The sequence below is a fragment of the Canis aureus genome, chromosome 5 (genome assembly GCF_053574225.1).
Source record: "Canis aureus isolate CA01 chromosome 5, VMU_Caureus_v.1.0, whole genome shotgun sequence".
NCBI lineage: Eukaryota > Metazoa > Chordata > Mammalia > Carnivora > Canidae > Canis > Canis aureus.
The window spans coordinates 46,053,439-46,125,527 of NC_135615.1; the positions used below are offsets into that span (position 1 = coordinate 46,053,439).

General features: G+C 40.9%; 1 long non-coding RNA gene across 1 annotated transcript; it reads left to right on the top strand.

The window, feature by feature from the left end:
* The first annotated feature begins 21,255 nt into the window (after positions 1 to 21,255).
* Positions 21,256 to 45,281, top strand: LOC144313430 (uncharacterized). Its single transcript, XR_013379078.1, has 3 exons — positions 21,256 to 21,535; positions 38,577 to 38,748; positions 44,850 to 45,281. It is a non-coding gene; the product is annotated as an uncharacterized LOC144313430 (long non-coding RNA).
* The last annotated feature ends 26,808 nt before the right edge of the window (positions 45,282 to 72,089 follow it).

Below are 72,089 nucleotides of genomic sequence, written 5' to 3' on the forward strand. Positions count from 1 at the left end.
CAATCGTGTCCCCAGATCAACAATAAGGATAGGACATCATTGATTTTAACATTCCAATGGTGCAAAAATTTACATATCAGAACTAATGAAATACAGTAGCCAATAAATCAATCACTGAATTATATTAAGTGCCAAGTGTGTGAGAAGGCAGGTGATCAGATAATTACAGCCCAGATTAAGAAGACCACATCAGACCTGCACAGGGTACGAGGAACACACATAGAAGGAATACCTAACCCCACCTTAGAGGTGGGAGGTTGTCAGTAGGAGGTGGAGAAAGATGGCTTTGCTGGAGGAGAAACCCTAGTAAGTGTTGTTCATAAACTTAGAACCTGGGGAATATTTTTCTCCTTTCTGTATTTACTAGTTTTGGCCTAAATCAAGATCTGGAAGGATATTTTCCAACAGGTGTCCTTATTTTTCCACGGAGGCAATGCTGACATACTGCAGAGTGCTACAAATAGCCCTAGACATAACAAATCATGGTCCTGGAAACTAGGACAAGCTGGGACTTAATTTCTTCAAAAATATACACAAGTTTAAAATTTTCCTCCCTGGGACAAAAATTGGGCATGACAAAACATGCAATTAGTGACCAGAGTTACTGTTGTTGTGCTTGAGGTGCTAATGAAGCAATGGCTTAGTGGCCTCCAGAAATACCCTGCTCTCTGCAGTATTCCAGCTTTTTCAAGGAAGCTGAATTTCTATTTTCCATTTGAGATCTACCTGCGAGTGATAGATTCTAAAATTTTAAAAACAAGGTACAATTGCATAACAAAATGAGAGATTAAAAAAAGCCTCGTTGGCTTTGAACCTATGAATTTAAGAAAAACATTTTTCCAGAAATAAAGGCAACCTATTTTAAAAACAAATTTTCTTTTCTAAATGTGTTAAGTGTGTATATATATATATATATATATGTGTGTGTGTGTGTGTGTGTGTGTATATACATATACATATGTCCCCTTAAGTGACTCTGTATGTAAGACTTTTAAGACTTTCAGGATAGCATTATAAATATTACATTTTTAGTTACCTTAAACACATTTCTTTTTTGTTTTTCTTAAACACATTTCTGTGAAAATCAGTGATTATAGTTTTATGAAAGTTATCCTAATTCACCTTATCTTTCTAAGAATGTCTGCATAATTGTTTCCATCTCTTAAATAGCTGTCTGACACATGAAAATTGTAGCATACGTATTGGTAGTCAAACTGGTTTTAAAAGGTAAATCACGAGGCACCTGAGTGGCTCAGTATTAAGGTTAAGTGTTGGACTCCCGGTTTCAACTCAGATCATGATCTCACGGTTGTGGGATGGAGGCACATGTCAGGCTGTGTGTTCAGTGCTGAATCTGCTTCAGATTCTCTCTCCCTCTCCCTCTCTCCCATGCTCTCTCTCTCTTTCTCAAATAAATAAAATCTTAAAAAAAAAAAAAACTAAAACGTAAATCACTACATATTAAAAAAAAAAAAAAAAGCTTAGTTGCCATTTTTCTAAGTAGGAAGAATGTCCGGATTTCAGCTTAATGTGTGCTCTAAAAGAGTTCATAGAACCTAAAATGTGATTCTGTTGGGTTGCCTTATGCATGATCATTGAAAGCAAATGCTATAACCATATATGTTTTCTTAATAAAAGACAGAAATAATAGGTGAAGCAGTTACCACTGTCACTTTCTGGTAAGAGGTGTTAGCTACCTGTGTTACCTCTTCAGGTAAGGATTACTCATTTCCTCTGACATCTTCCAATGTTCTTCTGAACTTAGGGTGATGTAATCTGTTGCTGGGGTAACTTCTCCAAATGTGTCAAAAGACTAGGAATCAAAGGAATTGAGCTCCAACTTTTATTTGTCATGACCTAGAGCTCCTATTCTCCAAATCTGCCAATGCTCTAGCTTTGAAAGCATCTATGTGAGGTTGCCAACCAGAGATCCATTAACATATAGTAAGTAATCATTCATCTCTCTTAATATCCCAGCCACATATATTTGCTTCCTGCTGAGATCAGAACAAAATCTAGCTGGGGAAATATGAAATATTTCAGACAGCAGAGATGTTTTTCGACTAAGTGCCCTATCTTTCCTTAACAAGTTAAGCGGGGGGATAATTAGGCATCTAGAAAACAGTAAATAAAAGAACAGAACAACCAAATTGTCTCCTTTAAAAAAAAATTGAGATGTAATTGACATACAGCATTATATCAGTTTCAGGTGTAAAACAATGATTCAATATTCACATAAACTATGAAATGATCACAATAGCTCTAGTTAACATTTGTCACCATATGTAGTTACAGATATTTTTTCCTATGAGACCTACTCTCTTAGCAACTTTCAGACATGCAATACAGTATCTTTAACCATAGTTACCATGCTGTACTTTACATCCCTTTTTTATAACTGCAAGTTTGTACCTATTGACCCCCTTCATCCATTTCTGTAGAAGAGATGGCTAGAGCTGCGGTATCCACATTGCGACTATGAAGGGAAGGTCAAGAGCATCAACCTTGGTCCTGACTTTCTTGGACAATTGTGCCAGCTCTGAATTACCTATCTCCATAATGCTCTATGTGGGAGAGGAAAAAGAAGGCTATCTTGTTTAAGCTACTTTATTCATATTTTCTGTAACATGCAGGTAAACTTAACGCCTAACCAGTGAAATTGTCTATCCAAAGTCAAAGTTCATCTCAAACCCCAACTCCTTTATAATGTTCTCTCTCCAACTAATTTTTCAGTTGGCTCAGAAATTATCTCTCCTTCCTTTGAATACTTGTATTAGTCATTTTATACTTAATTCTAATTTGCAACTTAAACATTGCTTATTCCTTCTTAGACTCCTAATTTCTGAAACAGGATTGTAAATAAACTATGAAGGCAGGGACCATGGAGTTGGGATGGAGTTGATAGTATGTTGTGCTAGAGATATTTGTTGACTGTGGTACAGATATATGTTGATGCAAAATACATATTTTAAAAAATATTATTTCCTCTAACAAAAGTTTTTAGGGTCTGAAAAATAGGTAAATTAAATTACATTATGTAAAGTAACAAATAAGGGTAGACATCCCAAGAGTTTTGAGTTAGAAAGCTGTTTTTCTGTTTTGTATTTTTTTTTTTTGGAAGACAACATACATAGGCATTTAGTCATTTGCATGCTAAAAATAAATAAAGGCTGAATCTGCCTTCTGTTTCCCAAAGCAGAGCATGATATGTTATTTCACTCTATAGTTATATTAAATAAAGTTTCCTTTGGGTACAGGTAGACTGAATGTATCTTTCCTATGTCCTTCAGCCATAAGAAATTTTATCAAAGCTAGTTTGAAAATACATTTGAGGGGTACACATGGATGTTTTTATATCTTGTCTTTTATTTTTATGAAATAAGCCTCACAAGGGCTCTGTTGGCATGGAATGATCCAATGGATAATAAAATGCTCAATTTTTCCAGAGAGCCTAATGCCATATTTCTCAGATGCCATGACAATGTATCCCTTTGCAAACAAGGACGAATTGTTTTCCTGTAAGTAACAATGGTAGATAGAGATAGAATAATGGAGCTGTACAGGATTTCAAGAAATCACTAGATTCAGTCATCAGCAGCCTGCCAAATGCTGTTTAAAGCCCTTGGACAATGGAGAATCTATAACTCACTTTCTGGACATTGCTTGAAACTTGGCATCTCTAATTTCTAATTCCAAGTGTTTATTAATGCAACAGCATTCCTGTTTTCCATGTTTGAGGCATTTTCCATCCTCATATCTGCCAACACTATCATACACATGGACTGTAATAGAGTAGATTAGGCTGCAATAACGAATAGATCCATACACGTATATTGGCTCAGACACAATAAAAGTTTGTTTCTCGCTTATGAAATAGTCCAAAGCTGATGTTTCTTACAATGTGGTAACTCTGTTCCATGTGGTGCCTTGGATACCCAGGCTCATTTTTATATTGTCACCCCATCATCTCCATCAAGTGGTTCCCAAGTTATCCCGAGGGGTGGAAAGAAGGAGGGAGGGTAGTGGAGGAGGTCAGGGGTTGTCACCAAGTCATTCAAAAGGAGAAAATACTTGGAAGAAAGTGCAAGTGGGAGACTCTAATAGATCAAGCCTAGAAACAACCCAGGTCACTTGTGTTCTTTCACGTGGCCACATCTATATAGGAGTCTGAGAAATAAAGTTGGGCTTCTCCAGGATAAATCCAAAATGGATGTTGGCAAAAATTAACAGTTTTTGTCCATGAATTCTGATTCCCTATGTCACTAAAGAATCCATTTGTTAATTCAATAAATGTTAAAGAGGAGGCAGCCCGGGTGGCTCAGCAGTTTAGCACCGCCTTCAGCCCAGGGCCTGATCCTGGAGTCTGGGGATCAAGTCCCACATCAGGCTCCCTGTGTGGGGCCTGCTTCTCCCTCTGCCTGTGTCTCTGCCTCTCTCTCTCTCTCTGTCTCTCATGAATGAATAAATGAAACCTTTAAATAAATAAATAAATAAATAAATAAATAAATAAATAAATAATAAATAAATAAATATTAAAGAGTCCCTCCCCTTGATCGCTTATAATCTAGTTGGGGAGACATATATTAGTTACATAGTCACAATAAGGTATAATTATAAACTGAGACAAGTACATGAAGGGAAAGTACAGAGTGCTCTGAGAGTGTATTTAACAGGATATCCAACATAGGGGTAGGGGTCAGTGACACAGATCTGTCATCTGAAGAATAACTGAGCTTTAAGTATTATATCCTTTTATTCTGGAATAGCATTCTTTTTGGGGGAGAATTATCTCTGGTTTATAATAATAGAGAGGTGATACAGGCAATGTAATGAATTAGGTACCTACTTATATCTACCATTACATGGGTCTCATTACACGGTTTTACAATAGGTGACCAATATGTATATATTCCAGTACCCTGCCTCAGGTTGCAACCAACTGCTGTTACCATGGATCCAATAGGTGAGTCTTAATCTCTTTTGGGAAAAGATTTGGGGTCAGTTTTCCTCAAGTGATGAACGTTAATCAAAAGATTCAGAAGAAAGTAAGGAAGTATTGAACACTGATTATCAGTATAGCTAAGTTCATAGTAATTGGGAAAACCATTTAGAACACAATAAAATCTCTAGTCTGCCTTCCCCATGACTCTTCTTTCATTTTTTTTTTTCCGTCTCTGTTCCTACTTAAGCTACTCACTGCCAACTCTTTTCTCCCATCTTCTCTTTTCCATGCTTCTTTCTTACCCGAGGCTTCTACTAAACATGGTCTCCGACTACCACTTTCTTTGTGCCTCTCGACTTTTGGGTTCCTTCAGTGCCTATGTCTGCTGATCCTTCTGCTGCCACTGCCATTTTGGATGCTTCATCTTCATTGTCCCCAAGAGAGGAAAGAATTTGGAAACATTAATCATTGTTCCCTGGCCAGTCCATAGGTGGCTACCTCCGGCTCAGGAATGCATCTCAGATGGCCCTGGTGAAGCATGTCTGTGGCTCATTACACAAAGTATGAGGACTCATTTTCAATTATGGCCAAGATGGATCAAACTTACTCTCCTGCCTGAGACAATTTTTTAAGACTAGGCACAGTATATGAAACAATATAGTTCACACACTGACCACCATGTGGGTGAAGGACAGTGAAACCTGATGGAGGTGAAACAAAGAAAGCAAACCCTACAATTGATGCAGTTAACCCTCTGGAGAGAGTAAAGAGCTGAAGGAGAGAAGACCCCAAGCAGAGCCCAGCAGTCACCCTCAGGTGGGGGGACATGGAACTGGGAGTCTGGGAATCCAAACATACTCAAAAGTTGATTATATTATAAGCTTCATGCATATCTACAAAGTAAACGAGATTATTGGAAGCACAACCGAGGAAAAGAAGATTATCATCAGGAATCCAAGCAACAGTGCAAACCAAGCCCCACCAAGTGCAAGTTCCAATGCACATCTTCACATCTTTTCTCTGCCCACCTTTACCTCCCACTCCCATGAGTCCTACTTCCACGATTTTACCTCACAGGTGACCTGTTTTATTTTAGAATTTTTCCTAGGTCCCCCTCCTCTGTTACTGCCCCTGCTCTCAAGTGCTTCCTGATTAACCCACTGCTTTCTGCATATTTTAGGTCAGCCATTCTCCACTCTTCTTCCTGTCTTGGTTTTTAAAGCACGTGTAATTATTTTATATTTTATCTAAACATTTTATTTTATTTTTTTTTAATTTTTATTTATTTATGATAGTCACAGAGAGAGAGAGAGAGGCAGAGACATAGGCAGAGGGAGAAGCAGGCTCCATGCACCGGGAGCCCGATGTGGGATTCGATCCTGGGTCTCCAGAATCGCGCCCTGGGCCAAAGGCAGGCGCCAAACCGCTGCGCCACCAGGGATCCCTATCTAAACATTTTTAATGTTTTTCTTTAAATCATGTATTTTTTTTAATTGTCCATCAAGCAAGGAACACTTTCTGTCCTGTTCAACTCTGTTTCTCTGGAGCCTAAAACAATGCGATGTAAAAAATAAAATAATATAAAATTGAGGGTGGAGGGGAGAAAAGAAGGAAGGTATTCACAATAAGGCGTAATAAGCAACTGGCAGTTTAAATCCTCTTGGTGTGTTTTAATTTTGAAATTAAACGTTAAATTTAAAAATTTGATCCTATTAGAATTGGTGAAGGAGATAAGGGACTGTCACCATAGGCTCTCTGCTTGGAACCATTAAGAGAAATGCCAATTGCCAGTGATGGTCAATTTCTGACAGAAGTTACCTCTTCCTAGTACTTCTCATTTTTCTAATATTTAGTCTTTTTAGACTAAGGAAATTGGTGTCTGAAGTTTGTGAAAGTCAGCTTGCATTTGTTTTACTACTGGAACCATTGAACAAGGAGAATGATGGATTCCATTGGCAGGGATCCATGAAACACTGGAGATCTTGGGGCTTTACCAAAGTTGGAACAAGAAGTAGAGACAGGAAGAAAGGGGAAGCTTGGGGATTTCTAGTTCAGGAATAAAAATTAAAGTTTCAAACCCTAAGTTTCTTCCATTCCTTCATATGAGAAGCAGACTTGGCGCTCCAACTAGAAAGTCTTTGATAAAATTCAGGATGTTTTTAATTTCCCTACACTTATGTCCGGTTTGTTATTCATAAGGATTTTCAATAAAAATCGCATAATGGAAAGAATATGTTTGCTTGTCTTGATGGTACAAGGAAGGAGGATCTGGAGAGTCTGTCTTGTTTTGTATTGAGTGTTAGGCACAGAGAAGGGGATGGAGATGAAAACTTGAAGGACTCGAAGGGTAGAAGTACCTGCCAAGAGAAAAAGAGAGGTCAGGGAGAAGCACTCTTGAGGCTGCCTTGGACTGAACCTCAGGAGGATCACCAGGGACTAGCTGATTTGCTTGTAGTCATTCTCACCACCACCCTTAACCCAGAGTGTGGGAGAATGGGTTGTTTGCATAAATGCAGATTCCCTGGCCTAATAAATCCAAATAAATCACACTCTGGAGGCATGCGTAGGAATGTAAATTTTCATCTGGGGAGATATTATTAGAAGGCTACAAACTTAATTATAAGATAAATACGTTCTAGGCTCTAATGTATAGGTTTGTTGCTATGGTTAACAATACTGTATTGTGTACCTGAAAGTTGCTAAGAGAGTAAAGCTTAAATGTTTTCACCACACACACACAAGGTAGCTATGTAGGGTGATGGATGTGTTAACCAACTTGACTATGGTAATCATTTCATAATATATATGTATATCAAATCATCATGCTGTACACCTTACCCTTACACAATATTATGTGTCAACTGTATCTCAATAAAGCCAGAGGAGGGGGGCGGGGAGAAGATGATTCAGTCAATCAGTCAATCCACTCGTGATTCTAATGCACACTGAAGTTTGCATCTAGGTCCTAGAAAACAATTAAAAGGAATTGACCAGTTATCCATGAAGTTACCTCACTGCTTCTCTTAGCCTCCTTGGTATCGATAGCACTCACAACTTTAGTGGGTACATAGGATTATAGCCTAATTTTAAGTGGTATGGGGCTCCCTAACCCACTGGTCACGGTAGTGGACAAGTAAGAAGATTTTCTCTGCAGGTTCATTCAGAGATTTTTCTGGAAATCAGTCACACGAAAGACACTATAGAACCTGAGGTAAGGAATGGGCCTCCCAATTTGGTCCTCTTGGCAACAGGAAAGGGTGAACGAGAAGCCACTCTGCTGAGCATAAAATGTGATCATTGCAACAGGATCTTTTGATGCTGTATAATGCTATGTATGTCAAATCTTGCAATTGGCTTTGTACCTGGCCCTGAGCATTTGCACTGGCTCCAAGAGCAATAATTACTTCCCGCCAACTATAGTTCTTGGGGCCTCAGACAGTTTGTTGCGCTTTTTTTTTCCTTCTTTTTCTAATTAAAGGACTAGAGAGACCACAAACGAGATTTATTTCCTTTATAACTCACATAATATATTCCAGTTCCAAATGCCACTCTCCAACTGTGGCAGGAACCAGCTTGTCAGTCCTGAGATTTCTCTGTGAGCATCTCTTTGTTTTTAACTAGCAGAGTACAGACCTAAGGACAGAGCAAGGGAAATAACTGCTAAGAGACCAACTAATCTGTTGCTACATGTGTCCACCCTACAGATTTGTCTTTAACTTTTCACGACGTTCTCGGGGAAGCTCGTCAAGTTATAATTATCGCACCGCGCTAACAAGCCTAGATTTTAAACAAGTTTTCAAGAAAGCTTCTTTTTGACAAGACGTAATATATTATTTTCTGATTTTTGAAAGCATATGGTAATTTTGTTCAGACCCGTGATGTGAAATTATGTCTTGTTTCACTTAAAGAGAGAGGCGGTGGGGCGGGAGATCTATCCAACACAGGTGAGGATATGGAGTCAGTTATTTCTTTTAAGTTCTAGCTCAGTTGTTCCTCTTCTTCGAGAAAAATGATCAAACTTTTATGGTATGTTAACATCTCCCTCAGCAAAAGGGCTGAAACCAAAAGAAAACAAAATCAACCTACGATCTTTCTGTACTTCTTTCCATAAGAACCACAACAGCACTGGGCAAACTGAACATCATCCACTTAAGCACTGGGCAAGCTAATGGGGTGTAGACTGCTCACTGGAAGAAACTTCACAGGTAATAGAAGCTCGTCTTTAGATGAGTCAAGTGATCCCTGAGAATCAAAAAGCTTAAGTCGCTACCCCATGTTCTCACCACTATTTAATGGCTAGATTATGCTCATCGTTTAATCTGACCAGAACTCAGATTCTCCGAGGATGTGTCCTGTTCTCCAACCATCTCCTCAAAATTAAAATGTAAATAAGAAGCCCTCTTTCTGGGAGGCAGTGCCATGCCGAAGAGGGAGCACTTTGGAGTCGGAGGCATCTGAGCACAGACTCTGACTTCATGACTAGCTACAGAGTAAAGATATGTAAGCGATCTGAACCCCAGTCTCCTTCACTGAAAATGGGGATGTAACACAGTGCACGTGGTTTATTCAACGAATATGTGAGTAGCAGGACGCCTGGGTGGCTCAGTGGTTGGGCACCTGCCTTCAGCTCCGGGTGTGATCCCGGGGTCCTGGGATCGAGTCCCAAGTCGGGCTCCCTGCAGGGAACATGCTTCTCCCTCTGCCTGTGTCTCTGCCTCTCTCTGTGTCTCTCATGAATCAATAAATAAAATCTTTAAGCAAACAAACAACTATATGAGTAGCTACTTGGATGCAATCACTGCTTTAAAGCACTGGGAATGTAGCAACACACAAGACGAGAGCTCACGCTGTTGTGGGCTTTGTATTTCAGTGGGCACATCGAGATAATAAATGAAGAGATAAATATATAACACATCAGATAGTTGTAAGTGCTATGGAGAAAAACAGAGAATGGGCATAGAAATGACCAGGCCGGGGGGTGGAGGGGGTATAGGTATAGGAGTATGTGTTATCATAAATAAGGTAGTCTGGGAAGGCATTACTGATAGAAGGATAGTGGAGGAGATACGTGAAAAAGGGGAGGGATAATGACATTGCAGCAAAACAGCAAGCCGCCCCCCTCCCCCCCTGGAGAAAGCCTACTCTGTCAGAGTGACAGCGTGGAGGTCATGTTGGCTGGAGTGAAGTGGATGGAATGCAAGTGATGGGGCCTGGGTAGCGGCCCTGAGGGGACCACCCGCTAGGGGCTACGGCCACTGTAAGCAGCTTGCCTTCCATTTTAAATAAAATGGGACGCAACTACCATGCTTTGAGCAGAGGAGTGAAAGAACCAGATTTATATTTTACAAGGACCACCTGGCTGCTGTGTTGGAATGAACTGTAAAGGCAGCAAGGGTTGAAGCAGGGGACCCAGATAGGACGATACCCCAGGAAAGAGATGATAAACAAAAGAGATCAGATTTTGGATAAAGTTTGAAGAAATACTGAAGTGGTTTTGCCGGGAGATTGTAGACCATGAGAGGAAGAGTCATCCATGAATTGGAAACGCTTTGCCCCATTGGTACAAGGAGATAACAGAACTTGGGAGACACCGGTGTAGGGGAGATGGATTCTAGACGAGTTAATTTTGAGATGCCTCCCAGCCATCTAGATGGGAGAGTGAGCACCCAGGCACCGGGAGGTGGAGTTCAGAGCAGAAGGTCCACATGGGAGAGTCACCAGCCTATTTAAAGCCACAAGACTGATGGGCTCTTGGCTGGGGTGGTAGTAGGGGAGGAAGGGGGTGTGCGTAATAACCGGACCAAGTCCTGGGATACAACATGTAGAGGTTGGGGAGCTGTAAAACAGGGGAAAGGAAACTGAAGCAGAGAGCAGAGAGATGGCAGGATGACCTGGAGTGTACCCTGAGCCAGAAGTCAAGAGAAGAATGCCTTTTTAGTAGGAGAGAGTGTGTCCAGTGTCACCGACAGGTCAAGGCAAGGCCTAGGACATAACCACTGATTTTCACTAAATGAAGGTGATGACAGGTGGAATGATGGAAGCGAAAGCCTAAATGGAGAGTGCCTAAAGATAATAGTAAACTTGGGGCCAAAACAACTAACAAATTAACAGCAAAATAAGTGCAACTGAACTTGAAAGAGCTCTCAGAAAAAAATGCGTGGAACACACAAAACACAAAATATACAAAAATATGCTCGACCCCACTCACAATAAGGCAAATGTGAAATTATTATCTGATGTGAAAAGATATCCCAATCCGACCAGCACATTTTGGAGCTCTGGAAAATAATCTACAATTAATAGGGGAAGGTAAACGTGCATGAATATGATAAAAATAGCTGACTTTTGTGAGACCTCCCACACGGAGAACTTACTGCGCTTTGGTGAGGAGGGTGGCTTTTGGAACTGCCCAGGTTTGAATCCTGGATCTTCTACCCCTTACTGAGCCTCTCTGTGGCTTCAGCTACCTCAGCTATAAATGGGTCTTTTATTTGTACCATCCATCAGAGTTGCAAAGGTCTTAGAATAATGCTTGGCTCATAGCAACAACGATAGGCAATATTTACTGGGTGTTTTTTTATGCATGAGGCATTGTTCTAAGTACTTCACATTTCTTTCATTTTCTTTATAGCAACGCTAGAAGGAGTCCAAGACACCAGGACATTAAAGTACTTGCTTAGATCACACAGCTAATCCAGTAAAGGAATCATGATACACAAAGACTGAGCTTTGGCTATAACGCTTTGCTGTATCAAATAATAGGAGAAAAAACTCATCTTACCAAATGTAATACATTGTAAAGAAACAGACATTAAAACAGTATAGCGCTGCTCCCATAATTGATCTGTAGGACAATATAGAAAATCTAGGAATATATTTAGTCTTATATAATGATTATATAACAATCTCAAGCAAGACCCTCCAAACAACAGGAAAAGCTTATCCTGATCTGATTGATAGACGTGATCGGAATTTAACACAGTTCACAAATAAGAGGCAAACAGCCATGAATGCTTGAACATTTTATCTGAATCAGTGAGTTATTTATCCAGATTCATTTCATTCAGCAAAATGGCATTTTATGAACTTATTTTCTAAACTAGCCGTGATCTACACACCCTAGGGTAAAGAGGCTGGACTTGATTTACCTGAGTTGGTGTATATTTTAGAAGGTTGGAATATATAATGTATCAGTCTGCTAGTGCTGCTGTAGTTAAAGTACCACTAACTGAATGGCTTAATCAACAGAAATTTATGAGTCTTATGGCTCTAGAGGACAAGTTCAAAATCCAGGTGCCACCAGAGTTGTTTCCTTCTGAGGGCTACGATGGAAGTAAGTGTTCCAGGCCTCTCTCCATGGCTTGTAGATGGCCATCTTCTCTCTGACGCTCCATGTCATCTCTGTGTGTCTCTGTCCAAATTTCCCCTTTTTATAAGAACATCATTGGTATTAGGGTCCTCCCTAATGACCCCCTTTTAGCTTAGTTACCTCGATAAAGACCTCACCCTCAAATAAGATCCATTCTGAGGTAGTGAGGGTTATAACTCCAACATTTCTTTGAGGAGGGACAGAAGTCAACTCATAAAACTTCCTATTTGAGTATAAAACAGAAAATAAAATAAAATAAAATAAAATAAATAAAATAAAATAAAATAAAATAAAATAAAATAAAATAGTAGCCACGGGGCCCTTTCAGAAGCTGTCGGGTTGCCCTCAGTGATACTTTTTAAGGGAGGCCCCTGTCAATTAACCAGGTACATCTAATCCTTTTAGAGGATTAGCTGAGGTGTATTTCAAACTCCAGCACAACATGCTTCTGGATGACCTCAAAGAATCCCTTGCTCATTTTGCACAAAGGCAAAGCCTCTCAAGATGAACAAAACGCGGTTCTTGGGCCTGGCCCAGTATTCCTCCAGTTGTCTAAGAACCACCTTAGCGCCTCACAAATCCCACGGCACGAAACGGGCACAGCCATCAAATACACAACCCACTCCTTCACAGCATGGAAATCACAACAGGGAAACAAGCACCTTACACGCAAGGCAGGAGGAAATGGGTCAGGGAAACAAAGCCTGGGCGTGGGCAAGAATCAGTGGAAATATGAAATGGAGGTGAAATCTCGGGCCCATCATCCCCAGATGCGTGGTGTCACCGTCCCAGAGCCAGTTGTGCCGCGCCCCAAACCCACACCACCAGCTCCTCGCGCTACCCGGTGGACTATCACGGCGGTGGGAAAAGCTCCGGCGGTGGCCTCGCGCGTGCATCTCTTGGCCACGTGCTGTAGGATCGGGGATCATCGGCTTCATCCCTCAGTCCCCCTCTTTTTTTTTTTTTTTTTTTTTTTGATCAGCAAACATTCACATCATGAATTTCAAATTTTACCACCCGCGGTCACGTTCGTCCAAGACGTCACTCTCTGCCTAGGCCCCCACCTACCCCGGCCTTGAGCCGCGGGCTTTAGGCTTTAGGCTTTGGACTCCGGCCTCCGCCAACTCGCTCCTCCGTCTCCGCGGAAAGCTTCGCCGTTCGCCTTGGCCCGAGGCCTGCGAGGGGGCTCCGGGGAGGCCGGGGAAGGGGCTCAGGCCGGAGCCCCGAGGGGCCTGAGGGGCCGAGGAGACGCCGTCCCGCCCCGCCCGGGCCGCCCGCGGGGTCGCCAGGCCACCGGCTCCTCCGGGCGGCACCTGCGCCGAGGCGAGCTCCGGACGCCCGGGGGTGGGGGGTGGGGTCGGCGTGGGCGGGGGCCAGGCTTGCACCCCCGGGGGGGGAGGGGGGACCTGCCTCGGGCTCCCCCCGGCGCGGCCGCCCGCTCGGTGCGCACCTTCAAGGGCGCCGGGGACCCGGGTCTTCCCGGTGGCGGCGGAGCACGTGCATTGGGGCATGGGGGGGCATTGGGGGGTAAGGGGCGGGTGACGGGGTGAGGCGAGGGGTCCTCAGGGCCAGGTGGTCTGGGTGGAGAGGAGTGGGGGAGGGGCGGGGGAGGGGCTGGGCGGCCATGGGGGGGCAGGGAGGGGGCGACAGAGCACGTGCTCCCAGGGAAGCGGCGGCCCTGAGACTGGTGAGTAGGGAGGGAGAGGGAACAGGGGGGTAGGGGGGTAGGTGGGGGACGGGGGGGCAGATGGAGCGGGGGGGACGAGGGGTGGAAGGGCCGGGCGCTTTGGAGGGTGCGGGGGCGAGAGGGGCGCGGGTCCAGGTGGGTGGCAGGGAAGGCAGATGGGGCTGGGGGGGCACGAGGGGTCCCCGGGACCAGGTGGGGCTGAGGGGGGTGAGGGGTCGGGTGGCAGGGGTTGGGGCGAGGGGTTCTCGGGGCCACGTGGGCTGGGTGGGGAGGAGGGGGGAGGGGTCAGGTGGGTCGGTGGGGGGCTGGAGGTGAGAGGCTGGGCGGCCTTGTGGGGGGCGGGGGATGTCGCGGGGCCGGGGGACCAGGCGGGGGGTGCGGGGGGGTCGCGGCCGGCTCGGGGTGGAGTACGGCGGAGGGACGTGGGAGCTCCTGCGGCGGGGTGTGGGCACCCCCGAGGGCAGAGGAGGGCGGAGACTGCGGTCCAAGGCTTGGGCGGGGGCGGGGCGGGGCGGGGCGGGGCGGGGCGGGGCGGGGGGCGGCCCCCGAGGCCCGGGCCGAGCTGCACGCCTGCCCCCGGGTGCACCAACGCTGCCCGATTTTTTGCACTACGATACCCTAAATGTATTTTCTTACTTGTGAATTTCTTAAGAACACTTTGGTTTCTCTGCTTTACTGTGAGAATACGGTAAATAATGCATATGCCGTGCAAAATATGTTTTAGTCCGTTGTTTATTGGTAAAGCTTCAGGCAACACCAGGCTATGGGCGTTAAGTTTTGGGGGCGTCAGAATTTCTAGACCGTTTTTGACTGCATGGGTTTTGGCACCTGCGACCCCCACGCTGCTCAGGGTAAACTGTGCTCTCCCGAGGCGGGCTTCACCGTAACCCCAGGCTAGTCTGTTCTCCACTGAGCAGCCTCTCACCTATTTGAAATGCTTCAGTGAGTTGTTTTTTTTTTTAAACCCACTGCGCTTGGCCATACCTGCCCCACCTGACCCCGTCTTGTTTCATTTTATTCCACACTCCCTCTGCCCTTTCCATCTGGCTTCTCTGTTCTCCTTTTAGTTCCTTGAATATTCCAAATACTTTCTGGCCTGAGGGTTTTCACATATTCTCTGCCCTCTTTCTGGGACTTTAGCTAATATTCAGCCAGCACGCTCCTGTGCAATTATACGAGTAGTGAAAACAGTGCGATCCCTCTCCACCCCATTGGTAAGTACTGCTGCCCCATGTCCCAGCACACCCCCCACATACATCAGTCCATCCTGCCCCTCTCCTAGAACCCCCTGGGCTTCCATGCTGCCCAACAACTAAAGGAATAATACCCAGCTGGCCCTCTGCGGGGCCTGTAAGACCCTGCAGGGGTTAGGGCTCAACCAGAGAAACAAAGCCACTAGAGATCTGTATTAAGGGATTTATTGCAAAGAATCGGGTTATGCAGTAATGGGGGCCTGCAAGGCAAGTCAGTAATCTATGGGGCAGGAAGTGCAGCTCGAAGTCTCAGCACAAGCTGAAGCTGTAGTCTATAGAATTTTTCGTCTTTTTAGGAAAAAGTTCAATTCTTAAGGCCTTCCACCTGACCGAATCAGGCCCACCAAGATGATGCAGGATAACGTCCTTAAAGTCGACTGATTGTGAACAGTAATCACATCTATGAAATACCTTCACAGCATTCCTTACATTAGTGTTTGAATAACTGGGGATTGTAGTCCTAGCTGGTGACACATAAAGTTGGCCATCAAAGATGTCTTTCAAGCGCTGTGATTGCTGGTTGTCCACCTCACTGGTAGTTCAGTATTTTGAATCTCAATCTTGCCCAAACTGTCCCTTCCTCTCCTCCCTTGCTCTTTAGATGGTGGACGGCTTTTCTCCTTTCCATCCTTCGGGACCCCACTTTAACTATCCGCTCTTTACAGAGAGTCCTTCTTACTACCCTCTCTGTGGGTCCTCCCTCAACCCTAAGAAGTACCTGAACTCTACTGTCTCTCCCTACTGCCATTACTTCAAGTTAACTATGTGTTCTCTTGGTTTGTTTATTGATTTTTGTCTGTCATTCCCACAAAACTGTGTGTCCTACGAGTGCCCAGACTTTTCTTTGTACAACACTGTATAATAAGAGTTAAAATGACCATGACAGATGCATAACAGGAGCTCAGTTAATATTTGTCAAATAAATGAATGTCTTCGGAGAAGCCTGTGATTCGAGACACAAAGCCCCAGTTTGTTATCCATTTATACATATCTTTTTTTTGCCTTGTCCTGAAGCTACCTTCTATGTTCAAAGTCCCACTTAATCAGAAGTCATTGTTCTGGCACAAGCAGAGGTTCAGGGCAAACATGTTGGTGAATCATTGCTTTTAGAGAAAACCATGTAGAAGTGGCTGGTATAAACTAAGATCCACAATGTGGGTTCCTTCAACAAATATTTTTATTCATGTCCAGAGTCCTCAGTCTTATCTCTGATGTCTGACCCGACTTGTGTCCCCCTAGAATTAAGGGTATTTGTTGGAATTGCTGATTTGATATTAATTAACTGCCAAGACAAGTAGCTAGAACTCAGGAACGGATGTTGAGGAGATGGCCCTCCTTTTTAGCAGACCCTGGAGTAGGACAGGATCGAATCAAAAGCTCAGATGTAGAACCTCAGTAATTGAAGTGGGTTCCCGGAGCTCACTCTTACTGCATCTCATCAGGACTCGCAAAAAGGATCATCCAAATGGCTCAGAATTTTATTAATTCTCCATTGTCCATCTTTCTAATCTTTTTCCTCTCTTCTGATCCAATGGTGTATTTGATAGATGCCCACCCTTAGCTTCCCTGTTCTGGGTCTGGGATATTGAGCGGCAGTGTGTGCTGCATCGGTGAACTTCCTCCTTTGTGGAATAAAAGTTTTGTGGAATTTCTTGATAAAGTGGATATTTCCCTACTCCACTTCCTTGCTAACACACATGGGGATTCTGAGTCACCAGTGAAAAAGCCTTTAGAAGATTTGTGCATTTGATGGCCTTTGCACCATTCTCATTTCCCAGGATAAAATGAGGCAAATAGATATTGTGTTAGAAGAGCTTTATATGTTAGAGCAGAAAACAGACAATTTTAGAAAGTGGGGAAACTATTTCTGTCCACTGCCAAATTACATGGTTCTTTTTAAGTCATAATGATGACTCCAGATCAGGGAGAGGAGAGTGTGATTCAGAGTATATCAGTGTTACACTGTCCTACAGAAGATCTGGAACAAGCCATTAAGCAATAATATCCATACAAAATTCCCTCCATATTTTTAATTTTGTTCAGTTGCCCTTATCAATCTGTTTACTCACAGTGAGAATATGAAACATTACAATATGATATGGCCAAGGTCAATTAGAATATTACATCTGCTGTGAGACATAGATACCTGCCCAAGACAAAATTGTGAGGTAGTTGAAGTTTAGAGTTGAGGCCTCCAGTCCAAATATAGACTGTTTCTTCACTTTAAGATGTTTTTGGTCTCCTCCTCAGGAACCAAAGGTTCCTTGCTCTTTTTCTTCACTATACAACTCAGATCCTTTATAATACTGCCCATAATCACTTTCCCTTCTCCAAATTCCTGTACCATAGTTGGCTCCTATTATTGCCAACTTGTCATGTTATTTTTCATTATATATTTATTTCCTTGTTGCCAAATTAAATTATGAATTCCTGAAGGGCATGGCTCTATTTTCTACGTCTTTGTTTCCATACACCCTGTGGCATAGATATTTTGCCAATTTCTACTGGACTAAGAATGAGGTCATGGCAGAGAATACTTGGTTGTTCATCAAAACAACTTTTTTGCTTTTTCTTCTTCCTAGATGCACAGCTAGACTTCATCTCCCAGCCTCCTCTGCTGGGAAATCGAGCCTTGTGGCAATCTGTGCTATTTCTAGGCTTATTCCACTTAAGCCACTTATACTTCCATTACCATGCTTCCTTTTTCTTCTTCTGGTCAAAAAGAGTCCTTAGGGATTGGCTAAACCATCAGGTGGAAGGAGCTTAGGTCCCAAAATGATCTTTTTGAGGAAGCCGCCCACAGACCAGAAACATCTGCCTTGGACTATTGGTACATGTAAACTAAGCGCCAGTTGAGTGTGAGCTTGTAGGCTTACTTGTTATAGCAGCTACCAGTCATTCTGCTGCACCTAATAATTTTAGTAGAAAGAGTTTGAACTGGGTTTAACACTTAGCTCTGCCATAGTGACTACATAATTTAAAGGCAAGCTATTTAATTTCTCTGAGCCTCAACTTCATCATTGGTAAAATGTAGATGATTATAGTGACTGCTTCCATCAGTTTGTTGTGAGAATTCGGTAATTGCACGCAATCCCTTACAACAGCGCCTGGTACCTAATGGGTACTCGGTGAATAAGTAGTTCAGTACCACTCAATGTGTTTGAGATTAGAACTCTTCTACATTCACCCCTGCACTGATCTAAGACTTTAGGTTAGAGTATGGGAGGACTTTACATTAGGCCAGTCTGTATCTAAACGGATAATTAGGGATAATTATGCTGCTATTTAGGTCAAAGGTAGTCTCCTTTATAGGCTGGGCTATTCAGTACCTAAGGAGTAAGTCTGATCAGCCATTGGGTATTAATGATTAAATGACAAGTTGTTCACCTAATCATTGATTGCAGATAGAGCAAGGCTGGGTGAAGTAGATATTTGGTTGATTTGGTCAAATTAAATTTAGATGGAGGACTGAAATAGTTATTATCTCTGCTGTTGGGTCCCCTATACTCCTGAGGGTTCTCCACACACAGCAGTCTCTTGTGCAGTATACAGTAAGCAAGAATGAATAAAGCAAAACTTAATTAGGCATATATCTGTAGGTGGCATAGATCTTTGATATCAGCTTTTGGACAGTTTTAGGTCTCCTGCATTAATATGTTTATTCCTGTTTAGTTAAGTTCCTGTCTTCATGTTCAAAGTTTGGACACAAAATTTATTATCACCTCCAAAATCTATTCTTTTTATTTTCAGGAGATTTGACATTTTTTTAAAAAAATGGGTGTGGAAAGGAGGAGTCTGTAGTAATTTGTCCTAAGATAAAAGTTGTGTATCCAAATTTAAGATTTAAAGTCATGTTATCCTTTGCTACAGTTTTCTTCCAAGAAAGTCACAGAAATTTGGCCTTCTTTAATTTTTTATGTAAGGAAAAAAATAACAGGGTTTTTTAAAGGCCAACTTATTAAATCTATCACCCAAATCTGGAAAGCAGGCAAGAAAATATTTTTAAAACTGACCACATATAGATGGATGTTTATTGTAGCATGGCCTATAGTTAAAAAGCAAATAGCATCCCCCCAAAGAAACCCACCCAATGTCCGTGAAGAGGGAAATGGTTGGATAAATTATACACATACACACTGGTGCACACGCACCACATGTATCATGTAATTCCTTATTTGTAAAGACAAACAAAAACCAAAATTCAAACAAAAAGAAATTACCTATATTTGTGAATATACTTTTAATATAATTAGTAACTATATTAAATATACATTTAATATATTTAGTAACACATTTTTGGGAAAAGTTATAAAAAAATATATCTTTTCATGTTGATTATTAAGGGCATGGATAATCAGGGCTGTGACTGGAATGTGTTAGGGGGTTTTTTTGGTGGATTCCTACATTGTTTGACAGATACAATAGGAAGGTATTACTATTGCAATTTTAAATAATTTGTAAGTCTTAAGAGTCTTTAAATGTAGAAAGCATTCCTGAAATGTGGGAAGATATGAGTACCCACAGAAACAGCCATTTTAACACCTCCTAGGATTTTACAAAGCTTTAGGATGCTAATCCATGTCTCCCATTTCTGAATCTACAAATTTTCACATAGCTGACATTGTACCAGAAATATGCAATGCTCAGGATGGTGATGAAAGCAACAATCACATTCATTTCGAAAGTAATGTGAAACAGAGTATGTTACAACTTTGAATATAAAAGTGGTTTACGACAAGCTTATATGAACTAAAATAAATCCTTGAATTATTAGTAAGAAAAAGTACTCCACATTCCACTAAAATAAATCCTTGAATTATTAGTAAGAAAAAGTATTCCACATTCCACTAATTGGAAGGAAGGAAAGGAAGAAAGAAGGAACGAAAAGAAGGAAGGAAGGAAAGCATGAAGGAAGGAAAGAAAGGAAGGAAGAGAAAGAAAGGAGAAAAAAGAGGGACAGATAATTAATTGGGTAGCTTGACTGCCATGTCTAAGCATTGACAACTTAGATCTGCCATTAGGAGATCTAAGGCATTAGGGTCAAAATCAGAAGAGAAGCAGATGTGATGTCAGCAGCCCACAGTTGCAGAGCATCTCATGAGGTACAGCGTAGAGGTGGGGTATCAGACTAAGTGGGATTTGAGGACTTGCCTGTCTCCCCCTTCCCTCATCAAAGCATGATATATTTCATTGGGACCAGGGCTCTAGAATTACAGTAGCCTTGCAACTGGGTTGGTCCTACTTTCATCTCCATTACACATGTGGCCCCAGCCCAGGAGTAGTGTACATGTCATATACCGCCAGCTGAGGTGGAAAATTACAGCCTGTCACAGAAGGGCCCAGGTGAGTTCATGCAGTGACTGACCATGGATGTCTCACTGATGACATTGCTCATCACTCCAAACTTATGAGCAGCTACCAGTTGGAACTAGGTGGACGACACAGAATCCCTCCCAGGGCTGTAGTGAGAAATGGAATCTAACCTGGATTGCGAAGCACAGAAGTTTGAAGTGTACCAGGAATGGAGAGTATGGAGAGGATAACAGGAGCGCATCACAAAGAGAAGGGGCGGTTGGCTTGCCTATTCCAAATGGGCTGAAAAGTAGGAAAGAGTATAAAATATGAAGGCTATAAATGGGGAGAATGGTCTTTAGAAGACCAGACAGAACACAGCAAGATTACAGGAAAGGATTAGGATTCCCTCCCTTACCGTTGGATTGCTTAAGGGGGAAGTACATTTTAAGGGTAGGGGTAGGCCATGGAAGGGACGCTTTGTCCAAACATAAAATGTCACAAATTTGGATCAACATTATTATCTTGGTAAAGGACAGATGACTTTGTAAAGCTAAGGAAAATGAAGGCTTTTCAGAACAGGCTGGCAAGAAATCCTGCCCCTTGGCAAGTTTAGATTTCCTCTCCAAATCTCACATATTAGTTTAGGGCCAAATCCAACCTTTTGTTTTCAAACAATGCTTTATTCTAAAGTTCTGAAGAGAATCCTGCCTCTTGGATGCGCCTGAAGTTTCACAAAGCGAGTGAGAAAGACTTCCATGGAGTCACACAGAGTGAGAATCTGGCCCATCAATTTCTGGGCTGCTTTTTTACAGCACAGTTTGTGTGGGGAAGCCAGAGGCTGTGTAGCTCAGCCCAGTGTGCAGGAAAGCTGGCTTCCAGCAAAGCCGCAGCCAGACTCAGGTGACCCTTGTCCTCTTCCTCCATCTTACTGAAGTGAACCCTTCCTTCCACTAATGGCTAGAAGAGAGGGCGGCGCCATTTTGATTTAGGTATTTGTTTAATGTTTCCTAATCTTTTACCTGTCCACTTCAGACCTCTGTTTGAATTGCTCATTCTTACAGAATATAAAGTACAGTTGTTTAACTTGCCTATTTAGGACCAGTGAAAATAGGGACCTAATTTAAAAAATGGTATATGTGTGTGTGTGCGTGTGTGTGTATGACATGACCATAGTGTTCTATGTTAGCTAAGATTCTTTACCTAAATGTTAATATATTGGAGTATAAAAATTCATCCAAGGGGCCATCCTGAAGCAGGAAGACTTGTAGGCACACTAATATAGAGCAGGGAGGGACACTTAGGTGGCTCAGTTAGGCACCTGGCCCTTGATTTCAGCTCAGGTCCTAATGTCAGGGTCATGAGATTGAGCCCTGTGTCAGACTCTGAGCATGGAGCCTGCTTAGGAGTCTCTCTCTCCCTTTCCATTTGCCCCTCACCCCTGCTCACACACTCTCTCTCAAAAAAAAAAAAAAAAAAGAGAGAGAGAGAGAGAGAGAGAGAGAATGAGACCAGGGATGCAAGAAAAAAGTTAATAGGTATGACTCTTATATTCCTTGTCATAAGTGCCTTCTCCATTTCCTCCTCTTTCCATTTTCCACCTAGAATTCATACTAATTTTTCCTAACATAAAACTACTTTGAATTGATGTCCTTAATTATATAAAACAGGAAATCAAAGAAAGCTGAGAAGCTCCTTTAATTACTTTAGATTAAAATATTAAATAAATATGAAAATATTTGAAACATCCGTTTGAAATGAAGATTACATGTAGTTTTAGCACAGTTAGAAGAACTCAGAGAATCTGGCTAATTACTTTCCCATGCAAATGTAGGTGACTGATCCATGGTCTCCTATCTAGATATAGTTAGAACAGATCAGAAACTAAGAATCTCCCCATCTTTAACCAATATTTTTCCTACTTAGCTCTCTGGTCTTAGGCATAGTTATTGAATCCTTTCATGCCTTAGTTTCCTCAGCAATGAAATGGGCATCATGATGATATCTAATTCATAGGACTATTGTGAGGATTAAATAAATTGATGTATATAAAGTTCATAGAAGAGCATCTGATACATAGTAGGCTGTGTGTGAATATTAGCTATTATCGTTTACCACCTTGCCTTTCTATTAATTTACTACTTAAAATAATGTTTAAAATTGCTGTTTTAAAGTGTTTGACTGCTGGAAATATAAAATTAGTGTATAGTAGTGTATCTTGGATGGGAATCAGGAATTTTTTTGTTTCTTTTCTTTCCTATTCCCAAAGATGATTTTGTAGATCAGCCTTCTTTCTTCAAGCCTAGACTACTTCTTAGATAATCAATACAAGTTGTAGTGATTAAATAGACGAAATATAGGGAAGAAGGAACATGTTTTCTATCTCCTCTCCCAAAACGAACATTGAGTCCAGGGTGTGCCATTCACTGCCATCGTAATTATCATGACAAAGTGATTTGGAATAAGTTGAGCTGACAAATTGAACTAGGGAAAAATACGTATCCATTACTCATGAATCACTTGAAATGCCACCTCCTCAGTGAAGTCCTCTCCAATCCCACCCATCAGATCGAATTGGTCCCTGATCAAGGTTCCAGTGCATCTTTGTTTATATTTCACTTGTGGCACTCATCTTTTCTTGTGCCTCGTTCTTCCATTGCACTGAAGCACAGACTCACGAGAGCAGAATCTGTGTCTTATTCATCTTTGTTTCCAGAATTGAGACTACCTCACGGTAGTTACAAGTGTGCAGTCATGTCTATTGAGTCTAACTCATAGAACTTACTTAGAAATATATGAGAATATTAGCTTTGTGTATTTTTTAAAAGATTTATTTATTTTTATTGAGAGAGAGAGAGAGCACGAGTGGGAGCGGGAGGGGCAGGGAGAAAGGGGGAGGATCTCAAGCCAACTCTGAGCTGAGCACAGAGCCTGACACAGGGCTCAGTCCCAGCACCTGAAATCGTGACCTGACCTGAGCTGAAACCAAGAGTTGGACACCTAACCGACTGTGCCACCCAGGCACTCCGAGAATATAAGCTTCTTTTAAAAATACTCTTATATGTTGAGCATAGATCATGGATTTGAAACTGCTAAATTCATGACTGTGTGAAACATTATTTTCATTTCATAGATGAGAATAACTGAGGCTCAGGGAGGTTAAGGGCTTTGCTCAAGGCCACACTGTAAGTGGCAGAAACAGAATGTAAAGCCCAGCTTTATTTGATACCGCTCCTTGATAAGAGGAAAATAGGGACTGAACACTCCTTATTTTTAATACTTAATCTCTTATAATCCCTTCTGAAACAGGTTCCGACTATAGGAACGCATCCTCGTAGGACAGTTGTTTTGCAATATTTCACCTCCACGTAACACTGAGGGTTTTCTGTGAACAGCACCGACCTCCAGAAGATTGCCAGTACCACTCTCCACGGGGAAATAATGAAAACCCCAACATATGAACCCTTTGAAACGTTCTCGTGGACTGACACGATCCTGTGGATTGGTCTGGCTTTGTTTTGTTGCTGTCAGTGACTTGCTCCTCTGTCTATTGTGATAGGTCTTATGTAGGCTATCACAACAATTCCCATACCGGTAGAACTTGTTGGCGTGTGCTCATGGGATTGGCTTCCAACTGCTTCACCTCAGAACTGCAACATGAACCAACTCTTTTCCAGCTAGAAACCTAACCAGCCCTGCACAAATGTAATACATTAGTGTCTGAGACAAGTCTGTTAAATTCCACCGTGACCTTTCAAAGGCTATAATTTGAAAAGCATACTGAGTCCTTTAAATATGCTGCTGTTTCTTCAATTACACAATTTTTTAGCAATTCTTCTTTTGAATCTCTTAGCCTATTCTATAACCTTGTGTTTGATTATCCTTTGCAAATTCTCTGCAATATCTGACTTGATAGTTTTCTCGCACTAAGCAGAACAGTGTGCCTGTTAGTTATGCGTATGTTGGGAGCTAGGAAAGCCAATAAATTAACTTCACATTAATAAACAAAGTAGAGAGTGTAGTAATGGAGTAAGTGTCTCAAAAATGATTTAGTCTCTTAATTTGATGTTACCCACTAGCCATCCAACTACACCTTTTTTTTTCCCCCTAAATGCCGTGGCTGCCCATGGAAAAGAAAACAAATAAATGTTGAGAAATGTTGAGAATCAAAAAGCTTTTTTTTTTTTTTTTAAACAAATAAAGCCTAAAGCATTTCCTATTTTCAATGTAGAATCAGTGTGAAATTAAGATGATCACACCAAGAGAGCAATAGAAGCTACCCTGGGGGAAACGTAAGATGATGGCCATCAAAAGCAGCAGAGGGAATAGAAGTCATTCAGTGCAGAGCCCAGCACATACTCTTCACACCAAGGGCAGGTTCTGAGTGCACGAGTGTGGAGCAGCTGGATGGGTGTCCAGGTGTCCAGGTGTCCGAGCATCTTACCCCTCCCCCCAGGGAGGCCTAGGTTGGGTTTGCAGTCATTACTGCTCACAGCAGACCAGCAGCTTCCCTGCCATGCGCACTCTTCATTCTCAGTGGGCTTGTTCAGCTCCATTTCCTGGAGAGAGCATTTCCTCACAGGAACTTCTCTCACACGCTGTGAGCTTGCCTAAGTTAGGGGCATGACATATTGATTTGCAGCACAATTATGTGGCCTGTCAAGGGACTACCAGAGAATCCAGTGGATGCTTCCCTGTGGATTGCCCTTTCCAAAGGCACAGTTTCCTAGCCCTGCAAACCCCAGGGGAGTAAAGAGCTTAACACCGCTGCGAATTTTCAAAGGAAAAGCATCAAAGGTGTTTCCTCTTCCTCATCTTCTTGTTCTCCTGAGTGTCTAAGTGTAAGAAAAGAACAAAGCAAGGAAGGGAGGAAACAAAAAAGTAGGGACAGACACAGCCCCATTCAGATAGCAGCAATAAAGCCATGTTGTGTGACCTCAGAGAACACACCTGGCCCTGGTCATTCCTAGTCTGCCATAAACCTCTACAAATAAACTAGAAAGTTCTTTCCTCAAGGTCCGAGAGACTTAAATATCACCATTTACTAAATCCTGGAAATGTCAGGACTGTGAAGAGCACCGCCCGACACGGTAGGCAGGGCCAAAAGAAGACAAGTCAGGTCTTGGATTCTAATTACCATTTTCTCCTTAATTTTTAATTGGCAGATCACCCTACAGGGGTAGTTATCTTCATCTGTAAAGATGGAAGTGCCAAGTGCATTCCATAGGTGTGGAGAGGCAAAGCAGCATGTTGTGGCATAAACTAGAGTCATGTGAAAAATGCATGCAACTAGGTGCATACCCAGACAAGGAAGGATAACTCCAGTGAGTCCTGTGCAAATGTGGTGGTTGGCTTTCTAACTGCGAAGACACTTAGTGTCTAAAATTTAAAAGGGATGATAAACTAGACTGCTCACTGCTGGGATGTGCTTGTGCACTTTTTTATGACTCCATGTAGTTCTGGGAGCTTCATGAGGTTTTGTTCAGATGGAGAATTTAAATTTTCCCATTATGGCCTCTCCTCACCTTGACCCCAGACCTCCTTCATTGCTTCGTGAGGCTGCTGTTTGCCTCTTCCCCATCCAGTCTGCCATGTGGCCTAACCCTCTCTCTGTGTCTAGTGCACCCCAGTCTCACAGAGTGAGGCCCCTTCTTTCCATGTTTGCATTTAGTTTTTATTCCACTTTTAGATAAAGACAGAGTTGCATTCATTTAATCCAGTTTAGATTTGCCCACTCTTCAACTTGACTGGTGCTTCCAACCTCCCCCTGATGCCACCCAGTGCCTAAAACTGCTCGGTGTCTCCTGGTTGCCTTTGCTGAGATGCACATGATATTAGGACCCAGGTCATAACACTGCAGTTGTCACAGGACATCTTTATTCAAAGGTGTCTGCTCTTGGCTATTGGGACCTGATATGTCAGTACAGTCTTGGTATGTGGAAGCACTTAAGTTCCAGAGTGATAGATTTCATATGATTACATAAAGAGAATTGATTTTTAAATAGGTGGCTACATTTTTCTTTCCTGTCCTTTCTATTCTCTCTCTTTCTCTCTCCCCACTTCCTCTCCCCCTCCCTCCCTCCCTCTTTCCCTCCTTCCTTCCCTCTACTCTCTCTTCCTTTCTTTCTTCTTTGTCAACCCAGAGTTGGCTCCTCTTAGAACATCCATGTAATACTTGGTGAGCACAGCAAGGGGCAGAGAACTCTGCTCTGATAGGCTCTGTTGCATGAGAAAGCCTCATTAGAAATAGAAATGTGGGGGAGTGCCTCCTTGTCCTCATGGTCCCTGAGCTGTCCTGCCTAGCAGGTGCCACCTCCTACTCCACTGCAAACAAGGAGCTCACAATAGTTCTCCAGCAGCAACTCTGTTGTCATTATCACCAAGTGAGGTTTGGAGCCAAGCAGCCCAAATGCCATTCTAAGTTTGTAAAACATGCAAGGATACATAAGACGGGGGTGAGTCTGCAAAGCTCAGCACACATGCTGTGAAACCAGGGAGGAAGCCCCAGGCAGAGCTCATGAAAATGGACTATGCAGGAAGTCCCGGGAAGATAATGAGAACCAGATGGATATAATCATTTGGAAGAAGGGAGGTGATGATCCAGAGCAGATTTATCCTCTTGATTCATCAGGTCACAAGGCCCTACCACATTCTTTATAATATCCATTGACCCATACACCATCCCTTTTTGTAGTTCATATGCTGTTAGCTTTTCTTTTTAACATATTGTTTTAAAACTGGCTTGGCTACCTTGCAGAGACAAACACCATGAAGTCTTTCAGAGCCCCTCTTTTTAAAAATAAACACAGGCAACTATGTGAAATTACTCTGGCTTCTAAAAAGCAGGATGAAAACTACAAAAAGTTTGAGGCGTGAAGGTTTGTTTTATTATTATTTTCACTGTCACAGCGAAAATTCTTGCCATTTTGCTGCTTCGGTGGCTTTTAGTCCATTTGCAAAACTAACCAGCCAAATACATTACAGTCTCTTGATTTATGGATGTATTTTGTCAACATTTTCATATTTTTGGTATCAGGTATTCATTGCATAATTAAATGAAAAGCAACCTGCCAGCTCCTGGAAATAGAAATTGTCCTTTGTGCTAATTGCCTGGACATGTATCAGTGTAACTGTATATGAAGGTAGCTGCCCATGTATTGCCGCCTCTATTAAAATATTTGCAATTATGGTACCACCTGTGGTTGAATTTCATTCAAAATTGTCACTCATTAATTGCCACATGAAATACCTTAAAAATTACTATGATCTAGCAGAGAAATGAAAAGTTTTTAAATGCAGAAGGTTGTCATCTGCCAGGTGGCTTATAAACAGGCAGCGGGAAGCACTAGTTACTTCAAAATGGAGCACAAATTTTTCAAAGCTTGGTTAGATTGATAGAACGCAACCCACTCAAGGGCTGGTTAGGATTATCACCAGGGGCTTGATTGAGGCCAACAGCTTCCAACTAAAGTTAGAGATGGTTCAGTTCCTAAAATGTTGAAGTCAGTTAAACAGTACCAACTGGCCATCCAACAAGTTTAACAACATAGGGAAAGCAGGTAAAAACACATGTATCTTCAAGTACTCCAAGTAAAGTCCTCATGATGCTAAGAATTTCAACATTATGATTGCAGGTTATAGTAAGTGTAGAGTACGTTTTATAGGGTTTTAGATTGATGATACATCTTAAAGTCCTGTGAAAAGGAATAGAATGAAATGAGAGAATTCACTGATAATACCATGGTTGATGGTGGTTAAAAATGACAAGATTAGGGATACCTGGGTGGCTCAGTGGTTGAGCACCTCCCTTAGGCTCAGGTCATGATCCCAGGGCCCTGGGATGGAGTCCCCCATCGGGCTCCCTGTGTCTCTGCCTCTCTCTCTGGATCTCTCATTAATAAATAAATAAAATCATTTTTAAAAGACAATATTATAATCTCACTTGTATTTTGACATGGAACATAAGTTGGCAATGAATTCTTCAGGCCTGAGAGTATATTTATTTTGTCTCATCTTTCAACATTTACCTCAGTTGAGCTAATTGAACTCAAATACGCCTAAAGACCTTTCTTACACTTGCAGCGTTGTCCCATGCTTTGGAAAGTAAGCACAAATACTACAGGCTCCATTGATTTGTCACCTTCACTCTTTCTTCAGCCACAAAACCAGAACAATTCATAGGTATAGATTTCATCAAAAAACAAAACAAAACAAAAAAACTTGGTGCCTTTGTTGAGGAGAAGATGCAATCTCCTGCCACACCTCTCATTTAAAATACATGTCTGGAGTACTGTGCCATGTCTCCCAGCCCATTCGCTCTCATGTAGGATGACCTACAGTTTCAATTTGCCTGGGGCAGTCTCGGTGTGTGTCTGTTGTCCAAGTGTCCCTTCTACTTGAACATTTTTCCAGACAAAAGCATCTCTTATTGGATAGTAAATAACATAATCACTCTATTCATGTATGACATGCTAAGTAGACTAAAGAAAAAAAATTCTCAAGAAAAATACATATCAGTCCACTCAAATTCTTTATATGCGGAGTCTACCAACTACCCAGAGAAAAATCTTCCATACCGATCTTGCACATCATTCTGTCAAAGCAAAGAGCATCAGTGTATATAATGCTTTAATATCTCCAAGTCTTAATAAACATTTGGTGGTGGAATGTATACTTTGCTATATGTTATATGGAATTCAGGTTAGTGGACAGGGAAAATGACCATGTGTCATTGTGCAGATGCTCCTACCTCTTAAAGCTAAAAAAAGTACAACCTCAGCCTGGCAGTGTGAGTATAAGACCAAGAATGCACAGCCATCCAGGAGTCTGAAGGTGGTGTAATCATGACTCACTCACTCCTTTAGATGACACATGTTGAAAAAAGGCAGCAACAGAGTGCAAACCTGGCATATTCCTGCCTAAGGACACTAAATATGTAGTAATGAAAGGCCCACATACCTCTAACAGGCATTCTTGGAAAAGATGACATGCCATCCTCTACTTGGAAGTATTAAGACACGCTCCCATTAACAGTGATATCAGCAAGGAATCTTGTTGTACAATAATTCATTTCTAAATACAAAATCCTAGTTAGAGTAGCTAGAAAAGTTGAGGTCAGAAAACTAACCTAGGTTTCTCTGATGGAAAGAAAGGAAAAGCAAAGCAAAGTCTTCACATTCTTCCAGGAATTTCACTTCTCTTAGTGATATCATCATTCGACTAGGTTGTCATTTCTCTCTTAATGCAAAATTTGGGCACCACATTTCTGGTTTTTTGTTCCTGAGTTAATTTCATATGTAGGCATTTACTTCTATTTCTAGGGCTCTGTTGTAATATTAATTAGATTGAGCCATTGTTTTAGAGTTTTTCTTTTACCTTTACCCCATCACTAGTTATGATAACTGGAACTTGAAATTTTTATGCTCTTGGCAAATTTTAGATGTACCAGTCTTGTTTAACTGGGTAACTGATGTTGGAAGAAGGCAAACAGATTGAGTGCTCCCACTTCCCTCTAGAGAAAAACCTGGATCGCAAATGGCTGGGCTTCCCGACCTCTCATATCCTCTTAGACCATGGCTTTTACAAGTTGTCCAGGTCGAGACGTGGCCCTTTGTAAGTAGGACTGGAAAGAAGCAGATGGGGCAAGATGGGCAGTTCTATCAGTTTAAGACATCTCAGATTCTTGGTTCTCTCCCTCCCCTCCCAATCCCAAATAACCCCACCCTCCACACCACCCCAGCTTGGCATTTTTAATGTCTGTGGGATTTTCCATTTCCTGCATGGCTGATGCAGAACTACAGGGTATCTGCTAGTGTCCTCATGGCCTAAAAGGACTTAAGAATTAAATTCAGGAAGGGGCAGTAGAGAGACAGTTCCTCTCTCTTGTGTACTGAGAAGCCATTTTACAGCAGAATAAATTAGACACCCTCGAAGGACGTTTTAAAACCCAGAATTCTGTTAGCAAGGTTGTTGTAAATTTTCCATTTTCCTCTTTGATCCTCAAATAAGCATGCAAGGTGGGGAGGCCTGTATAATCCCTTAAGATCATTTCAGTTTGAAGATGTATTAACACTCATAAATTTTCTTCTTGGTGAGTTTTCATTCTGCTGAGCATCTAATTATGCTAGATAGTTTTGACAATGCTATACTTTCTATAGAAACCTAGGATCCACTAAAAAAAAAATAATAATTTCATACTTGCAAACCAGAACCAGCATATGCAGAGCTAAACAAATTCCTTATGTCTAGTTTGTTACAGTAGCTCCAGTCCATGCTAAATATGTTTCCTGCACATGTTAACGAAGAACTGCGTAGATTTTAAGCTGTGGTTATATAGTAGTAGGCTCTACACTCTATCTGGACTAAGTAGGAGAATGGCAGGCTTTTTTCCAAGAAAGATGAGACAAAAACAGAGAGAGAGAATGGCAGAGGAATTCTTCCTCTGAGGGTCATTATTCCAGATGTACCACATTCCTTAGCCTAAGATTTCCTTCTTTCCTCAAACATTAACTCAGTTTGTTTGCTGCAGCAGACATTCTAAGTTAGGGTTTCTCAACATCAGCACTATTGAATTTATTTAATTGGACCCACGCACTGTAGACTATTTAGCAGCACCCCACACACACACTTAGGCCAGTGGCCTCCCCGTCCAGTTATGACAATCAAAAAAGTCTCCAGATATGAACAGGGGGATATGGTAACCATGGGCTGTAGAGAGCATTAGGAGAGCACAGAGGATGGATAAGGACAAACAAAAACTAGGGGGAACAGGATGAGCTGGGGCATAGAGGCAAGATGGGGTGGTATGATAAAAGGGTTGGTGTGGCTGGCATCTCAAGGTCATGCGGCTACAATGTGATAAGACATAAGGGTAAAAGAGAGGCATGCACCAGATCATGGAAGGCCAACTTCTGCTTACTTCTTGTGAACTAAATTTAGCTCACATCCACACCTTAGTCATGGCATTTTTAAAAAGCATCACATAAATGAGTATTTTAAATATTGGCAACTGAATCCTAGCAGCATTTTTTGTAGAAGATGAATTAAGTCATATTTATGGATCGGGTTTATTCTCATAGGGCCAAAGACATATAGTTGAATTATTTTTTCCTAATATTGATAGTACATTCTTTGAAAACTACTTGGAATAGGTTCCTATCTTCACTCCATCATAAATCCTTGCTCTAAGTATTTTTTTTTTCTCAACAGGTGCATTGGCATCCATATTGATTTCTAGCTGTGCTTGGTCTTACATAAAAATGCTGGCTTTGTCTGAGCAGTGTTTGAGAGAAGAGATTTATCCATCTGCATTCTATTTCAGGCAGAGCCATTGACTCAGGGAGTGAGACACTTGACCTACTTGTGGCTCACTTAAGCCCAGCAGGAGAACTGCAAAAGTGGGGACTCTGATTCTAATAGCATCAGCACTCACATTTCCTGGCAAACGGAAATTTAAATTTACATAGAATGGGGCGCTGGCATCATCCTTTTGTTACCTTCTCTGGGTGAGTTAGTCCTGTAACAGTTTTGTTAAAGCAAGTGAGGTTTTAAAATGCATGATAAATTACAGAGTCTGATGAGACACTAAAACCAGTCTTCCTTTTTCCTTCCACAAAAATCAAACCTCTGCTGGGAATGTGGTGTCTACCTTTGGTCTCCTCCTTTGTTGAAAAAATGTGGGAGAGTTCCAGTTCAGTTCCCCCATCCTTAGGACATCCCCTCTGAGCCAAGCCCTTGATTGTGAATATAACCTAATGAACGAGACCTGATATACTGAAGAAAGAAACATCATTTTGAATCAGTGTAGTAAATGCATGACTGGGGAAAACACAGAAGGAAATAGCTAATCCAGTGGGAGTGGTCTGCAGTAGAGAATCTTTAAGAGGGAGAGCCAATGCATCCTAGAAGAAATACTCTGGGAACTGCCTGTGCAAAGGTGACAGGTTGATGCCAGGTAAAGAAGGGGGGCAGTTGTTTCTGCAGAGCGAAGAGTAAGAGCTAGCGGATAGCTTTGAACATGGAGGATGGAAGCAGCAAGTGAGGAAGGCATAAGAGGCGGGGAATGAGGCCAGCAACCCCCTCAAAAGGAATGAAGGTTTTATCCCATGCATGTTGGACCGTAAGATGATAAAGACAGAGGGGTATTTTTCTTGAAGATTTTATTCTGAAGCAATCTCTACACCTAACATGGGGCTTGAACTCACAACCCCGAAATCGAGAGTTGCATGCTCTTCCGACTGAGCCAGCCAGGCAGCCCAGATGGGTATTTTTGAGAAATCACTATAGTAGCTGGGTGGAAAATGGGCTTAGAGTGATGTAACTAGATGTAAGGATGCTAGTTAATGGTTTGTTGTATTTGCTCAGGTGAAGTAAGTCTGTACTTACAGAGTGGCAGTGGAGATAGAGAAACATTTACGCAGGCTGGCTTGGTGACTAAATGAACTTAAAGATTTTAGAAGCTATTATTAAGAGGAAAAATGGAAAGTGTCTATCTTAAGGACAAATTGAAGTTACTATAATTATTCCACCTGAACACAACCATCCATGACTTTTGGTAAACAGTAACTCAAATAACTAGGAGTTAAAGTGACTTGGAGTAGAGGAGTGGGGAAGATGGACAAGGTTCAGAAAAAAAGGATAAGGAAGTATAAAAACATGAGTTTTTTTAAAAAGGAGTAGAAGGCACACTTGAAGTAACTTCCTACGAGTGATATAAACATGGTTTCTACTAGAATTGCCAAAGAAATAAGTGTGAAGCAAGTGTGCAAATTTGCTCCTTGCTTAAGTGAAGTAGTCTCATGTCTATTAAAGAACTGTGGACATGGTGGTGCTTGATAAACGATCATTGACTGCAAACCTAATAGAAGGTAAAAAGGGGGAGAGAGAAAAACAGATGAACTAAATGAAATTATGCCTACAGGGCAACAGCCTTAATAAGAAGAAGGATATTTGAAGTAAGATGTAAAGGAGCATTTCTCAAATAATGATTATTAGACACTGAAAAATCACAGTAACCTCAGTGAAGTGGTCAAGAGCTGAGATGCTAGAGCCCCGCTGCCTTTGTTGGAATCCTGACTCCACAAGTTAATAGCTAGATGAACTTGAGCAACTTCTGTAACCACGTGGAGCCTCCGTGTCCCCACATGTAAAATAGAGGGACCGTTGGAAAAGTACCTATATTATTAGACTTTGTGAGGATTCAATGTCTGTACATTTAATGTGCTTGTAACAGCAGCTGGTACAAAGTGAGAATTATTTAAAGGTGACTTTTATGAATAATATTATTAGAGCTAGAATTGGTTGAGTATGGCGCTACTTCTTTTTCAATTGTTTGGGGGCCAGAGGAGGGGCAGATTCCAGTTCTTTGAGGTTATAGCCAATGGTTTTGAGATCATTACCATTCTAAGGAATTGATTTATAAGCAAAGTCACCTGACAGTCTTGCCCATCACTTCTAGTCACAAGGTGCATATATTTTGAAGTGACAGCCAATCCACCAAGAATGTCGTTTGTTCACAGTAGGGTTCGTGATGCAACGGAGACTACCTGTTCTTCTGTAGGAAATCTACTTCCTTCCCAGTCATTTGGCAACTGCAGGACAGGGAAGGGTTGGGACCCATTGTCTGTAGGTTTCCAAAAAGATGGTGTGGTATTCCTCTAAACAACCATTCAGAATGCAATTACCATAAATTTGTTGAATTGGATTTAGCCCAATTTAGCTCAGTATCAAGAAAAGGAGATCATCTTTGGCAGCTGCAGACAGAGTACAAAATATTAGGACGTACAAGACTAATTTCAATTCCGTTGCATGGAATCTGCAAATTATCATTTGCTTTTGAAATGAGCTACTGGCTGAGCCCTGGAAATGGCTGCCAGACACATGCAAAATGACCCAATTCAAAGGGAATATTTTTGCACTGAAAGATTGAGGACATAAGTGTTTGCTTTAGTGAGTATAATTGTCTTAAACGAAGCAATGACAGGGAAGGAAAGCAGCCATTTTGCAGCGTTTACAGTCCACAACACAAGGGAAATTATGCTTTCTATCTAATGGGGCCCTTTAAACATAGGAAAAACAGGAGAACACACCTTTCCAACTGTAAGTTGCTTTAGCTGGTGCATGCTTCAATTAAAACAACTAGAGGAACACCTTCCAGTAATGAGGTTTTTCACAAAGAACCAACTGCTCATTCTGGCACCAAATGTAAGTAAAGGTGATGATCGAAGATGTCATTTTGCCTGGTGCCTGTACTCCCACCTCCTCCCAAGTACTCACCAACTGTGATGCCTTTAGCTTCTCCAAGGCAGTGAGTTGCAGTCTCCTCCTTCTACATTTCTCTGCAGCTTTCAGGTCTATGCGCATGTGGGCTTTGGTTTGTGTTTGGGTTGAAAGCAGCAGCATGTGGGATACCTTCTTTTAACATGACTCTTATCTTTTTGATAGAGAGACTATTGAGGGGCAGAAATGGGGAAACTCAAATGCGTGTGCACGTGTCTGTGTGTGCTTGTGTTTGTGTACTGTCTGTGCAGCCTATGTTAGGTACCCCCACAGACTATCACAAGGGAGGCGGCTTAGACAGTTAAACTATTTCCCAGCACTCATGTTACAATGCTGTTTCTTCAATAACTAAGTCCTTATTCTAAAGCCAACAGCTACAAACCCCCCTTCTGTGGGGGCTCTTCTCTCTCCTTCAGCTGTCCGTCCCCTCCTCTTCTCTCATTCACCAGCCCCACCAATCCCTTCATCTTACTTCTACCTCCTGTTTTCAATGTTCTTTAAACAAGGATGGTTGAAAATATTTGCTACTCTAATTTCACAGAGCTTTCTAAAGTCTAAATGATAAATGATACTTATTTAGATCCACCTCATGCCCGACACTTCCCTGAGGAATAATCCTTATGCTCAAGGTGTTTACAGACGGAGAGGAAAATGAAACATACTTGAATCACAAAATCTGAGAACTGAAAGAACTCGAGAAGCTGTGTGATCAGCTTCCTTACTTCATGGAGGTAATCTCTCTACAACATAGTGATAAACTGTGACTCAGCCCAGGTTCCTGGGCCTCCTAGGCTGGGGAAATGACTGCCATTGATCTAGTTAATGCACATTTCTCCTGAATAATGGGGTGAAATTGGATTTCTCACAATTTTTCCCATTGGCTCTAGTTCTGCCAAATTGATTTTCCTTCTATATGTGAACTCCTCAGGTACTAGAAGTGTTCTAATAATACCAGAGGTATGTCCTAGACTTTCTTCTCACTCTATACACTCTCCCGAAGCAGTCTTTTCTGTGTGTGGTTTTATAATTCTCAATATCAGGATGACTCTCAAATGTTTAGCTCCAGCTCAGTTCTGTCTGTTGAGCAACAGTTCTGAGTGCTAACCTACTTGCTCCCTGTGTCCCACAGGTCCCTCAGATTCTGTCCCCTTCATCTTCACCATCTGATCCCAAACGTGTCTTCCTTCTCCTGGGTTCCCTGTGTTAGTGACACCCCTCTCCCACCTAGGCGCTCAAACCTCAGAGTCACCTTTGACTCCTTATTCCCTTTCAATCCCAGGCTAGAAACAGAGAGCCACTGAGGATTTTTAAACTTAAGTGGCATAATAAAATGGATTTTTTAAATTTTTTTTTTAATTTTTATTTATGATAGTCACAGAGAGAGAGAGAGAGAGAGAGAGAGGCAGAGACCAAAAAAAAAAAAAAAAAAAAGAGAGAGGCAGAGACCTAGGCAGGCTCCATGCACTGGGAGCCCGACGCGGGACTCGATCCCGGGTCTCCAGGATCGCGCCCTGGGTCAAAGGCAGGCGCCAAACCGCTGTGCCACCCAGGGATCCCCTAAAATGGATTTTTAAAAGAAAAATCCATCTGTAATAGTATTTCAAATAGATTAGAGGTTTACAGAATTAACATAAGGAAAGCAGGGCAAGGAAGCAGGTTTTGTAGGCCGTGATAGAGAGGTGAATGGATGAGTGTTTGAACAAGAGATTGGAAAATAAAAGCAGAAAGAGACAGATAGGACATTATAAAGAAAGAAGCAGTAGAACAATTCATATCTGTATATAATAGAGTGATTTAAATTGAATCTGACTGTTTTAAAAATAGGGTGGAGAATCATCTACTTGAAATCTTATTAGCCCCTTAGCATGTTTTCCTCTGTAAGGAACTATCATCCATGGTCAACAACTTACAGATTCCTTTTCCATACTCTACTCCTAATTGTCTCTGGAGTGGGAGATGTAAAAAACACAAGTAGTATCTTTACTCTCATTTTCTGAGGATTTATACGAGGTTATTTTCTTCAGGGAGTGACTGAGGAGAGTCCCAGGCTGGTTTATGGGATAGAAGCTTCAGTGATACTAGCATTTCACTTTGAAGATAATTTCATATGCAAATAATTCTCATGGGTAGGAAATTCTATCATGTATATAAACTGTAGCTTTCATGAGACTAAATAATTACTATGAACAAATAGCGTTGGTTAACCTGAGGTGGGGTAATAATGATAATCCCTAATAGATGCATTATATTTAGCTAAAGGAGTCCTCAAAGCAGCATATGAGAAAATTAAGAGCTGAGAATATTTTTACAAGCAAAGAATAACAGAGTGGAGTTCAGTTGTTCACCGGTGTTGATAAAACAGTTACCGACTGGATATTTTAATTGTTGGTTGACCCTGCATTAGAAATAGGATTAATTCCTAAGGAACTAAAATGTAGCTGAGATGAGTTGGTAAAGACATTTTCACTTCCTTGAAAAGCTGGAATTTGGGATTATTCTAACATTCCATGTCCTATGTCTTGTAACTTGAAAGTAGAGTGCAGAATAAAAATAGTGACAGAAAACATAGAGGTCAAACCTATTGGGCATTTCAGGATGCTACTTTACAGTTTCTTTCTTTCTTTCTTTCTTTCTTTCTTTCTTTCTTTCTTTCTTTCTTTCTTCTTTCTTTTTTTGTAAAGCTATAGAAGTTTATTAAGCAAAAAATAATACAGAAAGCTCTCAGAAGTGAGAGGGGTCCCGACAGGGTTGCCCATACTTTACACTTTTAAGATGAGTTATTTTGGCAACTAACTCTAACATAACAAGAAAAGATCCAGAACTCAGTAATCTAATTTTTATTGAGAATATCCTATAAACCTATCATAGGGCCAAGTGCTGTGTGAAATGTGACATTTGAGTGGTGCTACAGAAAAACTTTCATGTGAATTATTTTATTTGGCCTTTTGACTATCCTACAAAGTAGTCAAAGCAAATGTTAGAAAATTCTAATCATAAATGAATAAAAGAAGTTCAGAGAGTCCTATAACTTGCCCAAGACTCCAAAATCAGTAAAATCAGTATCTTCTTCCAACTGGAATATTCTTTGCTTTTCCTTGCAGAACCTACTCCATCCCAAGGCAAATCAAGATTAACCCTTAACAAAAGTAGCTCAAATGTTAATGTAGCATTTAAAATTGAGGCATGGGAAATATAGAGGAATAAGAAAAACCAAGGCCAAATATTGTTAGCAGTGGAATAATTTTAATGCAGTGATTCCGGTTCTGGTTTGGCTCCAAAACCTACATCACTTCCTCTACAGCGCTCTGAGCAAACCTCGGGTCATAATCTTCAGTCCTGCTTTACCTTATTCCTATCACTCATTATATTCCATCATAACTGGTATGTTGTGTGTGCCCTGCCACATTCTGAGATCCTCACGGAAGTGGTGGCTAAGTGACTTGTCTAAGGTCACGCAGTTGGACGTGTCAGTACAGGGAATCAAAGCAGAGCTGACAATACAAAACCCATCCTCCTAACCACTATGCTGTACTGCCTGTTTTATGCAAATCAATAATCAAGCAGATAGATGCAAACATGATTCATTTCTAAATGTTATAGAAAATAAAGGGTTGTTATGCTTTTCTTACTGGCTCGTGTTTAAAAATAAATGAATCCCACTGAATCCTCTTTAATAGTAGTGGAATAATTATATTCAGCTATCTTAAATTCTTAATCAGTAAATTAACTCATGCAAATTCTGCATTTGTTGTACAGCTTATGGCCACTGTTTGCCTTCATAAGTGGACAAAGGACTTACCTTTGAAAAGCGATTTTCATCATTCATCTTAAGAAGTGATTGAGATGTGAGCCAGTTTAAGAAGAGGGAAACAAAATAAAACAAAGCCCAGAATAGAATGAAATAAATGAAAGAGCTAAGAAATTGAAGGTACATTTGTTCAGCCCCCTGTTTTAAACTTTGTATAGAGACTTAACCAAATGTGGGTTTCTTTTTCTTACCTAAGAAGTGAGCTAGAAGGAGACAAGTCTCCGACTCTTACAGAGGTATGAAATGTTACCGATGGTAGAAAAGTCATTCTGCATGTGGGACTTTTGTCTTCATGTATTCAGGGTGGCTGCTGTGCTCCCGGGCATCATGTACACATTCCAGGCAGGAAGGAGAAGGACAAAGGGCAAAAGGAAGGAGACCAAATGCATCTGTCCCTTTCAAAACATTAAAAAATCCCTAGAAGATTTCTACTGATGATATGTTGGCCAGAACTATATATCCTTGGCACTTCTACTTACAAAGGAATTTAGAAAATTTAGTTGGGTACATGGCTTCAGTGAACAAAATTAGGAGCGATCATTCAAGAGGATAGTGAAAATGGATACAATGGAGGGAAACTTCATTATTTCCCATGGAAAGACATTAACAGATAAGAGGCTTATGCAAAAAAATAAGTAAATGAATAAAAATTTTAAAAAAGCAAAAAAAGAATCTATAGAGAAACTGCTAGGACTAAAAATGCTAACTACATATAGATATGTACACAGTTGAATTTCTTTATACCACTGACAATTCAAAAATATATTTCAAAAATATCTATAGTAGCAACACAATTTGTTTTATACCCAGGGATGATGCAGAGCTTATGGAGAAATATGTAAAAAATTTTAAAACATAAATACATAAATAAGTGGAGAGCTTATATAATGTTTATAAAGTATTATTGGCATGGTACTTCACTCCAAGTTAATCTGTAAATTTGAAACAATGAGATGGTTTTGTAGAGCTGTGTTTTATACAGACAGATCAGCTTATGCTGATCATAAGATCCCCAGTGAGTTGTATGATGTTTTTCATTTTACAAACGTTGCCGATTTTAACGCAGACAAATCTGTCATTCTTTTCACTTATGGTTTGTGATGTCTATCATTTAAAATATATTCCTTGCCACCCTGAGGCCACAGAGATAGAGTCTACGTATCTTTTCAGAAGAATTTCTTTTCTTTTACTCTGAACTGTGATTTCATGGAAGTTGGTGAACAAGTTCTAGAATATAAGATGGAAGGTCTACAGAGCATGTAGATGGAGCCTGTCGGCTACATGCCCCTTGAGACCTTAGGCGTAGAATAAAATGCAGCTGTTTAGAGTGAGGTTCATGTGCTTGTCTGAGGCCTCCAGCACCAGTCCATGCCAGAACAGCAGGAGAACCCCGATTTGTGTTTGGGTGGTTACAAGGAAACTTGGATTCACAAAGGTATGCTTTGGCCTTTCTTCCGTACACCTCCAACTCTCCTTGGGTGCTCTGTCTTTGCCGTAAAGTATTCTCGAATTGGAACCTACTCCACCGGTTCCCATTTTAACTTTTAACAAGTACTCACAAGCACTGTTCTTATAATCCCTTAATATTTCTCTAAGCCTCAAATTTTAGTCTTTTTTAAAAAAATTTATTATTTTTATTTATTTGAGAGAGAGTGTGTGTGCACTTGCGTGAGCAGGGGTGGGGGGGCAGAGAGAGGGAGGGAGAGAGAGCATCTCAAGCAGACTCCACGCCCATCACAGAGCCCCAACACCAGCTCGATCTCGTGACCTTGAGATCATGACCTGAGCCGAAGTCAAGAATCGGGTGCTCAACTACCTGGAGCCACCCTGGAGCCCTAAATTTTAATCTTCTTAAATGGCTGTTCTCACCCTGAATCTGAGAGATGCAGATCTCCCTTAACTCTTCCCATCTTGACTGGTGTTGACAGAAACAACCACTGAGACTGTTACTAAAAGCTGCTCAGAGGCTTCCAAGCTCCTCTTTGGGCAACACCAAGGGCCAGAACTGGCTCTCAGCAAGTTTCAGGAGGACTGGGGGTTCTTTCAGTTTCTCCTGCCATGCTCCCCAGCACCTGGGCACTCACACGGCCTCCTCCACCTCGGACTTTTCTGCGTGCAGCTCTCAGCAACCCCCTCGCCCCCTTGCCCCCCATGCCCCAGCCCCGCCCTCCAGTCCCTGCATCTGGCTGCTGGGCCCGGCCTGCTGGGCCAGTCTGCACCAATGAGGGGTGCTGTCAGAAGCCTGGCTCCTCCTCCTCCGTGGCAGGTTCACATTTTTTTTTAAGTTTTATTTATTTATTCATGATAGACACAGAGAGAGAGAGAGAGAGAGAGAGAGGCAGAGACACAGGCAGAGGGAGAAGCAGGCTCCAAGCCAGGAGCCCGACGTGGGACTCGATCCCGGGACTCCAGGATCGCGCCCTGGGCCAAACGCAGGCGCCAAACTGCTGAGCCACCCAGGGATCCCCCAGGTTCACATTTTAAGAGGAATCGTAACCAGTCCTAATACAAGCAACCTAAATGTGGATCGTGAGGATAGACTATCTTCTTCAGAGGAGTTGCAGAGAGGTGAAAGTCAGATCAGGTTATGTGACAGGCTTGTGGAAAATAAGAAAGCACCAGGTGGATCTCAAGAGCGATTGTTTTGATTTCTGTCGCTGGCAGGCAAATGAGGGGGCTCTTGACTCAGACTTCTTTTATTCCCCCGAAGGCACAGCAGTCAGGTGCTGCCTAAGCACAGAGAACTGGGAGCGCAAGGTGCTGTGTGAGTTCCAGGAAAGGTGCAGTGGTAGGTAAAGTAAAACCAAGAAGGAAGATAGGACACAAGATATATGCTTAGAGGCCTTATGCAGAAGCCTCGGTAGGAGATTTGAGATAATCGGCATTTTTTTTTAAGATTTTATTTATTTAAGAGAGAGCATGAGCAGGGGAGAGGGGCAGAGTGAGGGGGAGAAGCAGACTCCCCGATGAGCAGGGAGCCCAATGCAGGGCTTGATCCCAGGACCCTGAGATCATGACCTGAGCCAAAGGTGAATGCTGAACCACCTGAGCCACCCAGGCACCCCTCGGCGTGGTTTTATGCTATGGATTATTATGGATATAAAAGAGGTCACCCAGGCAGTACGTTCAGGGAGAGCAAGGAAATGGCCTCGGGCTGGAAGCTTGGGAATTATGCGTAGGTGAGGATCAGGTCAGGGAAGAGTAGGCTGCAGAGGAGATGGGAAAGAAGCAGGAGTGATGCCACTACCTCTGTCACCTCGATTTACTGGCACTTTCTATATGCTAGCACATATCCTAATATTTTTGCATGCATCTTTTTACCCAATCATCACCACAAAGCTATAAGGTAGAGGATATTATCATTATTAATAACAATCTCTAAAACATAGAGATAATTTGGAATAAAGTAAGTAATGTATCCCGTCCACAGAGGTGAGAACAGGCCTGTTGGGGTTCTAGGGTCGATGAAGCTATTGACGACACACGTGTGTGACTCCCTGTATCCGTGCCCATTACGATGTGACTTTCTAGTTTTTACTGCGGACGCAGAGTGTACCTACCTACCTTTCAACTTTGGGCTCAGCTACTTGAATTTTATAGTCAAAGGAATGTGGGCAGAAGTGACAGTGTACCTGTTCCAACCCAGGACTTGAGAGGCATGCCTTGCTTCCACTTGCTCTCTTGTGTTTCTGGCATCACTCCCAGCCTGCCAGCCTCCTCAGCTTGCTTCCTGGAATGATTGTGCAGGGAGTTTACCTGACTTCTGACTACAGCTGGCTGGACAGCAGTTTGAGATGCACTCGCCTCGCAAACCCAGCCTAGATCAGCAGACCCCCAGCGTATGTGCAGACCTGTGACTAAATCATCTGAGATCAGCAGAGCCATCCTAGCTAATGAATGAGAAACAAATGCTTACTGTAATCCATCAAGAGTGATGGTTGTTCCTTACCCAGTGTTATTGTGGGGAAAGCAAACTGATGTAGAAATTAACTCAGGCGGTATGATTCCAGAATCCTGTGCTCCTCTCTGACCTGAAAGATGTCAGGGATATCAGAGGAGTTGAGTTTCAAGAAAGAAAGAGTAGCCATCATGGCCCAATGCTGCAAGATTAAATAAGATAATTATAAAGTATCATTTCAGAGTATTGTCTCTGCAGGTAGGTTTGATTACAGTGTGGTACCTCAGCCAAGCCACAGACAAGCAGCGGGCACAAAAGTTTTACACAAGAACAGTCAGGTGACAAGCAGATGTCTCCAGAATGAAAACTCCATTTAGACAACTGGCAGATGGGATATTGTGGCTGCAAGCACAGCATGCCTTTGGCATGGCCACAGATTCCAGCTCTAATGCTGAAACACCTGGCAAAGAAGCCTTAGGGGAGGCAGCTAAGTAGCACCAGATGTAAAAATCAGACATGAGTTAATTTGCTTTACATTAATGCTGCCCAGAAAAATCCACCTTTGGTAAAGGATAATCCATGTTCATCACCATAGAAAGCAAGGCATAGACATAATCAGGCCATTTAGGTCTCATTATTCTATCCATTTTTTTATTGGTCCATCATGTGATTGGATACAGTAATATAACAATAGTTTTGAATGTAGTATGATTTTTAAAAATTTTAATAAGTTCATAGTTAATTTAAGACATTGCCAAAATAAGTAATTTCCTTTTGATCTAGAGGGAATATGTGCATATTTGATCTTAGCGAAAGGTTGTGAGGCCAAATCATAGTAGAAAACAAACAGAGAATATGTCAGGACACTTGGGCTTGAGTGTTGGCCAGGTCACCAAAGACCACTGTGGCTTGACCTTACTCTAAATTACAGTCATCTTAGCTTTAAAAGAGAACAAGATAACCATAGTAGTTGCTTTAAACTTGTATCACTCATGCAACAGCTTCTCAACTCTAAAATTACATAAAGCCAGTAACAATAGCATTGAATTCTTTGGACTAAGTAAACTTCCTAAAACATTTCACTGGAAGAATGTATGAATTCTGGGATGCCTGGGTGGCTCAGTTGGTTAAACTTCGGCTCAGGTCATGATCCCAGAGTCCTGGGATGGAACCCCATGTTGGGCTCCCTGTTCAACAAGAGCTCTGCTTCTCCCTCTTCCCCTCACCCCACTTGTGCTCTGTCTCTCTCTCCCTCTTAAATAAATAAATATAATCTTGAAAAAAAAAGAATGTATGAATTCTTTAAAGACCATAATATAAGGATGTTTACAATACCTTATGAAATTATATACTACAAGGAAGCTTCCAAACAAAAAAGGCCAAAGAAAAATTTTAAAAGGGAAACTTTCATCAGAATCTGAGCTAAGGAACTGTGACAACCCTTTTCACAATATTTTGATCTGAAGGTTTGATATAGTGTATTTAAAACAATATCAAAGACTGATACACAAATCCTCTTCCCATGGGAATGGGGCAATATTGCAGAGAATAAGTAAACTAAGTCCGGGAATGGGAGCTCTGGAAAAATGTTCCAGAAAGCCTTACTTAGAGGACTTGGCTGAGTCCTGGAACACACTGGAAAATCAGGCATCACTGTAGTAGGAGCCTCTGACCACCATGGATTAATAGCAAGGTGAGTTTCCAGGAGCAGGGCTTTGAGAGAAAGCAGCGGACACCTTGAGGGTAGTATGAGTTTTCAAAATCCAGCTTGTCAGTGGAGTCAGGAGCTAATTCCAACACGCAACAGCACTTTCAGAAATGAAGAGGAATCCCCTAAACCAAAGGGGGAGAAGCTAGATGTGATGCTGTACTGTTGAAAGATGACATTCATTTTACTCACAACTGCTCCAGGTGGTGAGCAACCAGATACAGCTTTTGCTGGAGAGGGAGCGAGGCCAGTGTGTCCCTGGGGCTGAACTTCCTGTCCCTGTGGCCAGTTAACCCTGGCCTAGGAGAAACCTTTTTAAAGCTAGAAGCATCCCTGATATGAAACAGAATGCACCCTTTCAACTGGAAGTCTCCAGCATCATGAAGGAGATGCACAAGGACATAACCATATTTTGTATCTGTAGTAGAGATTAGGCCAAATTGAAAGAGACAGGAAGCTGGTCTACAGTGCAGTGGAACCAACTAAGAAAGAAAACCAGACAGGGAAAAATTGTCCTCCTTCAACTCTACACCCCATCCCTACTGACATATCCCTTCCAACTACCAAGACCAAGCTTTGAAATAGTAATACAATTCTTTCCTTAATTTTGTTCAGGATTGCAGATTAATTTCTAAAAGGAACACCTTGTTGAAGCTCAGAAAAACCAGGAAGAAAGCCAAGGACAATTGGTACAGGTTGTTTTGGTGTACTGATCGAATAGCCCAGATAGGCTGGTCCTTATTAAAGAGTGAGTAAGCAAAAGAAAAGGTAACTACCACCATTGAGCTCTGAAGAGCTTCTGCGACATGAGGGACACAAACATGGCATGAAGGACCAGGTAAAGAGCTTACTGCTGAAGAGTCCCTCCAGGAAACAGAAGAAATGCATTTAGGTAGAAAACATTTTCTGTTTTTTTTTTTTAAAGTAATAAAATATGGTACAATGAAAAGGAAAATGATAAAACAAGGGCTTGACATAAGGTGATGGCTGAGCGAGCTAAGACAAAGTTTTTTTCTTTTTAAGATTTTATTTATTTATTCATGAAAGACAGAGAGAGAGAGAGAGAGAGAGAGAGAGAGAGGCAGAGACACAGGCAGAGGGAGAAGCAGGCTCCATGCAGGGAGTCTGATGTGGGACTCGATCCTGGGTCTCCAGGTCATGCCAGGCTGAAGGTGGCGCTAAACCGCTGGGCCACCGGGGCTGCCCTAAGGCAAAGTTTTAAAGGGTACAGCCACTGTAGAATTAAAATAGTATCAAAACCCACAGTCTATTTGCATAAAATGGAACTGTTGATAAATACAGCTTTGGAAACAGTCACATTTCAGAGAGAAGATAAAGAGATGAGACCAGAAGATGGTCTATCTATCATCAAGAAGATGATAGAGAGAACAACAAAAATACAATCTAGAAATAATTTTTCTAAAAAAGATATTAGAATAAATGGCATGAAAAATAACACTTGAAACTATCAGAGAATTGTACTTCCCAACCTGAAGAAAAACCGTTGTACTGAAAGGACTCTCCCTATCATCAGAGGGAAAAATGAAATAGAGACATCTAATATAGAACGTCAGATGGGCAGCCCCAGTGGCTCAGCGGTTTAGCGCTGCCTTTAGCCCAGGGCGTGGTCCTGGAGTCCCGGGATCGAGTCCCACATTGGGCTCCCTGCATGGAGCCTGCTTCTCCCTCTGCCTGTGTCTCTGCCTCTCTCTCTCTCTGTGTCTTTCATGAATAAATAAATAAAATCTTAAAAAAAAAAGCATCAGATACAACAAATGCCCCCAAATAATATAAACGATAAATAAATAGAGCTAGATAAATAGAGTTTTGAGAAGAAAAGATTAAAATAGAAAAATAGAAAAAATTAAAATAGAAAAATCTTATATCCATCCAAGGTGCACCTCATGTATATAAGCAACAGAAAGACTTTACTTGCAGACTCTAGAAGAATACTGCAAATGCAGACTAAAAAATGAATAAAACTGGAAACTCCGACATGACATAGTTGATGAAGAGCTAGCGGTTCGCAAAGGAACTCTGTACTTAGAAAATACAGTTACAAAGAGAAAGCACCCACATATCTTTTTTTTTTTTTTTTTTGGAAACAAGGTGAAAATGTAAAACTCAAAACAGTGTAACAATAATGAATTGGAACAAACATTCTAGAGTTCATAGAGCCAAAACTAGGAGGTGAGCATCTGAGGAAGAAAGGAGGCTTTGGCAGACGGCATTTCATTTCTGACATTGATAACTTCAGTCATTCAAATGAGTAGGTAATGGAAATTTTATTTTTCTTTCATACTTGTGTTTTCTTTCTTTGGTGAGGTTGCTAAAGTGATTAACTTTTGAGTTTGTTTTCTAGGATGTAATTTGTTCTAGACCAAGAATAAAATTTCAGCCATGAAACTTGAAATCAGCTTCTTGAAAAATGTGACTAAAGGATAATATCAGATTGCTGTAAAAAGACGAGCTTTGTTATCATTACCATGAATTTGCAAGACATGAAAAATTCACGTATTTTTGAAGTTTTCTAGTTATTCCTCATGTAACGTATTGGAAAGAGGTTGATGTTAATTTTGGCAACTAGGCATTAGGAAGAAAGAATTGAAAGTGGGATAATCAAAGATATAAATTATGTGTGTGTCCTTGATAGAAACTTGCCTTTTCATCCTGCTCGAGGATGTTTTTCAGAATATCAGCTAAAACCTTCCCATTTTGCCTGGTGAGTTACAGCATTCAGAAATGTTGATATAAAATAAGAGGAATAAGCCACTGGAGTTTCCAGCTTTTTTGTCTTTGGACTATGACATGTCAGGGTCAGGCAACAGGCACAGTTCAGGAGCACACAGCAATTCAGGAAGTGATGCAAACCCCAAACCAGGTGACACTCCTTCATTACTTCCCAGGCACATGTCCACCTGAAACTAAGATTTAATAATTAGCCTTACTGAACATGTCCTGGAGCATCTGTTCCATAGAACAGTTGGTCCCATTGCTATAGGTATTAACCTTTATTTTTTAAAGTTTATTTATTTATTTATTCATGATAGAGAGAGAGAGAGAGAGAGAGAGAGAAGCAGAGACACAGGCAGAGGGAGAAGCAGGCTCCATGCCAGGAGCCCGACGCGGGACTCGATCCCGGGACCCCAGGATCGCCCCTGGGCTAAAGGCAGGCGCTAAACTGCTAGCCACCCAGGGATCCCCCGGTATTAACCTATAGAGACAAACTTTTGCTAATAAGCAACCCTAACCAGGGATCAGAAGCAAGAAATACTCACTCTGAATCCCAGGAGGGGAATAACTAGAGAACACTAAACCTGGCACTCAGTTCTACCCATAGACAATGCTAGAAGAAGAGAAGCGAATTGGGAGGCCAGAGGGAGGGATACCTGTGCTGTTGTACTGTGGAGACCTGGATCAGTGAAGGAACGTGAAACATAGAGAAGTTAACTTGCCCAGGTCTGAATCCAAGTCTGATTCCAAAGCCTGGCACTTCCCACTATGATCTACTGCTTCTTGGATTTGCTAAAAATGGCAAATTTTTAAAAAATCAAGAAAGGGATAGATAAATTCCTATGCTCTGCTGTATGTATATGTATATATGTATATGTATGAGTTTAAATTTGTTTAAACATCCTTCGGTGTGGAAATCATATGGTTGGGACCTGCTTTGAGATTTTGAAACTGGATGTTTGATGAGTCTAGTGTTTAACTCTATTCAGTCATCAAAACTACACATTCATCATCAAGTAAGGTGCAGATTTAGCATTCAGTTATATCAAAGCAGACAGCCAAACACAGGGAAATTTCTGAATTCTGTTTTAAGCAACTTTTTTATTGTCTACCACATTAGTAAAATAAGTAACCATTAACTTGCTACTTCATTTTGTGTTGCACAGACTGCTGGCCACAATCCCTGATTTGCCTCATAGGACCTGCACGGGATCATTCATTTCTTGCTTCTGGTTGAACACCAAGTCCCGTCCTTTTAAGTCTGTTGATATATGATGTTGATATATACATCAACATTCAGATTCATTGTCTTCTCTTTCTTTGGCTGTAGTAATATCTTCCTAATTATTCTTCCTATGATCTTGCACTTTCTCTAATTCATTTTCAATATCGTAGACAGATAATATTTATAAAGGAAAACCCGATTGTATCATCTTCATGCTTAATATATGTTAAAGTCCTTGAGAAAAAATAAAATGGAAAACTCTCTAGCCCCCTCCTCATTGCCTAGCTAACACTTGCTTTCAGATGTCAGATTTCCTCTGGGGAACCTTTCCTGTACTCCAGCAGTTAAATCCCTGCCACACATTCCCAAAGTAGGCTGCCTTCTGCATTGATGGCTTCTACTACCGTGATTATTAGTTGCTCACTGCTTGTCTTCTCATTACTAGACTGTCTTTTCCAAGGAGGCAAGGGACTGTTTGGTCTTGTTCACTGCTCTGTTTTCAGCCCTTAAGACAATGAGTGATGCTCAATAAATATTTGTTCATTTGATTGATTCAGTTATAGATATATTTGTAATTTATACTAATGTGAGAATAGGCAGATGAATGTTTCTTATTGTATTCGTTGAAAAATCAAAGGAGTCTTATTATTTAAGAAGAGTGGTCAACATTTATTGTGGGCTAGTAAGATGTCAAGATGTCATAAAAATCAAGGGTGTAAGTAAATCCCCACTGAGGAACTGTTGAAATCCCGTTACCTGCACAGTTTTATTCAAGGAACCAACACACTTTCAGCAGCTTCAGGAAAAGACGTACCTGTGCCCATCGTTAAATTAAAAGAACTATTTCCAGAGTGTTAGGGCTCTGCATGCCCTCTGACTCCTGCCAGGAATTGATCATTCCAACAGAACTGTTTGTTCTGAAGAGAAGCATGGATTCTCTGATACGTGCTTAGGCCAGATTGTGGAAAACAAAACAAACAATCATCCAGGTCATGGCCCCTACGTTTTCCATTTGGGCGGTTGACCTGCTAGTGTTTCAGCTACAAGTTTTATGAATTTATAAATTTATTTGACAAATGTCATGCCACAGTTTCCTTAGTAAACATGCTGTTGTACTGTGAATAACACACTCATGTTGGAATTCTCAGTTTTCTTGATGTGGATGAGAACTTGAAAGGAGCACGGAATGGAATTAAGTATATCCTATCTAATTTTTCATGGTAGTGAAGAGAAACATTGATTCAGAGAATGTAACACCGTGGAGAGTTTGCCCATCAATTTTAGGGTGGCCCCTTATGTCCCTAACCCTTTGGTGTGTGACCTTAGTCCTTGCCCAGTGGAAAGTTCATGTAATAAAGTGATGAGCGTCACCTGACCTTGTCTCAAAGCCCAGAGCTGGTTTCTTCCCGCATAGTTGCAGGCCAAATGTGGCTTCTGGCTAGCCACCCCTTCGTTCCAAACAAATATTTATTGAATAGGTTTTATGTGCCAAGTACTCTCATAGGTTAAATTGATAGGATCTCCCAAACAATCCTAAATTTTGTAAATTAGTTATATCTCAGAAACAGACCCAAGTGATAGGCCCCAGATCACAAAGTGTTTCAGAAAGGGAGCCAGGATTGGCAAGAATTGGACTCTGCCATGACTACCCCGGATGGTAGGGTAGTCTACCCAGGGTGTGGATCTCTGCTCTCTGACTCTCACAGATCCTGAGAGCAGGTGGCATACTTAGAGACTAGCCCAGAGGACTGAGAGGATTTATCACAGACATGAGGATCAGGGAGTAAGAGCCCATGCAGAAGGGAAGATTCTTACATGTCTCTCACTGAAGAAGGGAGAGCTTCATCCCTCCCATGGTTCTGGAGTCTCCACAGACCCCTCGTGCTTACTTGACTTCTGGGGACTAGAACCACTTCCTTTCTCTGGCTCTCCTGGCTGTGTCTGTCCCCTACAGTCTGTACCGACTGTAGATTCCTACTCAAGCACTGCTTAGTGAGTCCCTTTCCCTTTTACCAGGCCGCTGAAAAGAATCTAAAGGTAGCAGGTGAGTGTTTGTACAATACAACTGGGCCTGAGCCCTGACTTAGAAGAAGTATGAAAAGGAAAAAAAGGCTCTCTTCTCCATAACCAGATTCCTCTCCTAGAACTAGACTCCCCCCAGATTCTGAGTTTTTTGGATGTAGGGCTGACAGATGGGGATTGAGAGGACTGATCATAAAAATTCCCATGAGTTTCTTGGCTAGCACAGTGCCCTGTTTGTTTTTCCATTCATGCAACATGGTAGCTATTGAAAAGTTTTGAACTCCATCAGCAAATAAACACTTATGTAAGTGTGTCCAAGTTGTAGAATTTTATGACAGAGACATTGTATGGACAGATATATAAGGAAGAGGACAGAGAACAGATTAAGATTTGGTTTTGTCCCTTGCAAAGTCTTCCTCTCTCACTCCTTCGTGGCTCACACTCAGTGGTCCCAGAATCAGTGTCCTTGTATTTCTGGTAGAGAGCAAGACCCCCAGAATGGGACTGCTGCTGGGGGTGTTGTCACCTACAGGAATCCAATATAGAGGAGAAGAGGTAGGGCAAAAGGAGAATGACTGATACAGATGTAGAAATTGCAGGAGGAGGAGAAGAAGAAGTAGTAGAGAGAGGAGGGGGAGGGGGAGGAGGGAGGAGGAGGAGAAAGCAAACACTTGTCTTTTGTTATTCTTTACTCATTAGAGAACTCATTTTGACAAATCTGTTTTCTTCAGCTGTGTGTTTTACTATAAGTGGTGTAGTCCTAGAAAATAAACCCCTTACCTGTGGTGAGGAATTGAAAGTATTTCCTGGTTCTTTACGTCTGTGCCAACCAGAGTGGTTAGAAGTGACCCAGAGTTGCCATGAATGAAAAGGGAGGAATTATAAATTAGAGATAAACATCCTGACTCTTATTAGACCACTAACCTGAATCCAACCCAGGATCAATAGCTCCACTAAAGTCCTGTTCCAGCTTTTTTCTCAAATACAGCTCCTTTACCGGTCCCTGCACTCAAGTCTTAGAGAAAATCTTAAGAAAGTTAAGTGATTTTATGTTCCTTTGTCATTAGGCAGGTGGCAAATTGAAATGTATGCAAACCTTGCTGGCTACTTCTAAAGCTTAAATTTCCTCTAAAGAACATATGACATTAAACAGAATGTTTAGTTTTATAGGCCCTCTTTCCGTAACCTAGTGGCTTTTTCCTTTAGGCGATCAGTATGACTTAGCTAACCCCATTAGGCTACTTTTGAGACCTGTTCTGTTCAGGGTCAGAGAACATCATAGATTTAAGGGCACTAAATTGCATAACTACAGAGAGTGCCATGTCCTTGGAAGACTCCAGGTCTCTAAACAATGGATTCAATAAATTTCTTTAGAGTTTTGTACAACTCTCCATGAAGGGAGCCCAGATTGTTTATGATACCTTTCCCTAAATTCTTCATTTCAAATGAGATCCATTTAACCCAGCCACATAATTACCTAATACTAGAAATTCATAGCACTATTTTTTCCTTGCATACAAGTAGAGGAGATACTTAGTATTGAAGGTTCCTCTTGGCTTCCTAAAATTCTGACTTCTATAATGAGCATGGGCCATCAGTAGAAGAGAAATATACTCTATGAGAACCACAGAAACATTTCCGCTGTTTTAGGAATGATTCCTGGGAGGAAGCCTTTGACAGGTAGTCCCCAGATTGGGCATTCTTTTGTGTATATTTTGTATTTGGTTGTTCTGGAGGGCACCATTGTGGATGAGCTCATCTTGCCCACTTAGGGCATCTTGCCCATCTTTGACCCAGACAGGACATCCAGAGACCTGGGGGCTGCTAGGAACATTCTTCTTATATATCTTAAGGCCACTAAGAGGAAAGACAGCCCATTATAATTATCATGACTCTAGAGAACAAGACAGATGCTGTATGCATTTGCCTATCCGATGAAATTGAAACATTTACAAATCACAAAGCCTTGTAAGTTATGAGTAGGTTGTCAGTGCAAAAGTGTACCTGAGTAATGAGACAAGTTAGGACACGAATCATTGAAAATGATACAAATTTCTTAGTGCTGAAATCTCAAGTTGAAAGGATATGACTTGGATATAGCTCTGTATAAATATATAGGTCTAGAACACTTAACATCGTGTTTTGTTAAAAAAAAAAAAATTACATACGCCCGACTGAAACCTTGTAGGTATGCAGTAGTAATAAGTCTGTCTCATTCTCTACCTGACACCTAAAAAAAAATCCTCTGTGGATTTATGCTTTAATTCCAACAAAATGTTTCTTATCTAACACATATTTGTTCTTTAAAATTTTCATTGGTCTGAGATAAGCCATTAATTGCACTTGATGCTCAATATCAAAAATTAAAAGTAGCATGACTCTTACAAACAGCAGGTGCTTATTTCATGAAACCTAAGAATTCAGTTACAAATTTCAAATCTGCAGAACTACGTAGCATATGGGTTTGTTTATGGCATATATTCTTTTTTTGTGTCTTTCATCTAATGACATCTCAAAGACAGCCACCATATGCATGAAAGCGTCTGCAGTTATTGTCAGATTGCAAACACATGGCTCCCTGGGTTTGGCCCAAGAAGGTACAAGTGCAGTATGGTTCACCATATTAGAAAAGACCGCATTTCACTTTCCTTTAGTTTTTAATTATGTGAAGGCGTTTGAACAAATAATTTCCTTGCGAAAATAAGACTTCTTGCATAGTGTCATTTTGTCTGAGAACAGACTATCTGCCAACTAGAAATACCTAAGCCCCACCCAAGGGTAATCATCACTTTGCAGCTTGACACGATGTTTTACTGGAAAGATGATTATCTGCTTCAGGGAACAGCCTTTTCGTGGATTGCATATGGCTTCATGACTAGGAGTCCAACCATTTCAACAGCACACGATTTAAAAGAAGTCAGGTAAGGTTATTAAATCGTGTACACTATCAAAGGCAGTGGCTAGCATTCGGCAAACAAGGAGAGAAATGGGCATTTCTAGCTCAGCAAAGATTTGGCCATTCCACTCGGGATGGAAATTTATAATCAATTTATAATGAGGGAAATTGTCATGAAAATAGTTCCCCCAGTCCACACTACATAGAACCTGGGAGAACAGCTTTTGAAGGCGCTTAGAAATAATGAGATTTCAGGGCACCTGGGTGGCTCAGTCGGTTAAGTGTCTGTCTTTGGCTCAGGTCATGATCTCATGATCCTGGGATCAAGGCCCATGGCAGGCTCCCTGCTCAGTGTGCATCCTGTTTCTCTCTCCCCCCGACCCCACTCGTGCTCTCTTTCACTATCTCTCCCTCCCTCCCTCCCTTTCAAAAAATAAATTAAAAATCTTAAAAAGAAAATAACGAGATTTCCTGGGGATGGTTTCTTTAAAGCAAAGAAGGGGAAACTGGTTAGTATCCTCAAGGATTGACTTTGGCAAGCTTAGAGGCCCTGGCTTGCCAGAGAGCTTCAGTGTTGCCTGCCTATGCAGGCAATTGCTGACTTCAGTGAGGAAATAAGATAATGCCTACAGCAGGGGAAGAACCAGCTCTTCTTTCTTTCTCCCTTCTTCCTCTGTTTCCACTCCCTTCTCCTTTCTCTACTTTCTCTGCTGCCAAGAAAAGCATGTGCATGAGACAACAATAAAGTAACTCAGTGACCGAAGTGAGAATGGCTTTGTGGGTGTGGATATGTTAGGGAAAAAGAAGTTAATACTAGTGTCCTAGAACCGTACTATTTCCCCTTCCATCAGAAAGAGTCAGGAGAAGGCATCTGTTTTAATCCCTAAATAAAGAAGAAAATTGCTCTAATATGCAAAGTACCCAGACCCACAGTGGATTCAAGGAGAGCATCTTTCTGAGGTGTCACTATCTAAGTTTGCATCTCTGGGCTTTTCTTCTGAGCTTAGTTTACATGATGGGAGCTGATGTCTCAGTATTAGAAGTTCTCATCTTCATTTTTCCCCTGCCCTTTCAACATATTCTCGTGTTATTCTTATTGTGGTAGCTTAAGACATGGTAAGTATTGACAGTGGACTGAGCACTCTGCAGAGCACCTCTGTTTCCCCGACTGGTGAGTTGATGCATTTGTTGGAAGGCAGTTTGAAGACCTGGCCTTCGCTTTGCCATCCTGTGACCTCGGTACATTTCTTTTGTCTCTTTGTGATCAATCACTTATATAATGTAAAGGAGTGTTTTAGACCTTCATCGCCAACTCTGTGATTTCATGAAAATTAGGTAAGATTGATTCCTCTATTGAATATTGTATCATTCGGGGATCCCTGGATGACTCAGTGGTTTAGTGCCTGCCTTCGGCCCACGGCGTTCTCCTGGAGACCTGGGATTGACTCCTGCATCAGGCTCCCTGCGTGGAGCCTGCTTCTCTCTCTGCCCTCTCTTTCTCTCTCTCTCTCTGTCTCTCATGAGTAAATAAATAAAATCTTTAAAAAAAAAAAAAAAAACAGAGAAAATTGTATCATTCTACTGGGCTTCATTATAGAAAAGTCCTACCAGAGAGGCAAATTTGTGAGGCTAAGGAGGCCACAAAGGGATTATGCAAATGGCCTAGAACTCCAAAGGTATTATGTAATAGAGGCAGCAATTAATTCAGATCAGTGTTTTGTTACCCAGATCAAGTATTTGCACTTACCCAGTATTCTTGGAATCAAAATTCCTTAACATTAAAGTTTCTAATGGTGGAATGTCAGGTGTGACAGGTGTGACTGGAAGAGATCTTACCTGAACCACCCCAAGACCTATGAAAAGCCAGTTGCCTACCCAGTCTAACTGAAGGCTGCAACCCTCCCTTGCAGTCCTGCTTTGCAAGAATATGGTGGAAATCAAAGTTCTTGTCAGCAATGGAATCTGAATCATTGGAGAAAATGTCTTTGTCAAGAGACGTCTAAGGACTCATCTTGGTGACCAACACTCATCTGTTTTGCAAATCTTGTTCAACCTAGAAGGTTGGGGTAGAATTTATTACCATATTTCATGTTGCCCTTTTGAGTCAGCAAAAATCTTGGGACATTAGGTGCTTTCTCTAAATATGGTTTCAGGGAGATTCCTAATGTGATTATGGGGGCTACCTTTCCATCCCCAAGTATACCCCATGTTACACCATGTGTGAAGAACTAAAAACATTCATGCTGGTAACGTTTCTTTTACAGTGGAATCCTATTTTAAACGCTTTAGAGAATTTCACGGTTTAAGTGTCCCCACTGAAAAGCTTTTTACAAGAAGGCACTGGGTTCCCTGATTCATCAATTTTGCCATTTTAGATTTCCTTGTGTTATGTCTTGGTTAAAGGGAGTTATCAATACTACATATGCCCTACACAGACTCTGGATTTTACTGCGAAGAAGATTTCAAGATACACAGTTTCCTATGTCAAACTGGAAGTGTTTCTATGTGAAAGATTTTCTTGGTCTTGACCTTCTCTTCCCTTAAGAAGAAATAGTAGGTATATTGGCAACTATAGACAATAATGTAACTACAGAAACTTTGCAAAACTAAGATTGATTACTCAGTGCCGTATCAGCCCAAGGCAGGGGAATTAGGATTGGAATGTGGGGCTGTGGCTGGAAGGTGAAAGGTTGGTAAGGGGGAGGGTTGGAAAGATCTTTGCCATTGGGAATCCTGTGAAGAGCAAGGGTGTGTCTGGGCTGAAGGTCACATGCAAGACTGAAAACATGCATTTTCCATCCAAAAACATAACTCTCCCCTTTCCTGTTAGCATATATCCATCAGCAAAATGATGTTCTTCCTATTGATGAAATGATGCTCTTCCAACCAGCCCGTCTTGTGACCTTTGAGTCATCTTTGAGTCAGCGATGCATAGAATTTTAGAGCTGGATGAAGTCTTAAAAGGACACCTAATCCAGTCCCTTTACTTTGCAGACAAGAACACACCATTGAAAGAGATCCTGTTTTTCCAAATTCACATTACAAGTAGTAGAGCCAGAAGTAATGCTCAGTTTCCTAAATCCCTGTTGTATTTCTTTCATTGCTCTGCCCAAATCCCACTGACTCTTCTTTAATTTTTTTTTTTTTTTTTTGGGCAGTCCGGGTGGCTCAGCGGTTTAGCGCCTGCCTTCCGCCCAGGGCTTGATCCTGGAGACCCATGAATAAATAAATAAAATCTTTAAAAAATAAAATAAAAATTTTTTTTAATTTAAAAAAAGATTTTATTTATTCACAAGAGACACACAGAGAGAGGCAGAGACACAGGTAGAGGGAGAAGCAGGCCCCCTGGGGGGAGCCTGATGCAGGACTTGATTCCAGGACCCCCGGGATCATGCCCTGAGCCAAAGGCAGATACTCAACGGCTGAGTAACCCAGCACCCCCCCGCCCCGACTCTTCTTTTTGGACCTTCTCTTATGTCTATCCTCGTCCTTTGCCACCAATCTAGTCTAGGCTATACTTAACAATTGCTTCTGAAAAGTGCTCCCTGCCTCTGGTCCCTCTGCTCTAGTCCATTGTTCTCACTAGAGTTATTTTAATCTTCCTCAGACATTAATTCCATCATGTTTCTCAAGAACCCGCTTGTTAAAATCCGATAGCATGGGATAATAAGAAGTGATTGGGTTGTGGAATCAGATAAATTTGGGTTCAAATCCTTGCTACCCCTCCATTTAGGTGAGTTACTTCCCTTCCCTGAAATTCCTTTTCCTCATTAGTCAAATGGGAATTCGGGGTATAAATAAAAACAGTAAAAGGCAAGCAATGGCGATGGTAAGCATGAAATGACCTCATGCCTATTAAATCACCCAGCAAATAAAAGATATTCAAGAAATGTGAATTCCCACTTTAGAATTCACACCCCTCGGGATCCCTGGGTGGCGCAGCGGTTTAGCGCCTGCCTTTGGCCCAGGGCGCGATCCTGGAGACCCGGGATCGAATCCCACGTCAGGCTCCCGGTGCATGGAGCCTGCTTCTCCCTCTGCCTGTGTCTCTGCCTCTCTCTCTCTCTTTGCGTGACTATCATAAATAAATAAAAAATTAAAAAAAAATTGTTAGAATTCACACCCCTCTGCAGGGTGACTCCCCCCTACCTTCAGCCTTGATTTCCACTGCCCCACCGGACAAGCTTTTTGCCTTCCAGTGGGTGTGGTTCCTGAGCACACCGAGCTCAATCTCTTTTGCTGGAATACTGAAGATGTCCATCCCTTTCCATATTGTTTGTACAAATCCTTCTAATTTGCCATAGCCTATGTCTCCTTGGCTCTCATTCTTGCTTTCCAGAGAAAATAAAAATAAAAGATGTTCAAACAGATGTAGGAAACCCTTGAATGTCTTTAGCTCTGAACTCCTAAACAGGCCTCTCCTGCGGCAGGGACCTGTGAGCCCATGTTCGCCCAAAGTGCACCATGTCACCCCCTCAACTGGTGCCCGATGCCTGCTGTCCTGCTACAACAGTCACTCATCCTCATCCTAGCCACTGATACTGTGTGGCACTTGTGGCACTGTGGTTGCTCATCTGACATCCTTCGATCCCCAGCATGGTCTCAGCACTGCTTCTCTACTGTGCCCCTTGCTCTCGGTCACATCTGATGACAATGAATAATCCTGGGTGACTTTGGAATCTACAGATGAGTTAAGGATACAATGTGTGCTCCTCAGATCTTCAGTCCAGTCGAGGTACATCAATGTATCTAAAGGAAAGGATGGCTCCAGGTGACACAACCCTGAGTGAGTAATCTTTGAATGTCTCACCATCCTCCTGCTGAGGCTTTTGGAAACTTTTGTTACACCTCCTTCATGAGGCTTGCCTTCCTAGTTTGTCACAGACCCTACTCCTTCGCTCCCACAGTTGTAAACTCTAGGCCTGAGCTGGGAAGCACTTCCAGTGGCTCTGTTAATTGTCTCAAAAGAATACCCGGGGTTTCTGAATTCCTGGAAGGCAGTCTTCTCCCCCTGCAGGCTAAGTTCTCAGCCCACCTGGGGTGCTGTCAGAACACTAGGAAGTCCTCTTCACTCTCCCTTGCCACCCTTTCTCCCCTTGCGTAAATTGCTTAAGCTCACTGTGCTTTCGATAATGGTTCTCAAACTGAGGAGTTCTTGCCCTCACAATTGAGTTCATCCACATAAGGCACCTCACACTGTGTGTGGATGTGTAGGTTGTACCACGAACAAAGGTATCTTGCTGAGGAAGCAAGCAGGGAGTAAAATCCAGCCATATGCCATTCCCCAAGCCTGAGCCTGGGTATGGGACCACATCTGCCCAGGGGATGAGGCAGGACTTGTTTATGTATGTATCTACATGTTTATTTATAACTTTTAAAAATATTTTGAAATATAATTGACATACCATCTCATACTAGTTTCAGGTACACAACATATTGATTCTAATTATTTCAGTGCTCATCATTATAAATGTACATATATATGTGTGTGTGTGTATGTGTGTGTCACACACATCTTTATTAAAATATGGCTTTTCCCTATGCTGTACTTCTCATCTCCATGATTAATTTATTTTGTAACTGAAAGTTCATATCTCTTAATCCCCTCATCTTCCCACCCATCTCCCCTCAGATGACTTACCTGATATTCTCTATGAATTTATTTCTGTTTTTTGGTTCATTTGTGGGTTTTTTGTTTTGTAGATTCCACATATGAGTGAAATCATGTGGTATTTGTCTTTGTCGGACTGACTTATTTCACTTAGCATAATATTCTCTAGGTCATCCACGTTATTACAAATGGCAAGATCTCATTCTTTTTGATGGCTAATATTCCAGTGTGTGTGTGTGTGTACACACACCACATATTTATACATTGATTTATCAATGAACACTTGGATTGCTTCCATGTCTTGGCGAGTGTAAGTTTTTTTTATGTTGAATAGTATAACTTCTTTATGTATTTTGGATATTAACACCTTACAAGTATATCATTTGGAAATATTTTCTTCCAGTTTGTAGGTTGGCTTTTTGTTTTGCTGGTGGTTTCCTTTGCTGTGCAAAAGCTTTTATTTTGGTGTAATCCCAGTAGTTTATTTTTTATTTTGTTTCTCTTGCCTCAGGTGACCTATTCCATAAATATATGGCTGACGGCTAGGTCTCAGAGATTACTGCCTATGTTTTCTTTTAGGAGTTTCATGAGTCCAGGTCTCAGATTAGGTCTTTAATCTATTTGCATTTGTTTTTTGGAGGAAGCATCTTTTTAAGTCCATACAGTAGTACCATTGTTTGTTAAGCCCTATGCCCACTAGCTAAGGGGCTTTTTCTAGGTTATGGGAGGGTTCTGTGTAGGCCAGTGCAGGCCATGATAGGATTTAACAGAAGCATGATAAATCCAAGTTATTATAACTCTATTACTGACTCCAGATATTGACTGTCTTAAGAGAATGTCTCGGAACAAATTAGTGAGATACTAAGTATTAAGGGCTTTAAGTCGATGGAAACATTTGAGCCTGCAACCAAAGGAAATGCATTGTAATGTAACTAAACTTTCCTTCATGGATCTTATTTATATTGTTCATAAAGTAAGTAGAAACAATTCCTTGATATAGTTGACCTTATTCAGGCCTTAAAAACAGGAATCTTCCTTTACAAGAGAGTCTACACCTTATTTTCACTCAAACACAATAAGTCTGACTTCGTTATCTACCGTGTTAGAGGATTGGCTCATAGCAGTCCTAAAGGGCTCTTGTTAGAGTAACAATCAGGCATAGCACACATTTATTTTAGAGAAGTTTGAGAGATAGTATGGTGTTTTATTCAGGGAGAAACAAGGGGAAAAAATCCTTTCCTTCCCATTGTAAATGCTGTACAATGAAATTCTCAGACATGACATCATCAGTTTCTGGTTTCACAATGAGGAATCTTAGACTATAGAGCTGGTCTGGGGAGAATGAGGAGCATATGCAACCAGTAGCAGAAGAGGTAAGCTTAGTATTTAAAATGTTTAAACTCTAGAGAGCAATTACTTTTTTTTAAAAAAAGTACCCAATTGAAATAAGCTCTCCAGTAATTGTAGAATCTTCTCAGGAGAAGAGGGGGGTGCTTCAAATGGTAGGTTTTTTTTTAAAAAAGCAAAGTATTCAAGAGTTATCTAATTTATAATATTTGATTATAATAAAAATAAGGACTACTGTATTCCCACACAAGAATTTGCTTTAGCTTCAAGGAAATCAAAGTAGCAAACAGGTTTAAAGAAATGCCTCAAGCTTATTGTTTGTGAACGTTTCTAGATAAATGGTACTGCTTTCAAAGTAGCTGAAGAAAAGAGATACAAGTATTTGAGTTTCAGAAAGTGTTTTAAAACGTTCAGGGTGACATACACTTTTAGAATCAAGGATTCGGAGAAACATTGAGGGACTGAGTACAAAACTTCAAGCCAGGTACAGATGAATCAAGCATCCAGGGGCAGAGACTTCCGCATCCATTTTTCACAGTACATATGTGACTTCAGAAAGTGTATGGATACCCATTCTAAGCACTTGTCATCTGGGAAGAAAACTTGGCAAATAAATACTAATATCCAGAGAATAGGTTCTTCCAAGTCCAAGTTAGTGAATACCAGATGCCACTGCTTCCTACTAAATGGCACAAGGTTTACTCTCTGCCGGATTCATAGAAGCATCACAGAAAGACCACGGTTAGGTCACATTTGGGGAATATCAGTAACCTGTACCAGGAATGTATTTTTCATAAACACAGAGAAGAAAGAATTTATATCAACAATATGTAAGTAATTAAAATATCCATCAATAAAATGCACCCACATAATTCACAGAAGCAGTAAAACTTAGCCACAAATTAACATGTGAATTAGATATTCCATCTCATTCATTACAGAGATGTAAAATTTAAAGACTTTTTTCCCCCTGTGAAATAGACTTCAGACTTTTTTAAAACGTGTCAAAGTTAGCTGAAAGTGCTAAAGCTAGTGTGAGCACATAAAGCTGCACACACACTACTAACAGGATTAAAACTCAGTACTTTCCTTCTGAAGGGCATTTGGCAGTATGTAAACACACCTGCAACTCCAGTCCAGAAGGTTCGTTTCTAGGAATCAGCTCTAATAAAATACTCAGAACTAACAAAAGTGTGAAATTTACACATAAAGGTTGTTTATTACAGTATTGTTTATAATGGCCAAATATTCAAAACAAGTAATATATCCATCTACAGTGAATTTTATTTTTTTTGTTTTTTTTTGTTTTTTTTTTTACAGTGAATTTTAAAAATAAAATATAGCTTGTAATATAATGTAATGTGATGCAGCCACTAAAACAAATAATGTTTTAAAGACTATATGCTCTCAGGAGAATAGAGAATTGTTCACTTCACAATGGGAAACATCAGCAAGATACAAAGCTGAATATACATTAAGATTTCAAGCAGGTGAGCAGGGATGTAACGTATGTGTCTGTCTCCATATGTATGTAGGAGGTAATACTGTTAAATATTAACAGTGATTAGCTCTGCATGGTGGAATTAAAATCATTTTTAATGGAGAAAACATGCAACCATGCTGTACATCAAATGAAATATTATGAAATGTGCCTAATTCTGCAGTGAATGTATTTACTTGACACTTCCAAATACATTCAACACCTGAGCTAAGGAAATGCAGTCACCGTAACTCAAACCACTTGAATGGGTTTGAAGAAACATTGGTGACCTAATGAACAAGTAAGGTGTGGTGGGAACCAAAGTAGAAAATCAGGATCCTAGACACTACCTTACAGCGTGTTCTCTCTCATGGGACGCAAAAAGCCAATCTCAACCAAAAGGCAGTAAAAACTCTGGGAGGCTAACCCTGACTAAGAAGACGTGGATGTCTCACCACAGAGTCAGAAGCAGAAAATGAGGAGTCCTATTCTTCTTGACCTCTGGGTGAGAAGGAGAGCCATTTCTTTTTCCTCATTTGAGCTCCCTGTACATTTGCCATGAATACATCTGCTTCAAGCTACAGCAACTCCAAGCAAGTAATGGCTTAAGCTATTTCAAGGTTCTTTCTTCCTTGCATGACAACTTGTCCAGCAGCCCAAGGTTGGTCTAATAGCCCCACAGTATTCTCAAGTACCTGGGCTCCTTCTACCTTTCATTTTAGCAGTCAGCTGTCACCCTCATGCCTATTGCTCTGTGGTTGCAAGATGGCTCTGTCCAAGCAGCAAGGGCAAAAGCCCATGCAAAGGAGAGCTGCCACCTTCGAGAACTTTCCCACATAGTGAGAAACATAAATCCTTATTGGCTAAACACTATTACTGGACTTTCTGTTCTTCATTGCAGCTGAATGCTTCCCTAATGACATAGTTTATATCCACAAAGGCCTTTCTGATAATTCTCAACTAAGCCCTCCTGAGAGAACAAAGTCTAGCCTGTATTACACAATATTGTATGATTCTTAAAAGGGCTGCCCACTTTTTCTTTCTTTTTTAAAATATTTTATTTATGAGAGAGAGCAAGTATGCATGTGCAAGAGAGCACAAACAGGGGGAGCAGGGAGGGAGAGGGCGAAGCAGACTCCCCACTGAGCAGGGAGCCTGACTCTAGTACAATCCCAGGACCCCCGGATCATGACCCAAGCCCAAGGCAGATGCTAAACAGACTGAGCCACCTAGGTACCCCGTACTTTTTCTTAACCTGGACTCTGCATGAGTTGAACACTGGATGTAACCCTTACTTATCTAGAAACTTCTTTATCTGTACGATGGGACTCACAGTACTTCTACCTTAAATGGTTTTTGTGAGCATTAAATGAAATTATGAATCTGCTGGTTTAAATTATTGATATCTGGTTTATAAACTCATTGTCATAGTTATCTTAGTTCTTTAATCCATAAGAAAAATAGTGTTTAAGAAATCACAAGTGTCCGGATATTGAGCACAGGATGAAAAAAAATCGATTTTGGCCTTCTACAAGAGAGTATTTGTAAGTTTTATATTTGGAAGCTTCATCTTTTGAAATTCTCCCTCCTCCAAACCTTTTTCACCTAGAAAATTGGTTGTGCCTTTCTCATCTGGAAATAGATCTTTCTGTCCTCACATTTCCATGTATTCACTTATAGCTCCTCCTCTTTGCCTTCAGCTATATTACTCAACAATAAATTATTTAGTCAACAATATTCATTGATCGTCTGTTATGTTTAGCACAGTTTTAAAGAGCATAAGAAAAAAAAACTAGAAGCATTTTCATTCTTCTGTGAGAAAGAAACCAGAATTCAGTAGATAGCTATATCTTCCATTAACAGAGGTCTGCAATCTGACAGCTGACATTCTGAGATTCTGACAATTTTAAGACCAGATATTTTTGTAATTTATAATTTTGTGGTATTTTTGAGTGGCATACATTGCATATGCCATATATTGCATACGGTATAATTCATCAGAGGTCTGGGACATCACCTTATATTTACCATATTACTACAGTAAAATGTACTAACGTTCACTCTAAGAAGAATAAGTGCTATGAATAGACTCACATCAATTGAAGTCAACTTTTGCTATTAAATAATTCAGGCCAAGTGAGGTTTTGTCACCAAATGAGTCACAAAAATCTTTTCACTTTTTCAGGGTTTTTAAATTCAGAATTGAAAAAAATGGATTGTAGGCTTGTACCATACATTACCATGAAATGTCATGCAATCTAGATAGATGAGCAAGCCAAAACAGCTTCTCTCTTAATAACTTTTTGATTATATAAGCTAATCCAAGAATAGGCATACATGTTCTCAGACCCCTTTTATGAACTATAAAGGAAAAACTAGAAAGATCTTCAGAGTCATCCAGTATTTTGCTCCCTGACTCCAAATTTCAACTTTGGAAAATCCCAGCCACCACAGATTGGACTTAAAGTCTGTGCTTTTTTAGGAGGGAAATGTATAAATAACTGTGACAGAGACCCTACTCTTAATATTGTAGAAGAAGTCAAAGAAGGGGTTTTTTTTTCCTTTCTTATTTATGGTTTTGAGAATGTGGCCTGTGTGAGTGCAGCACTTGGCTATGGAATCCTGAAGTTCTTTTACATGAGGGATTCATGTCCATTCTAAGTCACACTTAATAAAGTCATGCATTTGAGTAAAATATATGACATCTGATTTTTCCTATGAGAAGATCATAAAAGAGAGAAAACTTCATTGGACATCTGAGAAGAAAGGGACATGCGATAAGGGAAGAAGAGAGCCTTAAGAGGCACCCAGGTTTACCAATGATGTCTTCATAAATCACCTTCACCCAACACCATTGAAGACAGGGTCATTATGTTGTTGATGGAACATTCTCTCCACTGAGCACAATTAGCAACTTATTGCTAATGTATTTGTCCCCTCACATACTCTCTGAAATAGTTTTTCTCCATTTTTGAAGTTACATTTTTAATCAGGAAATAATGAGGACCATTGTATAAGTTGCCTCTGAAAGAGTTCAAGTTGCAAAGATCGAATAATCCAGTACACCACCCATTAACTCTTAACTACATTGATTATTTTCAAGGTCGTGACCAAAAAATAAAAAGAGCAGAATAAGTTCATGACCAGAGAATGTCAGTTCAAGCTAGTGTCTTTCTCAGAATTTTCCAAATAGTACCTCTATAAATAGTCACCCTCTACCCAGCAGAATTTGATTTGGAAATTAACAGCTGCCTTAGTGAAGAATTTTAGCCCCACAGGAAAAAAAAAAAAAAAAAGTTTATTAGAGAAGCAGCTGCTAATTGCACTACTACATTTCCCAAATGTCTGACCGCTTCTAAACCACAATACACTGGTCTTTCTTGTGTACAACTTGGCCATTCCAAAAGTAGAACATTACAGCCTTCAAGTGATTACAGTGTTGTCCTAAAATACAGTCTCATCACGTAAGTCAATAGAACGACAAGGCCAGATACCTGATTCAGTGACTTGTCTTCAGTGCTCTCAGACTAATGGTGCTAGGCCTCTTCTATTGGTTAATCCACACTTGGCACCTTCCTTTTCTGTCCTGCCATTTTGCCAGCACACAGCAGAGCAGTGGGGACTGGACAGGGTCTAAGCACTTCCTAAGCCATTACAGGTGTCTGGGCAAGAGGCTGCCTTTCTTTCTGTGGCAGAAACTGTGGGAAAGCCATCACCACAAGGTCCCCGTTCATGTTCTGTAGAGAATTCAACATTTGTTTTAAACGTTGTGGTTTTATTGAAACCATTTAATTTTATTGAAACCTTTTAAGTACTTTTTAGAAGACATTAAATAGACCGCTCAATTTTTGTGTGAATGATTCTCCTTCCCCTCTCTATGCCTCAGAGTGTAGTGTTTGCTCCATTGTAAATTGCTATTCATATCAAATAATACATGATGAAAAAATAGGAATGGGCTGCATTAATACTCTCATTTACTTAATAAATATGTAGTGAGAATTTCTCACTGCAAATGCTGTTTTAAACCTCTGGAATCTTATGTCTAGTAAGAGAGATAAACCACATTTGTAAATGGCTACAATGTAAGAAGTTCCCAAAATTACGGATATAAGGATATAAGGAAGAGAAATGGTTGTCACAAAAACCAAAGTAGTTAAGAAAAGCATAATGTATTTTGTCTCTTGTCAAGTTTTAACACTTTGCCTGTTCTTTGCTGTCGTTCCTCTGCGTCATAGGGAGTGACATTTCCATGAATCTCTTGTTAGTTACATTTTGGGAAAGACTCTGTCCATAAAAGCTACTTACACAGCATTTGGAGGCAAAAAAAGACACAGAACTATATCATTGTTCCTTTGACAGTAGTAATCCAGTGTGTGAGCTACAACATAGATGAGGTGTTTCGTGACTTTTGGCATTTTCCTACTTTCATGCTTGGGGCAGCTATAAACATCCATTGGCAGTTTCCTGTAGTTGTTTGAACTTTCTGATTCTCTCAGTGTCGGTGGCAAACCCAAGAACTAGCAGTAGGTTTCCCAGACCTTTATTTCCTGCAGTCCTTTCATGCACCTGTATCCTTGTGTTAAATCCTTTCCTACCTACACTTCCTACACATGGCACCCAAACTGACCCCGTGGCAGTAAGGAGGATTGGGTATGGGAGGCAGAGTGGGAGGTAACCCGGGGCCAGGCTTGTCTAGAGAGCAGCATGAGCACAAGTTCATCATCTTACCATCATTACTATCACTGTCATCATTGCCAGTATTTATAGGGTGCTTGCTATGTGCCAGGTACTGTTCTAAGCATATATTAAACCCAATCCTTAAAATAACTAACCTAGGTGCTATTACTGTAAAAATGAGGAGATTAATGTCAAGAAGAGTTAATTAAACTTGCCTAAGGTCATGGAACTATGAAGTGGTGAAACCAGAATTCCTCCATGCTTGGACAGTAAAGGGTACATATTAAAAAACAAAAATGTGAAGATATGGCTGAAGAAATTAAGCCAAAACATTGAGGGAGGGGCTTGAATAGTGTAACTGGCTAATTTTGTGAATACTTTTTATCTAAAAATATTTATAAACTCAGGGAAGGTTGCAAAAAGGCAACAAAGTGGTCATGTGCACCTCCCCCCCTCCGTTGTCCCTGATTATGAAACATCTTATATAACTATAATGCAATATCAAAAGTGGGAAATTGACATTGGTATGATACTATTAACTGGGCTACAGATCATCTTCTGATTTCACCTGTTTTCACGTGCACTTGTCCAAAGGTAAGCTAATATACCTTTACCATGCATCTCTGTTAGCTGGCTTCCATATCAAAGCTCTGGTGAGAGAGTATGGATTAGACCCTTTCATCCAGTAGGAATATCAGAGCTAAATGCTTCCATCAGAAGGCATCGATCTTATTTCCAAAGAAGTATTGCATAATCAAAAAGTTTGCATTAAATAAATATTTCTAAGTGGTAAAAGACATGGACCCTACTCTTTGAGAATTATTTTTAGGGACATCAGAGTACTTCTGAGATTAGTTCAAGAGAAAATTCTTCTGCCTTCCATCTCTCCCTTGAATCCACTGGCTATGGGCAAAGAGGGTCAGGTACCATGATAGGTGATTCTGAGAATGATTCCAAGTTTCCTGAAGGAGAGCCTGGATTTTTTCACTGGCTGAAGAAGCAAGGATAGTGGTTCTCAGCATTTTGTGTATTTGAGAATCACCTGGTTGAGAAACTTCTGTGTATTTGGGAACATATTTGAAATGTACCTCGGTCTCTCTATAGAAATTCTGATTTAGTATGTCTGAAGTGAAGCTGGGAAATCTAAGTTTTTAGTAATTACTCATAGGGATTTTGATCTAGAAGTTCTGTGGAACATGCCTAAATAAATTAGAAGAACAATCTCAGAGTATTTGGCGTAGCCTGAGATCCCAGGGAAGCGGAGGTCTGTTCTCTTCCTCTTCCCAGTCTTTAGAACTGTATCACTGGTAATGCATATACTGCTCATAATATATACAAATATATATATAATTTGGGGTACCTGTGGGGCTCAGTTGGTTAAGCATCTGACTTGATTTTGGCTCAGGGCATGATCCAGAGTCCTGCGATTGAGCCCCATGTTGGGTCTTCTTGAGGATTCCTCTCTGTCTCCCTCTGCCTCTTCCCCCGCTCAAGCTCTGTCTCTCAAAGGAATAAATCTTTTTTTTTTTAAAAAAAAGTAAGTAAATATGTATAATTCAAATATTATTTCTCCATTCAACAAATGTTATTGCATGTATTATGGAAAGGTCCTTTATTAGACTCTTGGGATACAGAGGGAAACAAGAGATAGTTTCACCATTCAGAGGAAGACAGAAATCAACCATACCATTATCAAGGAGCTAAGTACTACAACTTCAAGCACAGCCACTTGAAGAAACAGAGTAGAACCTACCTACTGGCCAAAGTTGAGGAGCCAGGGGTTAGAAGGGCTGATGCTTAAGGGCGCTTAAATAAAAATTTCACCCTGAGTGAGGGTCAATTTGGAGCATATGCAGGAAATCACATCCTTGTTGGTTTCATCTTTTAGAAACACAGGTGGAAACAATATGAATTATTTTCAATCAAGTGGCTAAATAAAATATCTTAAATTTTATAAAACATAGAACCATTTTTAAAAATATATGTGTAAATGGAATATTACTCAATCATTATAAACAACAAATACCCACCATTTGCTTCGACGTGGATGGAACTGGAGGGTATTATGCTGAGTGAAGTAAGTCGATCGGAGAAGGACAAACATTATATGGTCTCATTCATTTGGGGAATATAACTAATAGTGAAAGGGAATAAAGGGGAAAGGAGAAAAAATAAGTGGGAAATAACAGAAAGGGAAACAGAACATGAGAGACTCCTAACTCTGGGAAATGAACTAGGGGTGGTGGAAGGGGAGGAGGGCGGGGGGGTCGAGGTGACTGGGTGGCGGGCACTGAGGTGGGCACTTGACGGGATGACCACTGGGTGTTATTTTGTATGTTGGCAAATTGAACACCAATAAAAAAGAAATTTATTATTTAAAAATAAATAAATATATGTGTGTGTGTAAACATATATTTGTTAAAGAATAAAATCTATGCATAGAAAAATAGCTGGAAATGCATAGTCAAAGTTTTGATATTTGGGTTTTGTGATTGCTGGTGATTTCTTCTTTATCTTTGCATTTATCTGTATTTTCCAAATTGTATATAATAAACTGCTATTATTTTTGTAATAAAAAATATTATTAGAAGCAAACCAAGGCAGGGGCACCTTGGTGGCTCAGTGGTTGAGCATCTGCTTTTTGCTCAGGTCGTGACTCCAAGGTCCTGGGATCGAGTTCTGCATCAGGGTCCCTGCATGGAGCCTGCTTCTCCCTCTGCCTATGTCTCTGCCTCTCTCTCTGTGTCTCTCATGAATAAATAAATAAATAAAATCTTTAAGCAAATGAACAAAAAAACCAAACCAAGGCAGACTGCAGTCATAATGCAAAGCATTCATATAATACAATTATGGAAAATATATTGAGTCAAAACATATTTATTAAGCATCTCTTGTGTAGATCCTAACATGCCTAGAACCATAGCCTATAGATCTTCCACTTGTTAGTTGTGTAATGTTGGGCAAATTATTATATGTCTGTGCCTCAGTTTATTCTGTAAAGTAATTCAATTGCATCCATTTGGTTTTTGTAATAATTAAATGAATAATGCATGTTAAATGCTTAGAACAGAAGTTGACACTCAGAAGCCCTCAATAGGCGATCCCTGGGTGGCGCAGCGGTTTGGCGCCTGCCTTTGGCCCAGGGCGCGATCCTGGAGACCCGGGATCGAATCCCACATCGGGCTCCCGGTGCATGGAGCCTGCTTCTCCTTCTGCCTGTGTCTCTGCCTCTCTCTCTCTCTCTCTCTCTCTGACTATCATAAATAAATAAAAATTTAAAAAAAAAAAAAAAAAAGAAGCCCTCAATAAATGTTAGCAATTACTGTTGTTACTGTGATTATATAAAGATTTATTATCTTTTCCCCATTTGTGAGTCACCAGACTCTGCTGGAATATGCTCAGAGATCAGGAGCTCATTACTTCCTAAGAGAGCCTCTTAGATTATTGAACAGCTCTACTTATTGAAAAACTCTGCTTTATGCTGAGCCAAAATATGCTTCCCTGGAATTTCCACCAACTGGACACTCTTCTTTCTATTACAGCACTATGAAATAGGATGACTTCTCTTCTACCTACAACTCCTTTGTGTATGCAGACTGTTGCTATTGCTTCTTTCAGGCTTCTCTTGTGTTTGGTAAATGGTTCCTCAGATGACATACCAAGAGCAGTTCCACTTGCTTTGCACTCTGTAAAGCTCTATCACACATCTTAGGAGCATCTCTCAGTGCACAGGATAATATTACCGCTGTCATTTTAAGGATCAGTAAATTCAGACTCAGAGGAATAATTGGCTTGCACAAGATCACAGATAGTAGGTGCTAGGATTGAGACTTAAACCCAGGATGCCTGTCAAACCTAGATGTCCAAGCTGCTTTTCTCTGTCCATGCCCATCTTAAAACACCGTATTTGAAGGACTCTCCCGTGTCTTCAACTGTATCCTTTTATTACTGTAACTTGAGTTCCAAAGTCTACAACATTCAAACACAGGGGACTATGTTTAGAAAGAATCAGTTACACCCATGGCAGAAAAGTTGAGAAGCCAAAAGGGATGCTGAGACCACCAGGGGAAGGGCAAAAGTAGGAAGCCGTTGCCACCCATTACCACCCCTCAGATACTGAAGCATAGTCCAGGAGCCAGGTCCACACAGCAGAAGCTGGGAATTAAGACCCAGGATGGACTGTCTGTGGAATAAGAGCCACAGACCCAGGGAATGGGGGAAAAGAAATCTCTTGCTCCTCTTCTCTTCCTGCCTCCAGTTATTAGTTAGAGCTTGGCATTGACTGAACATAACCAGAAGCCAGTGTTCAGGGCAGCCTTGGAAATGCTGTTCCCAAATTCCAGAGCTGAGGTGGGGAAGAGTGAGGAATGGTTCTGAGAGCAGCCTGGCCATGGGAGGCACATGTCACACTTCTAATTCACTTTGAACTTATTGCCAAAGTAGATGCAGGTCATTTTTTACATGAACGTAATAGACTAGTTTGTTTTGTTTTGTTTTGTTTTAATTGGCAAATGGCTTTTTGAATGTAATTACTTAATAATGGCTTTGCTTTCATCTTGCTTAATTTTGTCTTTTGACATTTGGTCAGGCTTTTAGATGCTATAAACCTCTCTTGTCCTACCTAGCCTTGTGTAATAAAGAAATCAAAAAATGTTTCGTATTCAAACTGTTATTAAATATTTTGAATATTTATGTGGCAGGGCTGACTCCTGAGATCAGTAGCTACAGAGATAAGGAAGGGGCCTGTGAGGTACCCACCTCAGGCACAAAATTTAAAGTTGTGCCAAAAAACTCAGTAATCAAGATGAGCAGTATTTCAATGCAATATTTTTAAAAGTCAAAATTAATGCAAAATTCTAGAGTAGACAAAATATCAAAATTATTCATAAAGCAAAATCCACAGATGATTAATATTTATCAGTTTATCAATTTCTCAGCCAATTTCAAATTATCCTTTTTATGTTCTAACCTAAGCTACCCATTTCATCTATTACTGGAGAATAAGATAAAGCACTTTGTCAAATATCTTTCGAATATTTTGATGCATTATGCTATAAAATCTAATAACACTGATTTATAGTGTAGAGAAAGAGAGAAAAAAAAAAAACAAAGTCTGATCTGAGGTTTAGATTACTTGGGGGAATATGACTCCCTAAAACGATTTTATAATAAATGTATCCTCAACTCACCATTACTTTCTGCCAAATCCCCTAAATGTGGCTACCTGAGAAGAGGGAAAGTATGGAAGGTAGAAATGGAAAGAGACAGTGGTCTTAATTGCTTGTGGTTAAAATATTTTGCAAACTTGACAGATGCACGCTATTGTAAACATATTATGCTGCCTTCTAGTTCATGGAAGGGACCCTTACAAGTGAGACTTTATTAATTTCATAGTAAACCCAACTCTCCATTTACACAAAATTTGTAGTAAAATTTTCTTCACATCAAATAAATCATAGTAGCACCTTAGATTGTGCATTATTACACAGCTATGATTTCTTTCTAGACTAGATGACATCTTCTGAACAAAATCTCTTCTATATACATGAATGGATTGGAGCACATGGCTTTGAAAGTGCTCACTAATTTTATTTTATTTTTTAAAGATTTTATTTAGTTATTTGAGAAAAGAGAGGGAGAGAAAGCACAAATTAAGGGGGTAGGGAGAGAGAGAGAAGCAGGCTCCCTGATGAGCAAGGAGCCTGATGTGGGATCATGACCTGAGCCACCCAGGCACTCCAGAGCTCACTAACTTTAAAAGCATAGTCCATTTTGTAGAATTAAAGCTATTTTAAAAATAATCCAGGACAAAAGTTACTGTCAATTTTCCCAACATAGGTTTTATAGAAAAAAAGAAGTCTAAA